This window comes from Fringilla coelebs, assembly GCF_963513975.1.
Source record: "Fringilla coelebs genome assembly, chromosome: 7".
In the NCBI taxonomy this organism is placed as follows: Eukaryota; Metazoa; Chordata; class Aves; order Passeriformes; family Fringillidae; genus Fringilla; species Fringilla coelebs.
The window spans coordinates 20,908-92,996 of NC_140035.1; the positions used below are offsets into that span (position 1 = coordinate 20,908).

The following is a 72,089-nucleotide window of genomic DNA, read 5'->3' on the forward strand; positions in this document are numbered from 1 at the left end:
TAGATACCATTTCTCACCCTGCTGCCTTCAACCCCCCCCCCCCCAGTAACTCCTAACCGGATACCTGCTCACCTTCCCTTTCCTTGTCACAATCCTCAACTCACCTGAGGCCACAATCTCAAACATTTTCTTTGACACTGGGCAGATGCCTTTTGTGACACAATTAATCTGCTGAAAAAAGCGTTGTACTTAACACAACCTGGAACTTCTGGAAGCTGTGTTCCTCCTAAAAGGAAAAAAAAGTAAACCAACAAAATAAGAACAAAACCAGAAATTACAAAAGCCCTTTACCACCCCTAAAGACACAAACCAAAATCATGAACTTAAATACTCCCTGTGTCCAATGCTGTTTACTTCAGAGTATCTTCAAAGCCTCTATGACTTCAAATGCCTGCTGAAAACCAGCTGAGATAGGCCCAAAAAGCCTCTTCTCTGAAATGAGAGACCTCTTATCACAGATGATCCCAGACAGCCAGAGAGGGAATGAAGCCCCTCAGCCAAGGCTGGGGTTAATATACCCCTGATTGTGCCCACCTCTCGTTCCCATGGCACCCAGGAAAAGGGAGGGGGGCAAAACCCACAGGGTATAAAAGCCCTCAGAGCAGCTGCTGCTGTTTGGCTCCTCTGACTTGAATTTGAGGGGAATAAATAGCTTGATCCAGGAGAAGACTCTGCAGGGAAATAACAGCAGTTTCTTTTTTGCAACAGCTACTGTGAGGAAAAGGGCAAAAAGCAGGTAAGAAATAAAGCTTCATATTCAGGCAGCAGGGCTGGGAAGTTAGGTAATTTGCTATCAACTTACACATTTAGTCCTTAGTGACTATTAGGTATTGCTGCACATGTGACTAAGTACGGTGGAGAGGGAGACTGGTTTTATAAATGGCCAAAGGCTCCTTGGGACCTCTAATTACAACTCTCTATGTTATGACTAAAAAAGGAAAACAATGTATTCCCAGGCAGCATTAGGTGTAAGTATGTGCCAGGCTCACCCTCCTCTGAGATACTTGGTCCTAGGGTACAGATAGAGGTGGCCTGAAATGTAGTTTTAAACCATTAAAATGCTGAAAAAGGAAGAGCTTCCTTTGAGTCAAGCACTTAAAATGAGGAAATGGGGCAGTGGCTGCCACTAAAACTGATAAAAATGCAAATAAATCTCTGGTGCCCTTTAATTTAATCCCTTAAAATACAGGGGAAAGAGGGAGTTTCCTCACTTTAAATCTCTCCAGTGATGAAAAAAGAGGGATTTTTCCCTCCATCCAATCCCTTAAGAAGGAGGAATGGCTGGGCTTCGCCCTCAATTTAAGCCTTAGGACATCAACAAGGGGGCGGTTACCCTTAATTCCAACTGATAAAAAACATCATTGAGGTTTTCACCTTCTATTTGAACTAGAAAATGATGGAAAATTTGGATTCCCTGTCAATTAATACCCCTAAGTGCATAAAAAAGACAGGGATTCTTTCAACTGAGACCACTGAAATTGCAGGGAAAGCAGATTCCCTCACCGTTTGAACACCAAAAATAATGGAAAAGGAAGGTTTTTCCCTCGATTTAAACCCCTTTTCTCCTGATACTCCCTCTCTTTTCTGGGAGTGCTGCAGAGGGTCTGGGAGCTCTAGGGAGGGACTGACACAATAAAAGGGGAAAGTTGAAATCTCTCCCCTGGAACCCCACGTCCTGCCCAGGTGCTGCCGCTTGGCAAGAGGGCCCTTCCCTTGGCATTTTCTTGAAGCGCTGCTCTGTGCCCGGGTGGGTCTGCCTGCACCGTGGTCCCTTGCTGAATGTTCCGACCGTGGTTCCTAGAGGGACGCTTGGGATACCCCCGTTGGCCCCTCTGGACTGGTGGCTCCGTGTGTGGGTGTGCCCGGGTAACCCTCTGACAATGGTCGGTCGCACAGGTGACTGCTACACCTCGGAGTGGGAGGTGAGGTGAAGAAAGGTCCTGTGGGGAGTTCCCTCCCCTACACAGCCCTTAAACAATGGGGTGCTGGACTTTCCTTTCCAAGGAAATTGATGGTCTTTCCTCTCTGTGTGCCCGTGGCCAAAACTGGGATTAGGCCTCCAAAACTGCAGACGGCGAACGATTTCTCGCAGACTGCGGCTGCCTTTTTGGAGGGTGTCTACTCTGACCCTGGCCATAATTGTCAAAATAAGCTAAAGAGTCCTAAAATAGCTTTGAAAAAGCCCCAAAAATACCCTGAAGAATCCCAGAAAAGTCCTAAAAAACCTTCCAAAATCCCCTAAATATCTTTAAAAGTCCTGGGGAAAAAACTCAAAAAGACACGCTTAGCCTCCGAATTCTACCTCTTACTCTCTAGCCTTCAGATGTCATCCCTACCCTTTTTAGAGTGGGTTTTCTTGTCCTCTCAGAGTTCTGTCATTGTCGTGGTGTGAGGGCTGCTGTCTTGTCCCACCGGGAGGGTTCCGGGGTGATCTCGCTGTTCGGGTTGCTGTGTTGTGCTGCTGTTGAGGGAAAAGTCTGTTGTTAGGGGGGCTGGTTAGGGTGAAGTTAGGGCTGGGGTAAGGGGTGGTACGCCTGTACACGAACTTACCTCCTAAGGTGTACCCTGTACCCCTGATCTCCACTGGACTGGCCAGCCCTCAAGCCCTCTCCCTTTACCCCTCAACCCCTCCTTCTGCCCCCCAGCCCTCAGTTCCTGTGTGTCACGCTTAACCCCTCTCCTTTGCCCCTCAGCCATTCTCTGCTGCCCCTCGACTCCTGTGTTTCATCCTGAATCCCTCTCCTTTGCCCCTCTTGCCCCAGCTTCTCCGTGTGCCCTCTGGCTGCGCCTGCCACCCTTGGCATCTCTGTGTGTCACCTGCTGTACCCCGTCCCTGTTCCTCCCTCGGCTCCCGGCCTCTGTCACCCTCGAGCCCCTGCAGTGCCCTTCAGCCTCTGTGTGTCGTGCCATGAAAAGACCCTAAAAAACCCTAGGTATTCCCTAAAGACCCCCAATCTTAAAAATGTTCTAAAACCCCCTCAAAATACCATTAAAATACACTAAGAACGCTGTACTTTAAAAAAACACCTAAAACACCCAAAAAAATCCCTAAATATACCCTAAATAGTCCTAAAAGAGCTGAAAAAATACCCCAAAAATCCTTAAAATTCCCTGGTAAGACCTTTAAAAAAAAACCCTAAATATTCCCTCAAAAACAGTAAAAATACCCTAGTCCTTATAAAGTCCTCATATACCCTCAATAGTCCTAAAAAAGCCCCAAGAACACCCAACACCCCCCTGAGAAATTCTAGAAAGTGCTAAAAAAGCCCTTAAAATACCCTAACAAAATCATTTAAAAGCCCTAAAAGTGTCCTACGCATTCCCAGAAAGTCCCTAAAAAACTCCCACAAAAAAACCTTAAAATTTCTTTTTCAGGCCCTGAAAAGAACACTAAAAAAAACCCCTACAAAACTGCACAGTCACCAGTTCCTACCTTTCACTCTCTAGCTCACAAACATCATTGCTACCTTTTTATTAAGGTTGCTGCCTTGTGCTGCCGTTGGGGAAAACTGGTGATGTTTAGGGTGAGTTTAGGGCTGGGGAGAGGGCTTCTGCACCTGTAGCCTAACCTTACTTGCTACTCTGTGTCTTGTCCTTTTTACCCCTAACCCGCAGTGTGTGCTGTCCACCTGTCAAACCACCCCTCTTTGCCCACATGTCTTTGTGTCACCCCCAGCCCTCCAACTTTGTCCCTTGGCCCCCTGACCTCGACTGCTCTCCACCCGGGTAGGGGTGGTTTTTAGGGTGAGGGTAGGGGTGGTGGGAGGGCTGGTTCACTTGTCACTCTCAAGCATCCCCCTCTTTTCCCCTCAAGGCGTCCGCTCCCCCTCAGCCTCTTCTTGTCAGCCTCAAGTTCCCCACTGCAGCCTCTCAGCATCTCTGTGCCACCCCGGAGCCATCCAGTTGCTCCTAAAGACCCCTTCTACCCCTCAGCTGCCCCCATCCTCTGTGTCACCCTACGGCCCACTGCCCTCAGCCCCTTGTGACACCCTGCAGCCCAGAGACGCTGTCCCTGCCTGTCCTCCGAGCTGCGCTGTCCTCCGAGAGTTCAGGCTCCCACCGGCTGCTGGAGGGGAATAACAGGTGGGTGGAGAAATGGCTGCAGGGTCTGCCTCGGTTAAGAAGAGACGAGGTGATTTGGCACTGCTGAAACTTGAGGGGACTCTGGCTCAACCCTTCCTTCTGCCCCCCAGCCCTCAGCTCCTGTGTGTCATCCTTAACCCCTCTCCTTTGCCCCTCGGCCCCTTCTTGGCTGCCCCTTGACTCCTGTGTTTCATCCTGAATCCCTCTCCTTTGCCCCTCTTCCCCCAGCTTCTCTGTGTCACCCTCCAGCTGCCCCTGCCACCCTCGGCATCTCTGTGTGTCACCCTCTGCCCCCTCTCCCTGTTCCTCCCTCGGCTCCCAGCCTCTGCCACCCTCGAGCCTCCGCAGTGCCCCTCAAGCTGCCCCTCGGCCTCCATATGTTGTACCATGAAAAGACCCTAAAAAACCCTAAAGATTTTCAAAATGTCCTAAAAATCCCACAAAATCCTAAAAATAGCCTCAGAATACTGTTAAAATACACTGAAAATACCCTACTTTTTAAGAACCCTGAAAACACCTCTAAAAATCCCCAAAGGACCTTTAAAAATCCCTAAATATACCCTAAATAGTCCTAAAAGAGCTCTAAAAAATTCCTAAAATGCCCTGATAAGACCCTAAAAAAACCTAAAAATTCCCTCAAAAACCCTAAAAATACCCTAGTCCTAAAAAGTGCTCAACATACCCTCAATAGTCTTAAAAAAGCCCCAAGAACACCCAAACCACCCCAAAAAATCTTAAACGTACTAAGAAACCCCTTAAAATAACCTAATAGAATCTTTTTAAAGCCCTGAAAAAGCCCTGAAATGATCCTAAACGTTCACAAAAAATTCCTAAAAACTCCTCCAAAAAAGCCCTAAAATATCCTTTTAAGGCAATGAGAAAAGCCCTAAAAAATTCCTTAAAAACCTGCTCAGCCTCCAACTCCTGTCATTCTCTAGACCACAAACATCATTGCTACCTTTTTATTAGGGAGGCTGCGTGCAGCTGCTGAGAGGGTTCTGGGGCTGTCCCACCATTAGGGTCGCTGCCTTGTGCTGCTGTTGGGGAAAACTGGTGACCTAGGAGGGCTGTTTATGGTGACCTTAGATTTAGGGTGAGGGCTGCTGCACCTGTGCCCTAACCCTACCTGGTATTCTGTGTCCTTTGCACCCCAAACCCTCAGTGTGAACTCTCCACCTGTCAAGCCTCCCCCTCTTTGCCCCTGAGCCCTCAATGTCTGTGTGTCGCCCCCAACCCCCCAACATTGTGCCTTGGCCCCCTGACCTCTACCGTGCACTCTCCACCTGGTTAGGGGTGGATTTTAGGGTGAGGTTAGGGGTGGTGTGAGTGCTGGCTCACCTGTCCCCCTCAAGCAGCCCCCACTTTTCCCCTCAAGGTGTCTGCTCTCCCTCAGCCTCTCCTTGTCACCCTCAAGTTCCCCACTGCAGCCTCTCAGCATCTCTGCGCCTGGAGCCATCCAGTTGCTCTTAAAGCCCCCTTCTGCCTCTCAGCTGCCCCCATCCTCTGTGTCACCCTCCAGCCCACCCCCCTCAGCCCGCAGCCCTTTGTGACACCCTGCAGCCCACAGACGTTGTCCATGCCTGTCTTATTTAGATGTTGTCCTGCTGCGAGAGCTGCGCTGTCCTCCAAGGGTTCAGGCTCCCACGTGCTGCTGGACGGGACTCACAGGTGGGCGGTGAGTGAAATAATGGATGGAGCAGGGAGCGTGGTGGGGAGAGGTGAAAGGCAGAGTGAAGGATGGAGCAAGAGAGGGCTGGAAAACAGAGTCGGTGTTAGGGGTGGAGAAGGGGATGCAGCAGTAGGGGGCTGAGATAAGGGTTAAGAGGAAGCACCCCATAACTCCAAGACCAAACCTGCAGCCAACGAGAACTCTGAGTGACCTGGGAGTGCCAGACGCCTTCGGCAAACCGATGTAAGGAAACTGGGGTGGTGAGTTTTGTTTCCCATGGAAAAGGGACAGCATTCGTGTCCATGGGCCTGCACCCTGCCCACGACCTTTGGTCTCGAGTGGGCTGCCACCACCTAAAATTCCAAATATCGCAGGTGGAACAGGGGCTTGAAACTTGGGGTCGAAACCAATTTTGGATTTAGCTGAAGTCTGCTGGTGAAACTTGTGTAGTCTGTTAATTGGTGTGCTTGCAAAAAGGCCTGCAGAGAGAACAAAGGAAGTTCAAGGCTACTTAGGAAAGAATGCAGTCATCCAAGCTAAAGAGAGATAAAGAGAGGGGCCCCCACCTTCAGAAAAAGTGAATCTGGATTACAGCTGAGTGGACGGCCTTGTCCCTGTGTGAGTAAAAGTTTGAGGTTTTGCCGGCAGCCATCGCCGAGTGCTGTGGGGTCACCTGGTCGATAGGGCAACTTGGGATGGGTATAATCTTAACTCGAGTCTTGGGACAGAGCTGATGGCTCCTTTAGGACAAGAATATTTACATGTAAAAGCAATTCCCTCACTTTCATCTCATTTTTATTTAATCCCCAATAAATCAATACCTATCACAAGCAATGTGCAGTTGTGGTTTTTTCCTATACGCTGTTTGTACAAAGGACTTGGACGCAGCGCAGCACAGTTTTGATTCAATTGAATAAATCCTGGTTTACATTCCAAAGGGTCTCCCTGTGAAAAACATGTTCAGTCTCCTGTGAAAATTTAAAAAGTTTATTAAAGGACAATAGGAGACAAGCACCATAAAGCAAAGGTTATTATGGCTGGGTGCATCTTGGCACTGAGCCAAGACCACACTGTTACCTTTGGGGATACCCCTTAAATATCTTTTCCCTTATGCCTGTTGCGTATTCACAGACCCTTATGCATATCCATAAACTAGTTTACACTTTCCAGGAACTATTTTATGTGGCTCCTCCTCGGGTCCATCTTTTAGAGCGTGCGTGTCTCTTGGCTGTGGTTTTGGCTCCTCTTTATCGCTTCTAGTCTGCGCCTTGGTCCATATTTTATTCAGATGGAGAGTGCTGATAGTTGGCATATCTGTAGAAGGTGTCCTCGTCCTGTGTTCATTGGATGTTATCCAAGCAGGCATTTAAACACAAGCATAGCTATTTCACTATTATGTCTAAGCTTAATTAACAGTAGAAATGCAACCTATGTCTTTCTAACAAAGTTACCTTAACATCACACATATAGAATCCATTTTAATATATGTGAAAAGCCAGTGTTATAATATGCATCTAAAACATGGCATTAGCACTGCATATTTGCAGATCTGGACTGCTCAGCTACCCTCGTGGCCACATTCAAGTATGTGTGCAGCCCCAATCACAGCCCTGCAGTGCTTACAGCTCCAGCCCTACAAGTCTCCTTTCTGAACCTGAGTTATTTTAGCCCATAACCCACAAACTTTATTTCAATACCAGCTCTGTTCTTCCAGTTCCAGCTGCAGATTTCTCCAGCTCTGCTTCAGGGCAGGTTCTGCTGCCCTTCAAAAGGCAGCATCTTGGTCTTGGCTCCAGCTCTGCAACAATTTGGCTCCACCCAGAGGGCTGCTAATATCCCAGCCCCACCGTGACTGCCAATCCTGCCCTAAAATCCCCTGTTGCTGTGACAGCTCCTGCATGAGTTCACCTTGATGCCCACAGGCCCATTCTCAGGTCTAGTTTCTTTTCCATTTTCCTTCAAAGTCCCAGCCCCGCAGTCCACTTCCCAGACCCAGAGTCATTTCACCTCCAGCCCTATATTGGCCATCAAAGCCTAGGCAATATCCTGGCATCGCTGGGATTTTGAGGCACAATGTTGCAGCGCCCTTTTCCACTCCGCATATCTACTTTCCGTCACTATACCCAGTGCCAGCATCGATGTCCCGGGCATAAAATTATATTGGAACAAGAACACTGGAGGATTTAGGCAAGCATGACCGTTCCTATCCTGTGCTCAGCCCCAATGCCAGCCCTGAAGTGATGACAGCTCCTGCCCTAGAGGCCCCTTCCCAGGAACAGTAATGTAAGCTCTTGAAGCACAAGCTTTATTTCTGCCAGCTCTCTTCTTCCAGCTTCAGCTCTGTGTTTCCTCAGCTTAAAAGGGCAGCATCTTGGTCTAGGCTCCAGCTCCACAACAATTCAGCTCCGACCTGAGGGACTCAAAGCCCAACCCACCATCAATATCCCAGACCCACCGTGATTTCAGTGCCTGCCCTACAGTCCCCAGTCACATTGTCTGTCCCTGCATCATTTCTCTGTGCAAGGCTGTGCATCATTTCCTCTCAATGCCAACAGCCCTAGCCTAAGCCCCACAGCCTCTTCTCCATTTTAAACCACAACCCCAGCTCCAGAGGGATTTCACCACCACATCAGGAGGTACAATCATATGCAAAGAAATATGCTGGAATCGAGGGGGTTTTCAGGAGCAAGGTTGCAGCCCCTTTTCCACTCCACAAAACCCATTCTAATTCCAGTCACAACACACAGCCGCTGCATCCATGTCACAGGCCTACAATGGTTTCAACAGAAGAACAGTACAGTCCCTGTGCCAGCCCTGGGGTTCCTAAATGGTGTTCAGCCCCAGTCCCAGAGACGCAATGATGACACCAACAGGCACAGTGATTTCAGCACTTTCAGCTCCTGACCCACAAGCTTTATTTCACTGCCAGCTCTCTTCTTCCAGCTCCTGCGCTGTGTTTCTCCAGCTTCAAAGGGCAGCACCTTGGTCCTGGCTCCAGATCTGCAACACTGCAGCTCCCACCCGAGAGTCTCTAAGCCCACCCCACCATCAATATACAGGCCCCACCATCATATCAGGGCCTGCCCAACAATCCCCAGGCACGTTGACTGACCCTGCCTCATTTTGTCTCAATGCCAAGAGCCTGATTTCCAGCCCTTTAGATTCTTTTCCATTTTCATTCAAAGTCCCAGCCCCGCAGTCCACTTCCCAGCCCCACAGTGATTTCTGCTCCATCCCTAGAGGTGCCATCACACACCTAGGCAGTATCCTGCCATCGACAAGGTTTTTGGGCGCAAAGTTGCAGGGCCCTTTTCCACTCCACACAACCTGTTCTACTTTTAGTCACAATACCCAGCCCCTGGATGCATGTCACAGGCCTACAGTGCTTTCGGCGCATAACCAGTACGGTCTCTGTGGCAGCCCTGTGGTTCCTATGCCGTGTTCAGCCCCGATCCCAGAGACGCAATGATGACACCAGCAGGCCCAGTGATTTCAGCTCTTTCAGCTCCTGACCCACAAGCTTTATTCCACTGCCAGCTCTCTTCTTCCAGCTCCAGCTCCGTGTTTCTCCAGCTTCAAAGGGCAGCACCTTGGTCTTGGCTCCAGCTCTGCAACACTGCAGCTCCCACCCGAGAGTCTCTAAGCCCACCCCACCATCAATATACAGGCCCCACCATCATATCAGGGCCTGCCCAACAATCCCCAGGCACGTTGACTGACCCTGCCTCATTTTGTCTCAATGCCAAGAGCCTGATTTCCAGCCCTTTAGATTCTTTTCCATTTTCATTCAAAGTCCCAGCCCCTCAGTCCACTTCCCAGCCCCACAGTGATTTCTGCTCCATCCCTAGAGGTGCCATCACACACCTAGGCAGTATCCTGCCATCGACGGGGTTTTTGGGCGCAAAGTTGCAGGGCCCTTTCCCATTCCACACAACCTGTTCTACTTTTAGTCACAATACCCAGCCCCTGGATGCATGTCACAGGCCTACAGTGCTTTTGGCGCATAACCAGTACGGTCTCTGTGGCAGCCCTGTGGTTCCTATGCCGTGTTCAGCCCCGATCCCAGAGACACAATGATGACACCAGCAGGCCCAGTGATTTCAGCTCTTTCAGCTCCTGACCCACAAGCTTTATTCCACTGCCAGTTCTCTTCTTCCAGCTCCAGCTCTGTGTTTCTCCAGCTTCAAAGGGCAGCACCTTGGTCTTGGCTCCAGCTCTGCAACACTGCAGCTCCCACCCGAGAGTCTCTAAGCCCACCCCACCATCAATATACAGGCCCCACCATCATATCAGGGCCTGCCCAACAATCCCCAGGCAATGTGACAAGGCCAGCTTAAGTTCACCTCAATGCCCGCAGCCCCATTCACAGGTCTAGTCCCTTTTCAATTACAATTCAAACTTTCAGCCCCGCAGTCCACTTCCCAGCCCCACAGTGATTTCTGCTCCATCCCTAGAGGTGCCATCACACACCTAGGCAGTATCCTGCCATCGACGGGGTTTTTGGGCGCAAAGTTGCAGGGCCCTTTTCCACTCCACACAACCTGTTCTACTTTTAGTCACAATACCCAGCCCCTGGATGCATGTCACAGGCCTACAGTGCTTTCGGCGCATAACCAGTACGGTCTCTGTGGCAGCCCTGTGGTTCCTATGCCGTGTTCAGCCCCGATCCCAGAGACGCAATGATGACACCAGCAGGCCCAGTGATTTCGGCTCTTTCAGCTCCTGACCCACAAGCTTTATTCCACTGCCAGCTCTCTTCTTCCAGCTCCAGCTCCGTGTTTCTCCAGCTTCAAAGGGCAGCACCTTGGTCTTGGCTCCAGCTCTGCAACACTGCAGCTCCCACCCGAGAGTCTCTAAGCCCACCCCACCATCAATATACAGGCCCCACCATCATATCAGGGCCTGCCCAACAATCCCCAGGCACGTTGACTGACCCTGCCTCATTTTGTCTCAATGCCAAGAGCCTGATTTCCAGCCCTTTAGATTCTTTTCCATTTTCATTCAAAGTCCCAGCCCCGCAGTCCACTTCCCAGCCCCACAGTGATTTCTGCTCCATCCCTAGAGGTGCCATCACACACCTAGGCAGTATCCTGCCATCGACGGGGTTTTTGGGCGCAAAGTTGCAGGGCCCTTTCCCATTCCACACAACCTGTTCTACTTTTAGTCACAATACCCAGCCCCTGGATGCATGTCACAGGCCTACAGTGCTTTCGGCGCATAACCAGTACGGTCTCTGTGGCAGCCCTGTGGTTCCTATGCCGTGTTCAGCCCCGATCCCAGAGACGCAATGATGACACCAGCAGGCCCAGTGATTTCAGCTCTTTCAGCTCCTGACCCACAAGCTTTATTCCACTGCCAGCTCTCTTCTTCCAGCTCCAGCTCTGTGTTTCTCCAGCTTCAAAGGGCAGCACCTTGGTCTTGGCTCCAGCTCTGCAACACTGCAGCTCCCACCCGAGAGTCTCTAAGCCCACCCCACCATCAATATACAGGCCCCACCATCATATCAGGGCCTGCCCAACAATCCCCAGGCAATGTGACAAGGCCAGCTTAAGTTCACCTCAATGCCCGCAGCCCCATTCACAGGTCTAGTGCCTTTTCAATTACAATTCAAACTTTCAGCCCCGCAGTCCACTTCCCAGCCCCACAGTGATTTCTGCTCCATCCCTAGAGGTGCCATCACACACCTAGGCAGTATCCTGCCATCGACGGGGTTTTCGGGCGCAAAGTTGCAGGGCCCTTTCCCATTCCACACAACCTGTTCTACTTTTAGTCACAATACCCAGCCCCTGGATGCATGTCACAGGCCTACAGTGCTTTCGGCGCATAACCAGTACGGTCTCTGTGGCAGCCCTGTGGTTCCTATGCCGTGTTCAGCCCCGATCCCAGAGACGCAATGATGACACCAGCAGGCCCAGTGATTTCAGCTCTTTCAGCTCCTGACCCACAAGCTTTATTCCACTGCCAGCTCTCTTCTTCCAGCTCCAGCTCCGTGTTTCTCCAGCTTCAAAGGGCAGCACCTTGGTCTTGGCTCCAGCTCTGCAACACTGCAGCTCCCACCCGAGAGTCTCTAAGCCCACCCCACCATCAATATACAGGCCCCACCATCATATCAGGGCCTGCCCAACAATCCCCAGGCACGTTGACTGACCCTGCCTCATTTTGTCTCAATGCCAAGAGCCTGATTTCCAGCCCTTTAGATTCTTTTCCATTTTCATTCAAAGTCCCAGCCCCGCAGTCCACTTCCCAGCCCCACAGTGATTTCTGCTCCATCCCTAGAGGTGCCATCACACACCTAGGCAGTATCCTGCCATCGACGGGGTTTTTGGGCGCAAAGTTGCAGGGCCCTTTTCCACTCCACACAACCTGTTCTACTTTTAGTCACAATACCCAGCCCCTGGATGCATGTCACAGGCCTACAGTGCTTTCGGCGCATAACCAGTACGGTCTCTGTGGCAGCCCTGTGGTTCCTATGCCGTGTTCAGCCCCGATCCCAGAGACGCAATGATGACACCAGCAGGCCCAGTGATTTCAGCTCTTTCAGCTCCTGACCCACAAGCTTTATTCCACTGCCAGCTCTCTTCTTCCAGCTCCAGCTCTGTGTTTCTCCAGCTTCAAAGGGCAGCACCTTGGTCTTGGCTCCAGCTCTGCAACACTGCAGCTCCCACCCGAGAGTCTCTAAGCCCACCCCACCATCAATATACAGGCCCCACCATCATATCAGGGCCTGCCCAACAATCCCCAGGCAATGTGACAAGGCCAGCATAAGTTCACCTCAATGCCCGCAGCCCCATTCACAGGTCTAGTGCCTTTTCAATTACAATTCAAACTTTCAGCCCCGCAGTCCACTTCCCAGCCCCACAGTGATATCTGCTCCATCCCTAGAGGTGCCATCACACACCTAGGCAGTATCCTGCCATCGACAAGGTTTTTGGGCGCAAAGTTGCAGGGCCCTTTTCCACTCCACACAACCTGTTCTACTTTTAGTCACAATACCCAGCCCCTGGATGCATGTCACAGGCCTACAGTGCTTTCGGCGCATAACCAGTACGGTCTCTGTGGCAGCCCTGTGGTTCCTATGCCGTGTTCAGCCCCGATCCCAGAGACGCAATGATGACACCAGCAGGCCCAGTGATTTCAGCTCTTTCAGCTCCTGACCCACAAGCTTTATTCCACTGCCAGCTCTCTTCTTCCAGCTCCAGCTCTGTGTTTCTCCAGCTTCAAAGGGCAGCACCTTGGTCTTGGCTCCAGCTCTGCAACACTGCAGCTCCCACCCGAGAGTCTCTAAGCCCACCCCACCATCAATATACAGGCCCCACCATCATATCAGGGCCTGCCCAACAATCCCCAGGCACGTTGACTGACCCTGCCTCATTTTGTCTCAATGCCAAGAGCCTGATTTCCAGCCCTTTAGATTCTTTTCCATTTTCATTCAAAGTCCCAGCCCCGCAGTCCACTTCCCAGCCCCACAGTGATTTCTGCTCCATCCCTAGAGGTGCCATCACACACCTAGGCAGTATCCTGCCATCGACGGGGTTTTTGGGCGCAAAGTTGCAGGGCCCTTTTCCACTCCACACAACCTGTTCTACTTTTAGTCACAATACCCAGCCCCTGGATGCATGTCACAGGCCTACAGTGCTTTCGGCGCGTAACCAGTACGGTCTCTGTGGCAGCCCTGTGGTTCCTATGCCGTGTTCAGCCCCGATCCCAGAGACGCAATGATGACACCAGCAGGCCCAGTGATTTCAGCTCTTTCAGCTCCTGACCCACAAGCTTTATTCCACTGCCAGCTCTCTTCTTCCAGCTCCAGCTCTGTGTTTCTCCAGCTTCAAAGGGCAGCACCTTGGTCTTGGCTCCAGCTCTGCAACACTGCAGCTCCCACCCGAGAGTCTCTAAGCCCACCCCACCATCAATATACAGGCCCCACCATCATATCAGGGCCTGCCCAACAATCCCCAGGCAATGTGACAAGGCCAGCATAAGTTCACCTCAATGCCCGCAGCCCCATTCACAGGTCTAGTGCCTTTTCAATTACAATTCAAACTTTCAGCCCCGCAGTCCACTTCCCAGCCCCACAGTGATATCTGCTCCATCCCTAGAGGTGCCATCACACACCTAGGCAGTATCCTGCCATCGACAAGGTTTTTGGGCGCAAAGTTGCAGGGCCCTTTTCCACTCCACACAACCTGTTCTACTTTTAGTCACAATACCCAGCCCCTGGATGCATGTCACAGGCCTACAGTGCTTTCGGCGCATAACCAGTACGGTCTCTGTGGCAGCCCTGTGGTTCCTATGCCGTGTTCAGCCCCGATCCCAGAGACGCAATGATGACACCAGCAGGCCCAGTGATTTCAGCTCTTTCAGCTCCTGACCCACAAGCTTTATTCCACTGCCAGCTCTCTTCTTCCAGCTCCAGCTCTGTGTTTCTCCAGCTTCAAAGGGCAGCACCTTGGTCTTGGCTCCAGCTCTGCAACACTGCAGCTCCCACCCGAGAGTCTCTAAGCCCACCCCACCATCAATATACAGGCCCCACCATCATATCAGGGCCTGCCCAACAATCCCCAGGCACGTTGACTGACCCTGCCTCATTTTGTCTCAATGCCAAGAGCCTGATTTCCAGCCCTTTAGATTCTTTTCCATTTTCATTCAAAGTCCCAGCCCCGCAGTCCACTTCCCAGCCCCACAGTGATTTCTGCTCCATCCCTAGAGGTGCCATCACACACCTAGGCAGTATCCTGCCATCGACGGGGTTTTTGGGCGCAAAGTTGCAGGGCCCTTTTCCACTCCACACAACCTGTTCTACTTTTAGTCACAATACCCAGCCCCTGGATGCATGTCACAGGCCTACAGTGCTTTCGGCGCGTAACCAGTACGGTCTCTGTGGCAGCCCTGTGGTTCCTATGCCGTGTTCAGCCCCGATCCCAGAGACGCAATGATGACACCAGCAGGCCCAGTGATTTCAGCTCTTTCAGCTCCTGACCCACAAGCTTTATTCCACTGCCAGCTCTCTTCTTCCAGCTCCAGCTCTGTGTTTCTCCAGCTTCAAAGGGCAGCACCTTGGTCTTGGCTCCAGCTCTGCAACACTGCAGCTCCCACCCGAGAGTCTCTAAGCCCACCCCACCATCAATATACAGGCCCCACCATCATATCAGGGCCTGCCCAACAATCCCCAGGCACGTTGACTGACCCTGCCTCATTTTGTCTCAATGCCAAGAGCCTGATTTCCAGCCCTTTAGATTCTTTTCCATTTTCATTCAAAGTCCCAGCCCCGCAGTCCACTTCCCAGCCCCACAGTGATTTCTGCTCCATCCCTAGAGGTGCCATCACACACCTAGGCAGTATCCTGCCATCGACGGGGTTTTTGGGCGCAAAGTTGCAGGGCCCTTTTCCACTCCACACAACCTGTTCTACTTTTAGTCACAATACCCAGCCCCTGGATGCATGTCACAGGCCTACAGTGCTTTCGGCGCGTAACCAGTACGGTCTCTGTGGCAGCCCTGTGGTTCCTATGCCGTGTTCAGCCCCGATCCCAGAGACGCAATGATGACAGCTCCCACCCAACAGTCCCCCGTTACTGAGAAGCCTGTGCATCATTTCCCTTCAATTCCAACAGCCTTATTCTCATTCTTACAGTTTCTTTTCCATTTTGAACTACAACCCCTGCCCCACAATGATTTCACTTTCCTAGAGGTGCCACCACACACCTAGGCAGTATACTGCCATCGACAGGGTTTTCAGGCACAAGGTTGCAGGCCCCGTTTGCACTACAAAAAACCTATTCAACTTTCAGTCACAATACCCAGCCCCTGCATCCATGCCACGAGCCTACAGTGCTTTCGGTGCAAGAACTATACAGTCTCTGTGTTAGCCCTAACGTTGCTCCGCCTTGTTCAGCCCTGATCCCAGAAACACAATGATGACAACTGCAGGCCCAGTGATTTCAGCCCTTTCAGCTCCTGACCCACAAGCTTTATTTCACTGCCAGCTCTCTTCTTCCATCTCCTGCTGTGCTGTTCTCCAGCTGTGCCAGGCAAAACTCCTCCCGGTTGAGACAACAGGGTTTTGAGTTTGGACGCAGTTACGACATTCCACCTCCAGGTCCAGAAACATCATTCTCACCCCATTCTGGCAATTGTTATTCTAATTCCAGCTTTTTCATTTTTTGTCCTATTCCTTGATTACTCTCCCAATCTACAGTGAGTATCCTTTTGAGCAGTGTTTGATGCTGCAGCACTGCAGTCCCCACCCTGGCCCCAGTGATTTCAGTTCCAGTCCCACAAGCTTTATTTCACTGCCAGCTCTTTTGTTGCTCTTCCTGCTCAACATCTTCCCAGCAGTACCACATAATGCTACTTGTGCTTCTCAGGGCAGGATCTTTGTTTTAGCTCTAACTCTGGCTGGTTTGAGCTCAGATCGCAGCCCTTACAGCAATTTTAGGTCTGACCATGCCGTTCACCTCCCAGCTCCACATTCCATATCCCCAGCCCCACAGGGGTTTTACCCCAAACCCTACCATATTTCTGTCTCCTCCAGCTCTGCTGCCTCAGCTCCAGCTCCTCAGCTTCCTACTGCCTGCAGCTAAAAGCTGCTTCTCCTTCTCACTGCAGCTTGAGGCTGTTGATAAGGTCACAAATCAGTTACTGCCATCATTTCAATGTGTCTAGATGTCCCACCCACCCTAATGGGATTCCAACTTGGGGGACACTTGAGGCCTGAAACCCAACATCTACCTTCTCCGTCACCCTGGGTCTCAGCCCAGCACCTGCAAAAAGGCCCCCTCACCTCCCCCCAGGCAGCTCCAGGGGTTGGGTATAGCCACCAGGTTCCTGCTCCCCCATCCCAAAAGGTACCCTTGGGCTGGTTCTTGGGCCCTTAAACCCCCTGAGCCCCCACACACTCAGCTTCTGCTTGGTACCACGGGGCAGGGGCTGGGAACCCCCAGGCATGTCCTGCAGGCCCCGCGCTGCAGCTCCATGCCCTTCTCCCACGGCATTTATCTAGCCCGAGCATTTCCACCATGCCACATTGTTTTGGGCCCGACTCACGCCTATGCCCTTATTCTACACCCTGGGACTTTAGGTCCTCACTGATCTCACAACCGGTGTATCAGCCCCAGACCCACAACCCTTATGGAATTACCATCAGTTACCTAATAAAGAAAACAAATTAAGCCAGAAAAACGTAATAAAACAAGCAAAATGATAAAATAATGCAATAAGAAATCATTATTATTACAAGTAAACACAAAATAAAGTAATAAAAATGCAAAAAGCCAACTTTATTCCCAGTAATCAGAAAATTACTTTAAATCTAAGTATCGCAAAATGTCTACTTCCCGGCCCCCAGTAAGAGCAGCTGGTCCCCCCCTGCGCCACTCCAGGCCCCACACCAGCCACCGGCTACCCGAGCCGCACAGGGTGTGGCGGTAAGAACCGGACAGCACCAGGCCGAAGATGCTGCCGCAGGCGTCACGTCTGTGCTCACCGGCGCTCCCCCGATCAGCTGCCGCGGAGGTCCCGTCCTGGCGCAGCGCCGCTCCTCACATCGCGTATCCACGCGTTCCGCCTCTCCCAGCTCCGCCGACGAACTGACGCCTCCGCCACCCAAACGCACGCTATTTATCCCTCAGGGCCGGGCCAGCTAGCCAATCACAACCCGAGGCAGCGCCGGCCCCACCAATCGCAGCCCACCCATTCCCGCCGCTCTCGGCTCCGTGATCCCCGCGGTCCCCTCACGTACTGCTCCCGCCGCCGCCGTTGCAGGGGCCGCGTCCGCCTGCTCCCCGCCGTCTGCCCGTTTCCCTGGGAGAAATCCCGGCCGGGACCTGAACTGGAAGTTCCCGCCCTCCCTTCCCGGCCCCAACAGCGCCTGCCGAGGCTGCGGCAGCGGGGACATAGCTCCGCCGGCTCCCAAAGCGGCGGTGAGGGGAGCGGGGCCAGGCTGAGGGGCCGGGTCGCGACTGAGCGGGCTGAGATTGGCGGGACCGCGCCCGGACTGAAAGGGCGGCTGTGATTGGACAGGGCGGAGAAAGGCGGGCCGTGATTGGCAGGCTTAGGCGCCGTGAGGCTGCGGCCGGTGGGAGCGTGGAGCGGAGCCCGGGCTGCTCGGAGGGCCCGCGGGCGCCATGGGACCCGTTCGCGAGACTCCCGTCTCCTTCTCCGGCCCTGTCTCGTGCCCAGGTCCCGGCGAAAAGACCCCGCAGAGTCCCTACGGGAGCGCCCCATCGGCACTAGGGGCAGGGGGCAGGGAGGGGCGTAGCCCGGGAGTGGTTCCGGGCCGCAAAGGCGGACACCCCGACAGCAGCGCGGACCAGGGAGCGGCGGCGGCATGGTGAGGAGGGGGCTCCGCAGCGGGGAGTGGGGAGGGCGTGCAGAGCCCGCTGCGGGCTCTGGGCGCCTCTTCTCCCGCAGTGCTTCCGCTTCTGCCGGGACTTGTCCTGCCCCGACTGGCCGAGATTAGCACACTGGCGAAAGTTAAGTGCCTGCGCCCCCCTGCCCGCCCTCCGCCTGCTGAGGGCCTGCTCCTCACCCTCTTTCTTCCCCACAGTTGTCGGATGTTATAGATGATAAAATAATATTGGCTTTCGCATTTATAGATTAGCTTTTTGCATCACAAGTATTTTGATATGGTACAACTTTTAACTCTTTTGTATAGTATAATATGCCAGTTTATGTATGCACTGTGTATTTCATATGAATAGTAGTGTGATAAATATATCATAGGCTTTAACAAAAAGTCAAAATAGAAACTAAAATACTCCTATGTAACTAACTCAGCGAATGGTGTAAAGCAATTATTCTGTTTCTTGTGTCTGTGGACTGGCTGGCCCTACCAAGTTATAAGATAACAGTGACAAAAACAAAGCATAAGCATCCAGGAAGGATTTGCCAACTCTATCAGCGCTATCAGGGAGTGTGAAGCAACAGGATAAAACTACAGGAAGAAATAAAATATGTAGACCTAATTTACAGAATGTTCTGCAGACAAGTCAGAGGTTAAAGCCAAACAAGAGAGTTCCTGGAACACCAAAAACTCAAAGGAATATTTGAATAACGTATAAGCTAATTAATATGCATGTAACCCCAGGAATGTAACTGTATGTAGTGAACGTGATCTTAAGCTACCTCTGAGCTCTTTGGCCGTGCACTGAAAGCATCCCAGTGCCGGATTATTTTGTCCTTTTATCCTTTAATAAACTTTTTAAAATTTTAAAGAGTGAATTCTGTTTATCACATCAGTGAAGCTTAAGCTGATCTGCATCCAGATGCTTCAGGACCTGCTGGGGGAGACCATTGAGGTAACACTGGGGATACCACAGTGGAGGCCAAGTATTTCAACACCACAATAGCATAATCAGCAACATTAATTAATTTTGTGTCCTTCAAGCAAGCCTCAGCATTAAGAATGCTACCGGCCTCTACTAGCATTAACAATATGCATAGTGAGTGTTATTAGTATTAATATTTAGTGTTAACACTGGTAGTGAGTGTGCTAGCTGGTGTTTACTGAGAAGCTCTGCTCTCCCACAGTATGACAAGATCCTGAAGCTGACCTCAGGCGCAAAGTTAGGTGAGCACTGCTGTCCTTACCACGATCCCCCCATGGAGCCACGCTCCAGAGATGTGCAGCAGTGAGTCTGCGGATGCCTTCCCAAGGTGACAGAGCTCGCCCTCCCTCCCGTCTGCAGTCAGGGGATGAGAAGGCAATCATTGCTGTCCTCAGCTTCATCCTCTCCAGTGCAGCCAAGCACAGCATAGACACTGAGTCTCTGTCAAGTGAGCTGCAGCAGCTGGGACTGCCCAAAGGCAGGGGAAACCCTCAGGGTGGCACCATGAGCCAGACCTGGTGGGATGTTAATGACAGTTCCCAGCCCTGCCTTCTTCACACCCGGATGGAGGGCAGGCTGCCTGCTGTGCTGTCCTCCATCACCTCCCTTCTGTGCCATCAATCCCTGGGGGCTCCTCAGGTGCTTTGGTGAGGTTTGGCAGCTGCAAGTCTGGTGTGAGCAGAGGGATTCTTCTCTTGTCTCTCTTATGAGCAGAGCATGCCAGCCAGTTGTGCTGTTTTACATGTGACTGACCCACAAAACTGCAGGAGACCGACAACTTGTAACAGGTGCAGGAGAGGTTCAAAAGGAACTTGGGAAAAAAACCTCTGTCTTTCTCAGTCCAAAGGGACGGCAGAGCTCACATCTGCTCACAATCCTCTGGAGAGTGGAGCAATGTTTGTATGGAAAGATGACTGGGGGTAAAATTAGTGGAAACTGAGTTACATTTATATCCTAACAGGAGTTATAATGGGACAGAAATTTTAGGGTAAAATACAGGTGCTGTTCCCAGGATGGAACTGGGTTGGCATGCTCCAGGATGATTCCCCATACAACCATAAGCACCTGCTAAGGAGGGGGGAGTGGAATGGAGACACCACGACCAGCCTCTGCCAAAATCCTTGGCAGCAACTTGATGGTACTTTGAAGCCGATTAACTGCATAGCAGCTGTGAGAGAGGAGATGTCTTGCTGCCAAGACAGCAACGTGGCAAAATCGCTTTCCTCGGATGAACGTGGTTCATTATAGCCTAATTGTAATATTAATGCACGCCTCCATGCCAAAGTTAACTGCCTCGAAGTTATGACAACCTCTCACTGGGCATGAGCTCTATACATTTTTTTTGACTGTTTCTTTGACAGTGAAGTGAGAGGATTCTACACCAATCAGTAGCAAATATATGCATGAGTCACTCAAGCTTCACCTAAATATAAAGAAATACTACAAAAGTAAGCCAAGAATAGAGAAAAAGTTACTGAAGGCTCCATCATAACTGCTGGGATCAGTCAATAGGCTGAACCTGTCTTCTCCCCCATGGGAACACCTGTTGGGTTAGAAATGCACTCTGCCTGCTGAATATTTTTATTGGGGACTACAGCTTGTCTGGATATTGCTTCGAATAAGCTTTTGCAGTCAAATACTATCCCTGACAGATACTATCACCAACAATCCCTGAACCTTAACCTGGCACAATTTTATATTTATAAAGAGTATAGTTCCATAAACTGTTCCATAAAATTCCAAAGTGTGACTCCTTCATGGATGCTAGCAGTTGCCAGCAGCAGGTAACATATTCAAATAGGAAGTCCTAATGAGGGGTCATAAAGTGGGAAGACCTGCTGAGGGGCCTCCCTTATGCTCTTGGCCTATTTCCATGAATGTCAGTCAGACTTCCCTCCAATCCAGCAAGACTGCTCAGCAAAGGGTCCCTGCAACAGGATGCTGACAGACTGGTCAGGCACAAGGGTCTCAGCTTTCCCGGGGCACTGACAGCTGGGCAGCTTGTTCTTCCTGGAATTTCTTGAGCAGCGAAAGTACTCCATAAACGCTTCCTTCTCAAGTAACAGCCTCCTGTGAAGGACAGTAAGGAAAGAACTTCTCAGAATGGTCCCAGTCACAAGTACAGGCAGTTTCTTTTGAGATACCTAAATACGCACTGAGGGGCACCCAGCCACACACATAGATATAAGAGTCCTGGTATTCTATTGCCTGGTATCCTATTTACACACAAAAGTAAAACAGCTCACTGGCTTGCAAAACACTGGAGGGTATGTTCCCAGCTGCTCAGAGAGATGCAGTGGTTGCATGTGCTCCATATTACACAGCAGTGCCCATGGTTGGTTCCTCTCGTGCTGAGGAAAGCTGATTCCTTAAATGATTCCTGAGTGCTTACTCCTCCACTCTTGGAACACCAGCTTTATTCTAAACAATTTCCAAACACTGTTTTGGTTTCTCCCCAAGCTTTGGAGGTGGATGAAATAAACACGGCTGTTCAAACGAAGTAAAACAGTCTACCATTGTTCATCAACTTGAAAGCAACCACCCTCAGTGGCAATAAAGCAACTTAGTGTGAGATTCGTACTCTGGAATCATCCCAAAAGATTGCCTTTGTTTTTAAAACAACAACTGATCTGTCACCTTCTTAGCATTCCCCATAACATCCAAATAGTCTAGGAGATAGTGTGTACAGTCATGCATACTCCATCCTTTATTACAGGGGTAGAGAACAAATTAAAGCCATGACAGAGTTGTACACGTACAAAAGAAGCTGCAGGGTCTCAAGAGTCCCAAGGGGAGGTAACAGTCCTCAGCAACCAGGAGAAACAAAAGACATGCTATCTGCTTTTCTTTTTAAAGTCAACTATTTGGGTGAGAGTGTCCAGCTAAGAGGTAGCACAGTCTCTTCAGAAGTATTCAGATGCATTCTTTGCCCACAGTAGTATTTTCTGTATTACTGACAGTATCCCCTCTCAGCCTTTAGCTTTGCAACAAGATTAACACATAAAATTCATGCAAGACCCATTAGACAAATTTGACAACACATTACAGTTGAAATGCATAACCCCAAAGCACTAAACATTTTTTTTCCTGCACAGTAGAGCTGAGCTACTATAAATGACAGGCCCAGCCAATAGATGGCCTTGCTTTGCTGCATTCAAAACAGCATTACAATAGTCAAGTAAACCTTTCTGATTTTCAAACATGTTAATGATCTCCAGCTTCACATCTCAAGTATTTTCCATGCTAAGATTCCTAACAATGCACTCAAGAATGCTCTGTACCCCAAGCAAGGTACAGACTAGTGCCAAATTGGAGGAATCATGGCATGAATTCTCTCAGGCATACTGGCATGCAATAGGATATAGCAATTTCAGAAAGCCAAGATATAGCAGGAACAGGAAAGATCTCTTTTGATTGCTCACTACAGGGGTTTCTGGTATAGAAACCACTGAACTGGATGGACTTCACTGAGCTGCAACACAAAGCTGCTCACAGCAGGCAACGGCAAGAGGTGCACACAGCACCAAGAAGCAGCACCTGGACTTTGGGGAATACAACGTTATCGAGCTCCAGAGCCAGGGGATGACGTTTGGGAACCAATCCTGGCTGACTGGAAGCAATTCTGGCCCCAGAAGCAACAGGAGACTACCGATGCCTGGCGGCAGCAGCGCCACAGCCGTACGATTTGCACTCTGGGCACTGTGGCCGCACAAGGGCAGGACAAGCACGAGGCGGCGGCAGCCAGGGAAGGCGGGAGGCCCCGGCTGCGGTACGGGACGTTTGTTACAGCACGAGGCGGCGGCACCCAGGGAAGGCGGGAGGCCCCGGCTGCGGTACGGGACGTTTGTTACAGTATGAGGCGGCGGCACCCAGGGAAGGTGTGAGGTCCCGGCTGCGGTACGGGACGTTTGTTACAGCATGAGGCGGCGGCACCCAGGGAAGGCGGGAGGCCCCGGCTGCGGTACGGGACGTTTGTTACAGCATGAGGCGGCGGCACCCAGGGAAGGCGGGAGGCCCCGGCTGCGGTACGGGACGTTTGTTACAGCATGAGGCGGCGGGGCACTGCGCGTGCGCAGCCGCGGCCGCTCCCCGCACACCGCGGCTCGGCCCAATCGGCACCCTCGGGGTCTGTGCGCGCGCAGCCTTTCCCCGGGGGGCTGCAGCACCTCCTGCCAGCCGGCAGGCGGAGACAGCGAGTTGTCCCAGACAGGCCCGGCCGCCCCGGCCCCCCGCGCATGCGCAGTAACTCACTGTGCTGCGCGTGCGCAGCTTTCCGAGTCGTCGTTCATCCCTTTGTGTTTTTTGAGTCCTGCCGATTATGTGCACGTATTTCTGCTGGGTGTTTTTGAGTAGTTTTATTACTGCTTTTTAATTGCGCATGCACGGTGCTGTAGAGTTCGTGTTCACGGGTTGGTTCCTCTGTGCTGCACAAGTGCAGCCTTCTTATTTGCAGTGTCCACGAGCAGAAGAGCCCAGTCCGCGCTTAGGTTTGGGAGGAGTGCAGTAATGCGCAAGATAGACGTTTCAAACAAGGCAGGTCAGTGCAGTGCAAACCTGGCAGGTGAGGGTGGCACAGAACAAAAGGCTACTGGCACACACAGCAACAGAAGTCAGAATTTCCAGTAATGTGGAAAAATATACTCTCTTTCTCACCCCCAACACAGGAGCCCAGGATAGACACTTGGGAGAAGATCCAGCAGTGCACCAAGGAGTTCTACAAGGCACAGCCCTAAATACTCACAGTGGCATCCCATCAACCTCACCGTTCTTAACTGGCCCTAGGATGGGATGAGGCACTCAATTCTGCAGCTTGTTCCCATTCACACGTGGATCTGTCATCACTGGCCTCATTAGGGAGATCTGGGCCCACCACTGACGATCAGGTATGCCTATGAATTGCTAGAACCGGCAAAAAGCCACAGTTATTCCTTAGGTCTTGAAAGCCTGGGAACAAAGAGAGTGCGTGCATGTGCGGACAAGACGAAATGCATGTTTGCACAGACACCTGCATGGACAGGTGCGGTGTGCTAACGAAAATCCACTGGCATGGACCCACAAAAGCTTGCACAGATAGGTGTGCCCATGGAGAGACCTCGCAGCACAGCTACATAGATGACAACTAATCTGGCTGCTGCCAGGCTCACCCATCTAAAGCTGTGGGGCATCAGGGCTGCAACGCAGCTCTCCTCGGAGAAGGCAGCTGGGTCTGGTGGCACCATTCTGCTCAAATGGTGCTTTCAGACCCTCTACTCTTCACCAATTCCACTGGGCATTCACCCATGAATGCACACACTCTTTCATTTGCAATGAAGCTCGACAAGGCTGCAGAACATCGAACACACATATAACTTCAGCCGCATTTGTACGTGGAGCTCCTTACATTTCTCACCTATGGTGTTTGTTACAAAGACTGAGGAAAAATTTTTTTTAATATCCTTCAAGTCATCAATTTATTAGGGTATCAGAACCCATGCTTATAACCCTAAATGTATTGAGTGCATATCAAATACTGACTGCTTCACTGTACGACATTTTATTAAATGGTACCATCTACCTCAGCAAGGTTGAACATTTATTATAAACTTCAATCCACTTTCTTCAGAAATGACTTAGAAACATCTTCACATATGCCTGGACCTTCACTTTTCAGATGAATGTCCCGGAGCTGTATTTCAACTAATTACTGAATAATACTTGTAAGCGTTGGCACCGAATGCCTAAAGTTACCAGAATGTGCATAGAAATATGCCATTTCCTTAGCATTCCATTTTCTTTCAGGTCTTACAGATGACAGGCCACCTCATGTAATGCTAGCAAAGTTAACTCTACAAATCACAAGATCATTTCAGCTGGTAAGGCACATCCTTTCATCTGCACAAGTTAGTTTTACGTACTGCAACCATAAACTAAACCCATGGCATTTCAACATACTGCACTCTTTGCTGATACATTGTTACTGAGGTAATTACAAAACTAACACATACAATTCCAATACATGTATAAGAATATATTGTACCACCATTCATAGAAAGCATTTCAATCCAAAATGGTCAGAACAATCTTAAATATCTGGGTAAGAATTTAGAAACATTAGTGAAGATATCCCACAGACTCCAGCTTTCTACGCTTTCAAGTGTAAGTTCTGGTAGATATCCACATTTAAATGAAATGGACAATACCAGTGGAGATGCATACCTCTTTCGTCTTTATTTATAAAGAAGTGACAACACTAGAAAACACATTGATAACCAGTGCTTTGAACAGTGAAGGTGGGATCTAAAAAAAGTCTGATTAAACTAAACAACCAGAGGTCTTTGTCAAGTTGCATATCTGCCAGGAATGCTGAAATGCAAGAGTTTACACCTGCAATATTCCATAATGGAACAGCCACATGATATCAAATATAATCTCAGATTTCCAAACTGGTACATAAAAAAGCCATCACCAAGTATTAAAAGACCACTGCAAGTTCTTATTGCTTTTTGAGTTAAATAATAGTCTTCAAATAAGCCTAAACCAAATCAATCTCTATGGTATCTTGCTTATCCTCCTGTTCGTTCATTATCAATGGAAGCAATCAGTTATATGATGCAGCAAAAGAGGCATTTAAGAACACCCAAACAAAACCTATTTAAGTACATGGGCATCCCCACCCTCCCCCTGAAACCCCCTATAACCACTTAGTGCCAGTACAGGAGCAAAACTCAGTAAGACAAAGCCAGAAGTCTGACTACAGTAAGAAGAAAACACAAAGGGAGATGGAGCTTCCTTAAATATTCAGAATCTGATGTCTTCCAAAACAAAGCACAACATCCTCATAATTTAAAAAGAGAAGTTGCTTTCTATGTATCTAATCCGCACGCATGCCGAGTAGTTCTCAAGTCTACTGAGCTCCACTGCGCAGCAGTTGATTTTGAATTCAACAATGCTTCAAACACTACAGTAATATTCAATGCGCTTTTTACTAAGGAGAGGAATAAAACAAATGCATGTTGATGTTTTTCTTGCCAGTTCAGCATTTCTGCAGCAATTCTGTTTGTTTCTTGCAGTATCAAAGTTCTACCGGCATCAGTCTTCAGAGTCATCTTCAGAAGCTGCGGGAACAACACAGCATAATCAGAATCCTTGGCAAAAATGTGTGAAATTAAAGCACTTTCGGATGAGTAGAGGAAATAAAGGTGATTTTATAATAATACATAGCAGACTGCAATACCCACCCAAACACTGAGTAATCACATAACTTAATTCTTAAATGCATTTCATGTCCTAAAAATGCAACCTTTTCAAATCAAAACCTCAACAGAACATACAATATGCTGTGTCCTCCTACTCTCCTTCCTCAAAATAAGAGGGAGAAAACTTAATTACGCCAGAGATTCAACTTTTATGTAGTGCTTAGCTTGGCTAATTCCAGCAGTAGTCAGAGGAGGATATATTCAATCCATGACAGGAGCACCCAACATAAGTTCGTAAGTTAACACTAAGTTAACAGTTTGGATACTAAAATACCTAGAATGATCCAGCAGTATAAACAGACTCTTACTTTTTTTTTTTTTTTTTTAATATACATATATATACTTAATGAAACCTGGGCCTACTTGGAAGAAGCTACTCTCTCCACTCCTGTCCTTTCATATGCAAGATGAACACAAAGCCCTCATATGCACAGGATTTTGTCGTTGCAAGGTGAGTCAAAAGACAAATACACACTTGTCAACTATGGTAGAAAAGTCTGTACACACATCTACATTAGGTTTGTAAAATGTTAGCTTCTCTGTAACAGGAATTTAATGTGTCCTCTTAAGCCAGGTCTGCAGGCAAGAAAGTATTTATACTGGAGTAATTAGTTCCATCCCTGAACACAGAAAGAAGAAAAGTCTGACTCCTTGCTTCTTCAGTTCTTAGAAGAGAAATGTAACTGAAGCGCATCAATAATAAATCTAGAACTCAGTATTCCTCACCTGCAAGTTAAAGGCTGAATCAAATATAGATTGAACTAAGGAGTTAAATGACACTCATTAATTTTTCCTCTAGTAATGATGCACATAACTTAGGAATGAATTCATAACTCAAGTACACCTTTGACCGTTCTGAATGCAGAAATAATCACCTTGATTATTTCCTCCCTCCTTCACACACACACACACACACACACACACTTGCTTTATAGTATTCCAAATGCATCCTATGTACTGAAAACCCATATGAAGTTGACAGACACATGCACACTGGGAAAAAAACGGTAGACCAACTACCCTTCTGCTGTCTATTCAACATGCTCAGAAATAGATCCAGGGTATATTTACCAGAAATTTAGAAGTATCAGAATACAGTTTTGAATTTAAACACACTAAAAAAAAGCCATTAGATGAAAAGTTGGCTAATCCTTTGGTTTGCCAAAATGGCAACCTTTAGACTTCATTCACGAGGTCTGATAGATCTGATCAAGGAACCCACACAACCAAAAAGTGTGTATGAATGGAAAAAACAAAGGGGAGAAGAGGGCAAGAAAAAGAAAGGGAAGAAAATTGGCAATACAAGTGTCTAATTTAAATGCAGAAATATTAAATTCTAAATGTTTCTTTCATACTACTTTCTTTCCTACTTTGTAAAAGGCAGCAACCTGAAGGTCACCATTTATCCTGTAATTATGAATTACCAGAACTGCAATAACCAAACTGTAACTGCTAAGGAATTTTGTTATCGATTGCAGATAACACTTCTGTGGCCTAAACAACTCTGTGCTGTTGGGAAGTTAATCATGGAGAATTAAAATCGGTTCCCCCTCAGAATAATTCTACTGATGATGGAAAAAGCACTGCTGAGTAAGGTTTTCAGTAATTATGTTCAGTATTATGAATCTTGGCAAGGAGGATTGTACTCATTAGCTTTGAGTTGATCTAATGGGAGGGGAGGAAAAGAGGGGAAGCACCTACTTTCAATATCTTCCATATGTGCCTGAAGAGTTCTTGCAAGGTTAATAAACTAGAAACAAGGCAGAGAGAAAGTAGTTTAAAAGTTGCAAAGTTATCTGCAGAAATTTGCAACAAGTTAGCAAATTTTTCTTCACTTTTTACATCCCAAAGCTTCATGACAGATCTTGGTTACCTAACCCATTTGCCCAGCTTAGAAAAAACAATGCAAAATTTAACATAAATCCCCACACACTAGACTTCAAATTGTGATTGCACAGTTATTTTAGCTGCAAAATATTTGTGGTAGCAACTTGTGACATCATCTTCATGTTCTACAGTCTGTAGAGCACATCGATTTTGAAAGCAGCAAACATAAACAAGTGGTTCAGTTCAATGAAAACCATTCCTAGAAACTGTGATGTAGAAAAACAATCACAGTAAGGGCTTGCATTAGTTAAATCCATTTCATTTAATTCATGACTAATATGACAAAACAGAAGACTTGGAATGAATGTGGTTCAGGAAAAATGCATTAATACACTTAAGTTCCTGTTTATAAATAAAATCTTAAGAGCATGATTACTATTGGGCAACCGTGGTGGTTTGATGTAAGAAACATGTGGTATCAAAACCCAAAGCCAAAATTCCTACGATTAAAAAGTCTTAGCCAAGTGATTTTCTTTTGTCACTGGCCAATCTGCATCACTGCTTCAGTTCAAAGCCCAGATACTGAGACACAGCAGATAACAAGAGTTTCCACAGCTTACTCATATGCTTGATATAAAATACTAGCATTGGTGCACTCTCTGGTTTAAAATGCAGTGTCACACACGGAAGTATGTAATGCCTCCTGTGATGGAAAACCAGTAAAAACATCTTCTGCAATACACTGAAGCTAACAATCCCTGCTGGATGCTGACTACAATTATATCATCTGTCTTTTATATCTCTACACTTGTAGCACAGAAACTGGAGCACGGAATACAAGCTCTACATTGGATCTGTACAGAAAAGAGGAGCACTGCTCTAATACATTAAAAGATTAGGTAGAGCACAGTCCTGCCTCTTCCAAAGATCTACTACCTGCTAGCAGTCAACCATTCCCACATGCACTGGAAAAGGTTAATACTCTCACTCCTCTGTATGTAAGAAAAAAAACTAAACATAACTGGCTTTTCAGGAGCTCAGTTGACTAAGAGCACTGATTAATTATCTAGTCTCAAATAAACATGTAGCAAACTGGATGTACGAGTGAATCACTGTGCAGAAAGAACTCTGTATGCTGATCTCTTACTGGTTAAAGGTGTACTTAACACATCCCTAAGCCAGACCTTTCAAGTGACGAGAACGCAGTCAAACGCAACTAATAAAGAGTTTGGACTAATACTAGAGAACTCACATTACAGCTATAGGCTGTTGCACAATGTTAATATTAAAGTACACATTTAGGTGTACTCTGGCCGACAAGCACTAGTCTAGTGCACTAGACAAGCACAAGTTCTAGACCTTTGCAATACAGACTTGCATAATGTGAAAAATTAAACAAATCAGGTAGTCCGGCATTCTTAAGTGCGTGTTTGGCACAGAAAGAGAGATTAACCTTCCAGTTTTGCATAAATTCACAGTAATCACAACAACATGTATGCTAACTGCGTGCTGTGTGGTAACTGTGTGCTAACTAATGAATCCACAGAAAGTATTCTGTAGCAGAGTACCTGCAATTATGTAGTACTTTCACCTTCCAATCAAACACGGCACACTGACAAGCACAGCCCATTTTAAACCTAAATTTGTTTTAAGAGCGTGTGTCTTGGGTATCTAGCTCCTAGGTCACTCAAGGTAACAATCTGCTTCCAAGTTCTCTGTATGAGTAATTCCTGCCAGAAAATCACTGCATACTTACTCTGACACGTGTGCTGGCCTCATTTGCAGTTCCTAACATATCAGAAAAGCGCTGCTCACATAAGTGTAACAACACTACAAGGTAGAGACCAGAGCTGATAAATTCATAGTCTGCCTTAAAGATCAAAAGAAACATTCAGAATGTCAGTAATACATCTGTACAAATGATTCAAGTAGAACAACAATTAGATTTTAATGAAATCATTACAGATTTATCTCTAGTTGTTCCGAAAAATACTAAAAAATTAGGTTGCTGAAAAGCTATTTATACTTCTGGTCCTTCCCAGCCACCCCAAATCTAACATGTTATCCTTGAAGATAAATAGAGTTCTACGAATTAAATCTCTGTCGGCCTGATTAGTTCAGAGCAAAGAATGTGTGAATCAGAGTATTATATCACTTGGGGAAATCAAACCAGTATTGCTGTTTCTTCTCTGTGGTCCCAAGGCTTTACAGAAAGCCAAAATAAAGGAATATATTTTAAGAATGTTATGATGTTATAAATATTTGAGAAATTCCTTTACCTGCTAGGATAAGAGAGAAATTTTAAAAATGCTACCGCTGAACAGATAATTTAGTCAATTCTTTAGGAAAAAAAATTCCAAGTTCTTATTTCTATTAAAGTGCAATGACAGCAACCAATAAGCACTAGCACTGGAACAAGATGTCTTGAGAAAGACTTTTCAGAGAATTCCCCAATTGATAGGAATTTGAGTACTAGGGTAAGAACTTACTTTAAAGAATAAAGAAATTAGAGACTGATGTTTTGCCCCAAAATTGATGTCACTTGGCATGGATTCTTACAACTTGGTATTTTCTTTAAACATCTGAGGTAGGCTAATAGCATTAGTCTTCATATATCATCAGGTTACAACTCAGAGAATAGGGAAAACCCCTCTGAATAAAGTTCATTAGAAACACCAGCTTTGTGTTATTTACTCTTCTTTAAATACCATACAATCCAGTAGGTCTAAAATATTCTATTTCAAATAACAAGAGTAATACCAATGGGCCTTTGATTATTTTTAAATTAGGACATTTTTTGAAAGAGCACTTAGAAACTGCTACAACAGGTTAGTTTCTACCACTCTAATGAAATAAATTTGTAATTGTATGTTTAAAACAACTGCTAAACTGTGTTCAAAAACAGCTAAAAGTGACAACAACGCCGGACTGTGAAATTCAGTATACTCATGCTAGAATTCACACTGCACCTATGTGGCAGAGACACTGGATTACAAAGCTACATGACAAATACGCAACTAAGGAAAGAGATATATTACACTTACTGAAAGCTCAGCTGTAGGAAGCGTAGCAGGAAGGTAGTGGTAGTTGGAATGTTGAGGAGAAAAATCTGTTCCACATTAACATTATTTTATATGCACAACAGCCCTTCTGAAATGGAGATGCATTTGGCTTCTCTAAAGACTGCCCTCCCAGCACTAAAGCAACACTTACCAAATAAGGTAAAATATACTAACTTGTTCATTTGCATGTGCCCTATAAAGTTCATGAATGTCAAAGTCTTCCAGATTGAGATGCAACTTCTCTTTGCACAATTCACAAGTTGTCACTGCTTCCAAAGAAGAACCTGGTGGGGTGGCAGGCAAGGGGAAAACTCAGTGTCTAGTTTCAACAATCTATAACATACGACACACTCCTATAAACATTAAAAACTCCACATTATTTTTGACTTTGTTTTGCAGAGCAAGGTTAGAAGAAAAGCAAGCCTCTAATAGGAATGTAGTGACATTGCTACTGTCAGAATTTAAACCCTGTAGAATGTTTATTCTCTATCCAGCTGCACCTATTTTGCCTCACATTCACCCTGGGCATTAATATGCCTCTTCCTGCAAGTATGGCATAAAATCACTTCTTGGGCTTTCTGAATTTTACTGTGTAACCCAAATACACACAAAAGTAAGAAGAAACACACCATAACAAAGTTATTGTTAAGTAACATTTTGTCTTAAGTGCCAGTTTTACAACAGACTCCTCCATAAGCAACAAGATGAACAAAGCAAGTTGATAGCAGACTTATGTCTTCATATATAGCTAAATAATTCAAATTACTTTTCTTCTACAGGCTGAGGCTTCTAAAACATCCCTTCGCTGATGTGTATCCTCTGGTGCTGACTAAAAAAGTCATATACTAGCACCTTCCTTTGCTATATATAAAGTATTTCCTGTCTTCTATCAAGCCACCTACTTTTAAGAATACTGCAGGTAACAGTTACTAACTAGTCAATCAATCTGTTACAAAATATTTCTACAGCATGAATATCTGAAGTGTTTCTTAAAGAATTATATATGCACTTTTAAGTAATTTTTGAACAAGCATTGTAAAGTGCCTTGAACAGGAGTTAGTATCTTTAAGAGAAAATATACTTTAGTTACAATTCAAAATAATTTCTGGATTTTCAAATTCCTATCACTGCTAACAGTTAGCTCTGCTATAGAAGTCTTGGAAAAAAGCACAACCATTTCCATAAGAAAGGGTGGGGAACAAATGCCACCCAAAGTGGTACACCGAAGTGGCAGAGTAATTCTAAAGCTACACTTCTGCAATGTTATCTTTGGTCCAACATCTTAATAGACAACGCCAAAAAATGCAGTTCTCCAAACAAGAAATACAGTTCTTGGAACTACTCACATGAGAAGCTGCACAGAACACAAAAAGCCTGGAAGTGCCACACTACTGCTCGCTTTTCGACTAAATACCCCAGTAAGTGCAATCCTTCCAATAAGCCTCCCTGTATAACTGGAAGTCTACCTCGGTATAGAGTTTGCTTTACCTGAATTTATCTTCGATTGCAGCCATTTTTTCATGCACTCCTGGTGAACATACTGCAGACTTCCAGTGCATTTGCATGGCTCTATTAAAAGGTTGTCAGAACTTGCAGAGGACATCTGACAGATTCTGCATAAGTCACCCTCTTCATCTTCAGAATCTTCTAAAAGCAGGCTGAATAGGATGGAATACCAACAAATGCTGTGACATTTCATGCAGGACTTTTTATAATTCCACCTATCAAACTGTTCTCAAACTCATGAGAATTAAAACAAGTTTCTTTATAGACAAAAGTGAGAATACAACTGAGTTTGTCACCTCCTCTAAAGGAAAGTTTTCTTTTAAAATCATGATTGCAGAAAGCCCTCTCAGGTTAGAACAGGTACCTTTTACTGTTGCAAAAGAACATACTAACTTACCTTTCTTTAATTTTCTGGAGTCTTTCCGGATCTCTTGAAGGTGGTATTTTAGACTTGCCACTTTCTTGTCCATCAGACTGATTCCAGCCAGAGGGAATAATATCTACAGTTATCATAAGATTGTCAGACAGACTGCTTCCTAATGTTGGAGGCACTGCAAAGCGAAAGAGAGAAGCAGGCAGAATTCCTGAACTTCTTCCACTGGAGGCTGAATCCGGTGGGGAGGCAGTAGCTGTAGAAATAACAGATACTGCAGGCGTTGGTCTGCTAACAGAAGCCCGAGGAGGGCTACCTGATGCTTCAAGAGAGGTCTCCTCACCTGACTCTCTCCTTCTAAAGACATGTTGTGATCTAGCAGTTGTATCAGGGGTAGAGATCCTTGCAGATTCATCTCTTCCTTCTCTTCTTCTTCTGGAAAAGAGAGGCGTACATCTGTTCCTCAGAGAGGACGACAACCAGGATCCTGCGCTCCTACTTTCAGTGTCCGGTCTGTAACTTTCCCCATCAGAATCAGAGTTGCGATTCTGTGAAACTCCTGATAAACCCCATCTTCGTCCGAGAAAACTGAACCCCTGAGAAGTTTCGGATGACTGAAGTCCTGGAACCTCTGGAGTTGCAGCTCCATTACTACTTGACAGAGCAGTAGCTTGAACTCTTGGGACCACTGTTGACTCTTCAGGGCCTAACGATCTTGTATGCAATGGGTCTTGGCTAGACCTTCGAGAGAAAAATGTAGATGACATACTAGATGCTAAACGAGACAGCAGCTGTCTGGTCGTGCGCCTCCCTTCACTGTCAGCTGCAGACTCATTCAGTGACCTCTGAGAAGACAGAATCCTTTCGGAACCACTTGAGGAAGGGGTTTCATCTCTAATGGCAGTAAGAGAAAATGCTGGCTGCACACTCCTCTGGGGAGATTCCAATTCATTTCTCCTTTGTCTTGAAGGATAGCCGGATCTTGAAGAGCTCACATTAGAGTCTCTGTTGAAAAAAGATGGCTGATGATCAGAAGGCAACTGGCGGTTCATGGGTGCATTCAGCCTCAAAGTGCTTAATGAGTTTTCTTTTGGTCTTGCTCCCTCTGCGTATGAAGAGGCAGGCCTGTCTTGAAGATCTGTGGCAGAAAAGCAGAGGAAAATACTATGATGATGTGCGCAAACACATCAGGACACATTCAAGGTTAGGTTCAACAGGGCTCTAGGCAACCTGTCCTAAATGACGATGTCCCTGCTCACTGCAGGGGGATTGGACTAGGGGACTTTAAAGGTCCCTTCCAACCCAAACCATTCTATCATTCTAACAAGCACATCTTCTGTAAATGCTGAGTATCTCAACACACTGAGAAGAACTCCACTGTAGATGAACCGCAGTTCACATGAAGCAGCCGAGGTGGCTAGTATCCTTCCTCAAACAGCTGCACTGGGTGGCTGTGGGTGGGAAAAACGGGAAGAAGAAACAAGCACGGATAGAACGAGGTAGGAAACAGAAGCTCTCTATGTAGTCTCAGTTTAAAAACTTTCACCTTTGCCATTTTGGTGACTTTCCTTCAATGGGTTCTGCACTGCAATCACAATTTACTGCTGAAGATGAAGATTTTTTTATCTGACAGATTCCAGCTAACAAAACATCTGCACAGATGCCAATCACCCACCATATGCTTTTGATTACACATTGGGGAACACAGCTGGGAGTTTTTTAATAGCACTTAATAGCAGCATTACTGCTAGAAATGCAGCATAGACTTCATTTTTCATAGAAAGCAAGGCTGCTCCCCAATCCACTTCCCCCATTAGGCTCTACCAGGTAGAGTAGCTGAACTGTCCACTTACTAAAGTGCTAAAGCATGTCAAAATAAAGTACTAAAGTATATTAAAATATACTCTTCTGTCAAGGCAAGACTCCAGGACAAATTCTGAAAGTAGTTTTTAGCTTTTCTGCTTATCTTCTATACTTAGAAACGTGGCATTTTCTTTAACTTCTGCATTACAAAATACAACTAATGCATCTGCAAAAGGTTGCAGATCATGACTAATGGTGAGCTTCCCCTGAGACAGCTCTAGAAGGTCACAGAACTCTGAACAAAAAGTGAAAATTACAGTGCTGAAGTCCTTACTAGTCCTAGCAGTTGCCATGAGACAAACCTCTCAGCTCATGTCAAGTGTGTGTTTATTCATTTTTATTTTCAGTGGTCTAGCAGTTTTCCCTAATAACCATCTCGAGAACCCAAATAAAAAGAGATAATATGCACCATTAAGAAAAAACTTTCCTGGGTCAAATCAACATTATTTCTCTTCCCATACCTAAATACAAAGAGATTTTAAGACAAATGAAAAAAGAGCTCTACTTTACTTCAGGCGACCATCAACACCACAATGCATCTACAAGCTAGACCATTCATATGTCCTTTGATGCTTTGGTCAATGCATGGAAAGTGGCCAACCAACTTTATTTAAAAGGATACTTTAAAATCTATTTTGTGTTCGTGTTTTGAATAAAATAGTAAAAAAACACGCCCAGTGAAGTTTTGGATGCTCCATCCCTGGAAGTGTTCAAGACCACATTGGATGAGACTAGTGGAAAATGTCCCTGTTCATGGCAGGAGGTGGAACAAAAGTCGCCTTCCAAACCAAATCATTCTGTGATCCTATGAGCATGTTAAGAAACTAAAAGGCCTACAAACTGTAGGTTTATGAGCTTTCAGTTACACGAAACATACATGTTGAAGGTGAAAAGTCACTGTCTCCGTAGCTGGGATCCAGCAGGTTATTAACAGACAAATCTGTTCTTCTTTCTAACTGTGTTCGCTCTCTCACCAGATCAGTTCCAAGGGAGCCAAGCATTACTGATGAAGATCTAGGAATCCTACTGCATCTCCAGGAGGAATCTAGAAAGAAAAAGTAAATAAATCCTGTGTTTTTGTAATAATCTAAAAATCCATTAAAACTGGCACTTACACAGACATTTTGGCTATTCATATCAAGGGCAAGTTTAACGTTACCACTAGGCTGACCAAGGACCCAGCTGCCAACATAAAGCTAAGTGCACTCTGCTGATGCAGGCAGAAAGTTGGCTCTGAAAGCTACATCCAACAAAAAAGTAGTAATACTTTCGTGAAGAGTCAGACCCATTAACACTCTTACAGGACAGAAGAGGAAGAGAAGTAGCATCTTGCTTCCTAATGGTAGCTAGTTTTTAAAAAGGTTTCACATTATAGCAAAACAGCAGCTTGAGACTTAGCAAATGCTGCCACTGTACTTGACACTACTTAAATGAAATTTCATTTCTCATAAAAACAGCTGATGAAGCTTAAATGCAGTTTAGACACAACTTTAAGAACAATGACTAGCACTGTCCTTGTTCATATTACAGAGCAAAACACTTCAGCGTAAAAAATGGATCTTGTTTTTTGTTAACAGCTGCAACAGCTGCATAGCGAGCTGTATATACATCAGCTGGAGATAAAACTCTAGTTCCAAAAGAGTCTTCTTCAATGGCTCTGAAAAATTCACCTTGATATCACTTCATTGCTACCTTAGAAAAAGAAATTTAAGCACTCGTTGGTCGGCAGTGTGACAACCAACCAATGTAGAAATGGAAATATAAACAGCCCTACACCATAATGAGAAATGTTAATGGTTGTTGTTTTATTAACAGAGTAAGAAAATATCAATAATACTGAGGTTTGAGCAAGAATTTATTAATTTTTATTTGGATGTCTATGCAATTTCATAAGGGGTTATTAAAAAACCCATTAATCCATACTAACAAGGGTAATCTGAATTAATTTAATGATCTGTATCAAAATGGTTTAGAAATATTTTCAGCATAAGGTTTTGACCATTACTTCCTGAGCTTTAGACTTCTGCTGGTATATTGCATAAATTCTGTCTATTGAAGTTTCACGAACTTACCCACAGCTTCAATGAAAATCTCATGTTTTCCTGAAAGAACTCTTAGTGTAGAATGTTTCTTTAGCCAGGACCTAGAGAATGAGTTCAGGCCCTGCTAAAAAAGAACACTTTCTTCCCCGACCCCTGACAACACTGCTCTAACCAGCCATGACACCGTGCTTGAACATATCGCTAAGTATGGTAAAGATTTCCTTTCTGCTGTCCCTGGCACACATTCATGTATCAACACCATTTGCCTCATGAAATCGGAGCAGCTGCACTCCTTTCGTTGAAATCTTAACCAGTGAAGGTATGTATGAAGCTCAGCTTGACCACAAATGGAATAGGTACAGGTAAAAATTCTGAAATTATATGAGTACAACTGGATTTTCAAAAGACGATGTAAACATCAGACTCGGAACTTTGTACACTGTTGTCATTGTGAAGACACTCTTCAGACAGGCATAAATTTTCATTAATTAAGAAAGATATAGGCATAATATTTGAAGCGAGTCTTTTAAAACTTGGTAAAACCTGATCTTACTACTCAGACAATTTTGATGTAACTCAGCTCAAGCAATCAACCACTCACCTGAAAAGGCAGCCAAGCCATTACTTCTCACAGAAGAGGTAGATGTACAAGATAGTTTAGGTCTCTTTGAATCACTATCTTGCTGCCGGCTATGCAGTCTTGGATATGCTCCCTGAGTTCTCTCAGACTCACCATAACACCCAGATGTTAAATGAGAGGAAGATGTAGACTGAAATAACATTAAAAAATAAATTACGTAGTACATCAGATGCACTTATACTGCACAAAAGTGTACGTAACATCAAACTCACAAACACCGTAAAGAATAACTTTAGATACAAAACCTTTTCTTTCAAAATAAAGTAGGGATTATGCTTGTGGTCTTGATTAGTATTTCTAGGTTTACTCAATACAGTCCTACCAACAAAAGTCAGTTTCTATAACATTCAACATTTTATTTCATTTCCAGGTAGATGTGGCTTACAACAAAAAAATTGTTGCAAAAAGGGGGGAAAATTATATTCCTGGCCTGTAAGATGCTATAAACACAATCAAATACAGCTTTACAGATCCCCAAGGAAACATATTTTGCTGTCCAGAAATGGACATAACTGAAGAGCTACATTATTTTATTTAACAGTTTAACTAATCCAACTTATTTTTTGTCAACCTGAAATATAATTAGCTAAGAAGTGAGCTTCAGGAAAATTGTTTGAAACAAGTATATTTTGATTACAATAAGCTCAAGCGCAACTGAAGGATTTCAGAGTAAAGAACAGGTACAAAGCAATTACTGCAGTGTACGGTACCAAAATAAAACAGCTTTCAAAAACTAGCACTATAGGACCTAGAAAAAAAAGTTTGGAATAGCCTACAAGGCTGTTTATCTGGTTACTTACAGTTAAAGCATTCATTTTCTATTTTAAATACTTCGGGTTTATTTTTTTCATATAAAAAAGAAAAAGTTAAGCTCAATCGAAAAGCTGAATTGAGCTGTTTGTCTTCCCACAAACTACCCACAACCAAGATCCTTTAAAGATCAACCAAATTAGAGTACGTTATATCTGTGGTTTATTTCTACTTAGTTATGGTTTTTACTAAGTCAAGGCCACAACTTCTTACCCTTTAACACTAAGAAGTCTCTTAAGTATTTCCCTCATCTCATCATAAAAAAACAGGGAAACAAACCAACATTCAGAAATCAAGTACAAAGCCAGAATACTTTCCCTTATTAGTCTTCTATTTAACATATCACTTATTTTTTAATCATTTACTACATTAGAATTTAAGAGAATAATTAACCTTAGTGGGGGGAAAAAAAGGGTTTTCACCTTGAAAATATCATAGCACTAATTTAACTAAATATGTAGACCACTTAGAAGCACAGATTCCATTTGCATTTAAACTACAGGTAGACATCTACCCCGACCTCCCCTGAAGGCCAACACGTGCACACTAGTCCCTCCCTCCTCACCCTCCACTATCTCAGTGTCTTCACCTTTGACTCATCTAAGAAAACCAATACCTCTTTAATCATGCGAGCCCAAACATCTTTCCCTTTGAAAATGAGTAGAATTTTTATTTCACTATCGTCCCACCAAACTCGTTCACAGTTTTCCTGTCTTAATATTTCTACCGTGGTTTAACATGTTTTACTGTCACTCTACAATGCATAAGCATGCCATAAGCAAACTACTTTATTCTTGGAGTTACCAAGGCACATTCTAGAACCCAGTTAAGGGCCTGAGTCTTGAATCTCAGGTAACCATTCTTTTGCTTGTAAGTAAGAACAATCAGACTATGAACTACACCTCACAATTAAATTTCCTAAAGTAGGTCTCCAAACCCATGAACCTCGTGTTAACTCAAAAAGCGTGTACCACCCAAAAAAACACCCCCACCGGAAATACCTGAGGGAACCAGTATAAGTAATATGAACTTTGCCATCCACAGGACTATAACATGTCTGAGACTCTAATCACCCCCTCCTTTTTTCTTTTTAAATGGACTTTTACAGAGCTACTGACTTTAAATGTATTCCTTAATTCTTCGTAAAACTAATATACATCACTATTTTCATCCTCTGAATGTTTTTAAACACTGGTATCTTCTAGCTTTTGCTTCATCTTGAATTAGTAAGATCTACTTATCTAAAAATGTTACCGAGAGCCCCTGCTGGCAGCTTTTCAGATTGGGAAGACTAAAGTAAAACCCTGGGGTTTCAATATTTTTTCCCAATTATCACACATTAACAGTTCTCACCAGTCTGCTTCTGCTTCCCAAAAATCTTCCAGAATGAGGGTGATCAAGTGTCCCTGAGTAGCGAGTTGGAGACGATGCTGTAAGCTTCCAAGGAGTTTCACGGGTGTCCCTTTCTCCAATTCTCCAGTCTCTACTGGAACTATTCAATACACTGGATTCCTGAAAAACAACGTGATTATCATATGCATCTCGTTACTCAAAAATAACTCAGTATCTGGTCTGAGTATTGAAAATACAGGGAAGTGGATGCCGTAACAAATATGGGAACATTTACTAAGAAACCTTGAGGGATAGCCAAGAAATAAAACAGGCTTAGAGAGAACCACTGGCAAAAGGAAAGTTTTGTTATTCGTTTTTTTTTAAGTACTTTATATCAGCTCCTTTATCTGTCCTCTGTTTTGAACTAGGACAATAAAAAGTCAAAATGTAAGGCTTTTGAGGCACTGGCCTGACTTAGGTACTGCAGCAATGGGGCAGAATTAAGGGCCTAATTTTCAAGTGCTATGCAAAAAACCCCACAGGTGTAGAAAGGGATCTCAATGACCACAAAAGCACCTTGTCGGCCACTAAAACAAGCTGAATTTCAATGAATAGATTATAATTGAGGAAAGAGACTGCAATTTAATTTGCTCCATCAAATAATAATGGAGATTAGCAAAATTAATAGAAATAACAGAAATACAACCATTTTATTAAGACTAAGCAGCATTTTTGAGTGATTATTTGTCCATTCTCTTTCTATGAACTACGAGTACTACAAACACAGTAGTTGCTGTCACCATTTCTTAAAAGCAACAACAAAGCATTCAAAGCCAAACCAAAACAATAAAAAAAAGATCAGCTTGTTTTCTTCCTTCTTTTCAGCTTCAGACTATTTAAAATCCTTTGTCAGAACTTAACAATTAAAGACCTACATAAGGTATTCTGGTTATGGTGTCTATTTTCAGTAGCTGAAAAATGTTATCAGGAAAACATTCAAAACAATTTTATAAACTGCTCTTGACCCTATGCCTCCACTGAAAAAAAAAAAAAAACCTATAATTCATTTGTCATAAAATGTTTACTATGTTGTATTGTAAAGGATAGGATTTTTTTTTCCTCATACTATGACACTAGTTCAATTTTTTTATTTTAAAGTTACCTGGCAACAACACTATATCCCATACATCTGATTAGCTTACAATTAACCTCTTCATTACGCCTCCTCAGATAAGCAGGGGCTAGTACCCAGATCTATCTCAAAAGTGCACAATGTACAAGAATTCCATACGTGCATGAAAAAAAACAAACAACAAAACAACAAACCCACCCAACTGAAACCTTTCTTATTTGTTAGCCCTAATCAAAACCAAATATAAATTTGACTGATCTGTCCCAGAAGTTTTTGAATTAACTTATAATCAAGTGTTCTCTCTACAGAAATTCTGTATTAAAAATCCAAGTCCTCCTTATACCTAAAGAACTACTGATAGTCCAAGTTTTTCTCCTAAATGACAAATTTTTAATTCTTTGTAACTGAACTAGATCTTAAATACTTTATGGTAGGTTTCTGAATGGATTAACAAAGTGAAAATGCCTGTCCTTTGTATTCCTATCTGACTGGACTTAAACTTTCTTGCTCCAGTCTCTGTAATCTTAACCTGCCAGCAATAAGGCAGTTTCTTCCTTCCAGCTCTGTAAATACCAAAGGTTAGTCAAGAGAGGAAGCTTCCTACAGTTTTATCACTAAGCACCAGTGTTGTGTAATGAGTTCTCAGACTACCTTCTACAAACTGGGAGCGGAAAAAAGGGATACAACATAATCTTCTATACAAATATTTTCCCTGCTGTTTTAACTTGCGAGTGTTATGAGATCATTCCTCAGCTCAGAATCACTTTGCTCAACAGGAAATAGCCAAAAGAATACACAGTGCAATAATGAAAGATACGTTGTGTCAAAATCTTTTAACAGCACCAGTTCAGTATAAGACTTCTGATCAATGGCTTTCACTATACGTACACTGTGTAGACTGTGTCCATAATCTCTACAAAAGAGTAAGATTGTTCAATTTGCTTTTGCTGAGCAGCCAGACAGTGAAAAACATGCAGGACTCCAAAATGCAAAAACTACTGACAACTGCTTCCCTTGTACATTCAGCCTATATATTGTAGCCTATATAATAACAAGCACATGCATGCTGAAGATAACAAAAATGTAACACACACAATTGTGCTAAAAATAATGTTCTACTGCTTGTAAAACTGTTTCTCCAAAAGGCATTATATAATACAATGTCCCAGATAGCTTGCCAGCAGGGACCAAACTCCTAAGCATTTTTTTTTTTTTTTAATATGAACATTTAATCACAGAGTTACGTTTCTGCAATTTCAAAGACCAAAATGGGCTTACATTTCTGGGCCCAAAACTGAGGAGAACTGCTGACAGGAGCAGAAAAAAAGTACTAAGATAATTGAGCCAAACTGCTATCTGTTGCTTCCAAGTGTGAAAAATAATTTCTACAGTAGTTTTATCTCTGCTTCCCATAATACCCTCCCAAACTGCAAGTACTTGCACAGCGTGAATACTTCCTCTTGAGTACAGCTCCCCTTCCCCACAAAAGTAGCTTGGTTAGTGTAACATGCTGCTTGTGAAATGGCAAAAGCCCTTTTCTCAGTCCCATGTTGTGCATAGAAAGCCCAGCTGTACTAACATACTGACATGACAGCCTAATGTGAATCTCTGCTGGTTTTGCACAGTGTGGCTTTTGGTAGCTGCCAAAAACCTTGGGGGACAGAGAGGTGGCTTCTGCAATTAGCTGCTGGAAGCTTCCACTATGTTTGACAGAGCAAATCCCTGATGCCTCTGAAGACAGACGGGCTGCTGGTCAAGGGTAGGCCAATTAGAGATGGTGGTTAACACCTCTTGTGATGACAGATTTAGGAAATCAAAACAAAAGGAGGAATGCAGTTTTAATTTCAGCCACAATAGAGTAGAAGGTGAGAACATGTGAGGCAAAACAACATAGCGACACCAAGGTCAGTGGAGAAAGAGGGGGAGGAGGTGCACCAGAACCAAGGCTCCTCTGCAGGCTGGGGTGAAGACCATGGTGAAGCAGGCTGTCCCCCTGCAGCCCATGAGTCCGCTCAAAATGCAGAGATCCAGCCACAGCCCGTGGGGAAGGTGCTCACACTGGAGCAGGTGAATTCCTGGAGAAGGCTGTGATCCAGTGGGAGACCCGATGGAGAGAGAGGGCCCCAGCTCCCAGGCTGCAGCAGCCTGTCCTTGGAGGACTTCATCCTGTGGAAGAGCGACCCACTCCACAGCAGTTTTGGGAGGACTGCTGCTCATGAGAATGGACCCACGTCACAGAGAACTGTCTCCAATGGGAGGGACCCCTCGGCCTCACAGGGGAAGGACTACGGACCCCGAGCCAAGCGGAAGAAAACCTCGGGCGAGGAACTCACTAAAATCCCTGTATCCATGCACTGTCAGTGGGAAAGAAGGAGGGGCTGGGAGAAGAAAAGGTGCTTTTCAGGGATGATGTTACTTCTCATTATCCTCCTCTGGTTCTGTTAGTAATAAATTAACTTTGTACCTTTAGGTTAAGCCTGTTTTGACCTTGGTGTGTTTTCTCACAGTCCTTATCTCAACTCATGAACCCTTCATTAAGTTTTTCCCTCCTCTGCCCGGCTGTGGCAGGGGAGGGTGAGTGAGCAACTGTTGTGGGTGCCTGGCATTTGGCCGGTGTCAAACCACAACAGAGTCGAAAGCTCCTCTTCTTACCTTTTCAAAATACAAACAGAGGAAGTGCTGCAGAACAGTATAGCCTTATTAACTGACAACATACTGTACTTTTTGCATCACCAACACATGAAGTGTAATGCCCTACACGCATCGAAGTTCTAACAAAACCCTCACCTCTCACTCAACAAAAAACTCCATTTACCCAGATTTAAGATGTCAGCGGCTCATAAGAAATTATGAGCCATAATTATCCATATTATCAGAATGCCCTCTCATTCATTAAACAGCTGATTTCTAAAGGTGCAGCTACAAACAAGAGCAGGTAAAACAAGAGCAGCAGAAAATCTAGACCTACCAGTTCACTGATTACAGTCACTGACCTGGTTAGTAAATTCTCGCATTTTAGAAATTTTGTTTGTCTAAGTTTTGGGGCTTTTCTTGGTTAAAAAAGACACTTTTAAAATTATTTATACTTTATAAAAAGGAAAAATATACGTTACCTGGTATCCAGATTCTAATCTCCATGAAGATTCTCTTGTACTATATGCACCAGATAAACTGTTTCCGGTTCTAGATCCTACAGGAGAGCTGGAAGCCTCAACAGATATCCTGCGAGGAATTCTTGAGGGTTTTGACTCCATCCTTTGTATCCTGTACAAGGACATACTGATCATTTTTTTCTCATGGAAGGAGGGAACTCACGCAAAATAGGCACAGGTCCTTCCGGGTGTAACACAAATCTGACTCACACATACAAATATTTACACAGTGCTTTGGTCTGACTGCATCAGCAAAATGGGGAAACAAGTTCTTATCCTAGTTTTTGTAACCTCTTTACATCTCCTTCCACCCCTCATTAGAAAACTACAGTCCCTTTTATGATTCTGTTAAGATATATTCTTGCAATTATAAGAGGTACTCCCTTAAAAACCACACAGTACTCATATTAATGCAAAATGAGTCAGGAACAGGTTACTCAGATCTCTCAAATTAATATATTACATTTTTGCTAATGAACTGCATCTCAACATTTGCAGAAATTGTATTCAGACTTATTCCTCAGGGTTGAAATTGTGAAACTTCACCCTCCTGTGAAAAAACACATCTGCAGTCTATCTGCCTTCAACTTCCCCAAAGACAGCTCCCATGGAAGCTAACATAGCCTGTTCTCCTCTGCCTATCTCACAAGTGTATTCATAAATTGACTTCTCACTTGCTGAGTGTTTATCTTCTTTTTGCTCCTTCTAGGCATTTCAAAAGAAATGCTGGTGCCTTTTCCACATGAAATGTGCTCCTATACTCATCCCCGCCCTTGAAATGGGATGTGACTTAATGTTTGCCTAAAACTCAAGACAGCTAGTTTCTTCCTCCTCAGGATAATAGAGACAGAAGCAGACCACAAACATTAGCTCTTAAAAAAATTTAAGGAAACTGCAGTATCCTCCATGGTGTGGTACATGAAGAATAGCATGACACATAACAAACAGATGGCAGAGAATCCCACTGATACAGGGTGATTTGCCAAAGTGGTATAGTCTATTTAGCCACTTCTAATTCTGGCTTACCCTTCTGAGAATAGGAGTAAACTACATTGATAAAAAAAACCTCTATCCATCAACAAAGCACTTTTTTTTTCCACATTTCAGTCATGCTCATCAGTATCACATTCTGCAAAAAAGTTGCTACACACACTTCACGTCTGGCTCAAGGTGAGTCCACATACTCAGGACTTTTAATCTTTGCTCAAGTCACGCTGTATTAAATATTCTACCTGGTAAAAGCCAATTCGTTTGTACAGAACTCCAGTGACCTAACAGTATGGACAGCGGAGGTTAGTTTCCTTAAACCACTGTTCTCATGCATGTTAAGTTGTTAGCTAGCTTTACAAGAGCAGCCAAAATGCTTAATCTTGCAAGCAGGACTCTAAATTATACCAGGTTTAAGTAACTGTTTACCTTTGTGTACAAAAGAGCTACTGGCCTGTATTACAGAGGACATCTGCTTCTAGACCACACTTCCCACAACAATAACCGGTTCGTGTTTGCGAAAGCCATCACCAGGTAAACAAGATCTGGTTAGGAATCTAAAATGCTCACTTGCCCAACTTTGCATTAATATACTGAAATAATTAATTAATTTAATTTCCCAGACCCCATTTAAAACCTTTGGTAAATATTCAGCAATTTATGCAATTCTCAGGTTGTAAGCACATCTGTATCAATAAGAATGTTCTAAGCAGAAGTTCAGAGTTCAAAAAAAACAGTTAATTGTGGAAGTTTAAAAGAAATTGATTATGAGCCTAATTATCTAAACTACACCCCTTCAAGTGGATCATTACTTCAGTAAAATGTAACAATCGTATTTATTCTCAAAGTGTAGTGATAGTTAATTTATCCTTCAGAGTAATCTGCCATGATGTGCTCTACAAGTTTAGTACTTGTATGAAGCTGCAATGAGTGTAAAAAAGTAACTATCAAAGCTGCAAACTGTAAAGCTAAAATAATATCACAATAATGTAGACTAGAGTGTATGCTGGACCGGACAGCTGTATGTCTTGATGTGATCTGATACTCAAAGCACTGTTTGTCTGTGTTTTACCCGGATATAAAATACAAGGAACAAACACACAGACCAATGGATCCAATTCTGTACTATTAAGAACTCAAGAAAGAGCGCTGGCATTACCTCCTCTATTACGGATCAATCTGTTTCTAAATCACTTTGTTTCAGATAGGTGTGGAACCAGATGAATTAAATAGCATAGATAAAAGTCAGACACAGACACACATGGAAAATGCAAAGGTTCCAGAAGGAATGGAAGTTCCTATTAGTAGGAATTAATGTCCAGATGAGTTAGTGTAAGACAACTTCAAGACAAGAAGTGTAAGACAACTTCAAAGACTAAATTATAAATCATCTAATACGAATAAAATTGCTTATGCACCATCTACAGAACAGATTAAGAGCATTCACACAGAACAGGATGGGGTGCAAGACTGGACACCAGAGCCAACTACCTGCAGAAGATGAAATGGAGTCCAAAATTAGCAAATTCCTTCGACAGACACACATAAATAGGCACAAGACTAATTTTCTCCTTCAGCGGTAGCCCCAAGAGGACAGGCAATGTTACTCTTCAGCCTAATCTTGTAAATTAGCACAGGTTGTGATTTCAATCCAAGTATGTCAGGATAATACTATCTATAGAGTATTTTCTTTCTACAAGTAAAGAAATCTTGCAGAAACCATACCCACAAGTTAAGGCAGCACAATAGGAAAGGCAAAATTCAACGTGTCAGTTTACGTATACGCACTGTGATTCATTTCCCTAATACAACCTTACTTTTTTCCTGCAGTCTTTGCTTCAGCCAGCAAATGAGAAGGATTTGCTATAAAGATCAGAGTAACGTAAGAGTTGGCATTTGACATCTGCCGTGTCTGATGCAGAAGTGAAAAAATGCTGAATAAAACGCTTTATGATCTAGGCAAAGAAATTCTGGTCAAGGAAAACAGATTCTACCTTTACCTTTCAATAAAGATTTGGTGACATAAAGCATGTTGTTAAGATGAATCATTTTAAAAAATCTGCCGCCCGAGAGGTCTTCAATTTCTGGGCATCTGATGTATTGCCTATGATTGTCATATCCATTATAAAATTTATTTGCAATCCAACTAGGAGAAATCATAGAACAGTTTGAACTGGAAAGGATATTTCAAGGCCATCTAGTCCAACCACCCTGCAATAAGCAGGGACATCTTCAAGGAGATCACATGGCTCAGAGTCCCATCCCACCTGACCTTCCATGTTTCCAGGAACAGAGCATCCACCACCTCTCTAGGCAATCTGTGCCCATGGTTCACTACGCTCATCATAAAAAATGCCTTCCTTAAATTTACTCCTTGTCCTATCACAACAGGCTCTACTAAATGTCTGTCCCCATGTTTCTTACAGACCCTTTTTAAGTACTGAAAGGCTGAAATGAGGTTTCCCCAGAGGCTTCTCTTCTCCAGGAGAAACAACTCAAATTATTTCAGCCTTTCCTCATAGTCTTTACCCAGATGGAGAAAAATGCAGCTGAAGTCAATGGAGCCATGACGTCCATTTACTAGACAGACAGAGCTAGATCTAGGCATTTCACCTCTAGCGATCAACACTAGTAAGATGTCTTTTGGGTTTTGGAGTTTTTTCCCCAGAGTTCTCCGAATACCATTTTAGGCACTGTACCTTGAAAGCCTGAGATGCAACTGTCTTCATAGGTGGCTTGAATACAAACAAAACACATACAAGGCTTATGCTGATCATGGTAACACAATGAGGTGGTTATAAATAAGGTGAGCATGCTAAGCTAGCACAGAGCACAGGACAGAGCAATACAATGCTCTCATGCTAAAAAAACAACTACGCTATTAAAGCCACAACAATACTTGTCTGCAAGGGGAATATTGAGCTTGTATACAATATTTCAGAATGAGAATGGTTCCCTTTTACAGTATCATCATCTTAAGGGTTTTCCGGAAGAAAAACACTCAAAACCTCAAACATTTTGTTTACACACACAGGAATTCAACAAGCCCCAAGTGGTATTTAACATGCTGTAGCAAGTTCTGTAATGACAAAGTAGATACCTCAATTTACACAGAAGGCATTGAGACCAAAAAATACTTACATTTCTTCTCTGAGCAAATAATAACAATTATCATGGAACCAGAAATTGGGTTGTAGTCTGAACTGATTAAAAAGCCTGTTGTTGCCAAAAAGCAAAGGAACACCTTACTCAAATATCACACCTGATGTGCCTTTCATTGAGAACCCTCAACACATCAACCAGTAAAAACGCACTTCTGGCTTCTCCATTATTTCAACCAGCAATAGAAAAACGAGAACATGTACAGCAGGATGAGCAGCACTCTTCTTATCAGAGCAACATATTTCACCAGCTATGTTACACCATGTTACACCATGCAGCACCATGTTACACTATGCAGCAATCAAAACCTCATGAAAAAAACTGAAACAATTCCAGAACCTCCTGAAATAAGGGACATATGCAATACCTCCCAAAACTTGGTCAGAAATCAACTTCTGAAACAAAACTTTTTAGTCATACCTGAGAAACAGATGACCAACTTGAAAAAGGAGGTGGAGCTGCACAGCCTATTTTGAGCACACAGACCAAATGACCCACCTTCTTTGATCTGTCATCCCTCCAACAGCATTGCAAAATATGAACTAGACCTAACACAGCCACGGATAAACATAACAAAGTGATAAAAGATCCAAGAGGTCTTTCTCAAAAGACCAAAACCAGTTACTATCCTTAACTGTCCATTTTTATATCCCTTCGCAAAAAGGGATTCACAAAAAAAACACAGAGAGCAAATATTTCTTTTCTGCCTTGACCCTCTCAATAAAAGAGGAGCAATTTCAGGTAATCACATCTACGAGTAAGTAAAGCATCTGCTAGCTTCCATGATTACTACCAGTTTTAAGCAATCTTGTATCCTCCATCAGAGGGAAGCATAAGCTTCACTGCCTGCTCCTAATTTCATTCTTCTAGCTTGCAACTATGCACTGACACTTCTACCTAAGACTCGAGCTCTCATGTCTACATGTTTTTGTGTGGTTTAACATAAAACTATTCATAAGATTTTCTCCCGAGCAACCTCGTGAGAAAACACGCTCACGTGTCTTCCTCGGAGCTTATTCACAATCACGTTTTTATAACAAGCAAGACAGAGCTCACGAGTCTTTTCTCTCAGACTCTGCAATTCTTCGTTACGGCTATTTTGTCAACCTTCAATGTAGTGAAATTGACAAATAATTCGGGAGCCTCTCAGGAGCAAGAATATTTACAAATGTCGATGGCAGCCCACGCTGCCGCGGCTGGTGTCCTAAGGCTGGGCTGCTCTCGCAGCCAGCCAGGTACTCTGCAGAGCCGCCGAGGGCACCTCACCTCCCCCGCTAGCCCCGGGAAGCGGCTCACACGGCTCGGGCCCGGCCGGGGCCCGCGGCCGCACCCGGTCCCGCTACTCGGGCAGCATCCGGCCCCAACGGCCGGGCAGAGGCCGCGAGGAGGGCGGAGAGGAACAGGGGGCACCAGGTGTCACACAGCCTTGCTACGAGAGCGGGCGCTGTGCCGAGCGGCCGTTGACGGCGATGGCGGAGAGAAGGGCGGGCGGGCCGGTCCCAGCACGGCACAAAATGGTTTCCCCGGCCCTAGCGTGAGGCCGCCAGGGCGGGCGGGGCCCCGCAGCAGGCGCGGCCCGAGCCGCAGGCGGGCCCACCGCGGGCGGTCTGTACTCACCGTCGCGGCCGGGCCGCCGCGCAGGCCAGGCCGGGCCGGGCCGGGCCGGACCGCCCGCTCGCGCCGCTCCCGCAACACAATGGCGGCGGCGCGAGACCGCCCCGCTGCCCAGCGCGGCCACTCCCAGCTCCCGCGAGAACTGCGGCCGCGCGGGCCGGTCCCGCGAAAGGGGCGCGGCGGGGGCGGAGCCTGAGGGCTGAGGGCTGAGGGCTGAGGGCTGAGGGCTGAGGGCTGAGGGCTGAGGGCTGAGGGCTGAGGGCTGAGGGCTGAGGGCTGAGGGCTGAGGGCGGGCGGAGCTGCGGCAGTCGGAGTGCGCGGGCGGGAGCCGGAAAGCCCTGCTGGGGGCGGTAGGATTCCCTTCAATGCGCCCAGCGGCATCTCCAGAGACATCCGAATCGTCTTCCACGTTCAGCCTGAAAACTGCAACACGCTCTTTGAGTTTTCTGTCTATGTCACATTCTCTTCCTTGCCTGAACCCTGTAAATTAATTCCCCCGGCTCTCGTCACCGCATACACCCGGCTGTCCATGAAGGACGCGGTAGGATAGGGATGTTGGACAGCCCCCTCAACGGCAAAGCAACAGAATTGCCATTCATTTTAATTGCATTGAGGCCACAGTTTTGTCCTCTTGAAAGTAACAGACATTGGCAGCCATTTTTACTTGAGGGGAAGATGTTGCATGATGTTAGAAATCAGGAGATAATCTTCGCAAATTCTTAAAATGCCAAGTCTTCCCACAATCACAGCATTTAGATTAGCAATCCTAAACAAATTATGATTTCCAGCGTCCCTGGCTGCTACAGAACATGGGAAAGACTTCGCACTGTGTTCTGAGCCAGGCACTGAAGAAGACAGGTTAATGTTATTACCAAGGAGTCTGGACTTGTATCCCAGCTGTCATGAGCCTCAGTATTTTACTGATCCAATCTCCATCTGTCATCAGTCTGCAGCAGGGCTTTCCTGAATCCCAGTATCACAGTGAGTGCCACAGATCATGCTTTGCAAGTAAAATAAAGGGGTATGCAACAGTAGCAGGCTGGCTATTCTTTAAGGGAGGATAAAAGGAAGAAAAATAAAAGAAAAAAGAAAATTAAAAAAAGGAAGAAAAACACAATCAAGACACCCTGACATGGGGCTACAAGACATACAAATTCAATGTGTCCATGCCTAATAGGTCTGACAGATCTAGGACCTGTGTAAGACCAGCCAGGCTGGATAGAAACTAGACAGGTGGCACCTAAATTGTAGACCATCCTATTACTATGTTTATAAATATCCTTGATTCTGTTTGCATTCATGCTTTTAAATATGTTTGGATTGTATTGCATTTTATTCACTTCCTCACATAGAGAAATAATGGGGAAAGTACTATCTCATTGGAGACAAAGATGAAGAGCTGGGAAGAGCTGTACAATTGAGCTGGGAAGAGAGGAACAATGGAACAAAAACTGATAGGGAGAGAAAGGCTGTTGGGTTTTTTTGCTAATGGGCATGTTGCCTTTCACCATCATGCCAAGAGCAATGCTTATTGGACTTGGGGACATCTTGTTTATAGAGACCAGAAGCAGGCCTACTGCCCCAGACAATATAATTTATTTGGCATAACTCTCTCCAGGGGAAGAGGACAGCTAGAATGGGTTCATTAATGGTTCCAGCAGTAGCAGCTGCTCTTTTTCCTGGCTAGCAAACAAGAGCACTTGTAGAAAGAGCACTTGGATCTATAATAAATTCAGTCCTTAAAGGCATCATTCTGTGTTTTAGTAATGCACAAATCAAGTGTTATTCACAGAACTAGTGAAGTGTCTATGTAAATGTGGAGGATGAAGCATATGGCCTTCCCTGCAGCCAGGATAGATCACAGCCACCACTAATCAAGGGCATTATGCTTGTCTTTTTTAAACCTAGTTAGAAGGTAAGTGGGGAGAGCCCCATCCAAATCAAAACTTCAGAAGTCTTCGACTCTGTCTACTAAGATCAGAAGAGGATTTACTGGGAATGCTAAGATGTTATACCATTCACTACATTAGCCCTGTCCAATGCAATGCACAAATTGCATTACTGGAGGGTTGATGCAATAACCTTTTATTAACAATCTATGAGCCATTTGCTAGCTCACAGAAAAAAGAAATTGGACTATCACCTGAGTTCATGAGCTTGCTTTTTTTTTGTTGTTTTAATTAGCATAATGGATCAAAGATCTAGCCTGTAACAACTACTTTAATTACAAATATAAAAAATCAGGAAATGTTAAGACAGAGTGTTCAATACTACCGCATAGTACAAAGACTTCTCTACATTCTGAATCATTGCTAAAATGGGACCATCTTACAAACGTGCATATAATTTGGGTTTCGTCTCAGGGAAAATATCTAATATTGGGCGTTAGTGGCTGAAGTCACAAATCCTGTGTAACAGTGTGCTCGTAAATGGCAAAGCAGTAGGTTTAGAGTACCTCTGATTCATCATGCTCTTCAACCATATCAATGATATTGAAACAGGCATATTTAAATCACATAATTATTAACAGTTACTATCCTTAACTGTCTAGTCTTACATCTCTTCGCAAAAAGGGAATCACAAAAGCTGTTTTTTCCACAAATGGCTAAACTTTTTCTAGTGTCTGTCCTTAACTTCAATATATCATAGTCTGAAATTTTAGGATTATCAGAAATTGGCGTTGTCTAGCTGAATAGTTTATACTTATCCCTATTAGTAAGTCATTCTTCAGAAAAACTCACTTTTTATAACCATTTGGAGATAGATAGTTTCCAAAGACTTTTTGTTAAATTTCTGACCAAACTGCAAGAATCTTATTAGAGAGCACATTTTTTTTAATGTGATTTAGACTGCATCTTGAATATTCATTTGTTATGAAGGATTTCAGGCAATATCCTAAGAATCTTAACCTTCTTCTTTCAGAGAGAAAAGGAAGCAAAAAGGTCTGAAATCTAGAAAATGGATTTTGATATGGCAAGTTATAACACAGATGATCCTAAATATTATAGTAGCCATTTCTGAAGGTGACAGAGGCAGGAAGAAGACCTCCATGGACAGCAGCCATTGTGCCCAAGAAAAAGGAAAATGCATCCTTGGGACAAAAGTCCATTTATTCAACATTCACTATGAAATACAGTTTTTTAAATACACCCCCTGACATGGGTGTGTGGCTTAGACAGCAGAAAAGGAATAGGTTGAAGAACTTGCAGACAAGACAAAAAAACCAAAGAAATCTCAAGTCATCCTTTTGATGTGTTTCTTTTCTGCACTAAAGTGTTGCTTTAGTTTATACATGGACTTGTTCTTTTTACTGTGTCAGCTAGAACAAGTACTAAGAAGATAGTCCCTATGGTTAACACTATACACATTCCTGGGGCTGTCTTTAATGAATTTAACCCTTGCCTTTTCTTCTTTCTGTGTTGGGCCCTGGACAGGCTCCTCAGAGCAGTGCTTGCAGCTCCAAGGCTGCCAGAGCTCCAGGAGCATTTGGACAATGCTCCCAGGCAGAGGGTGGGATTGTAGGGGTGTCTGTGCAGGGCCAGGAGATGGATTGATGATCATGATGGGTCTTTCCCAACTCAGGAGGTTCTCTGATTCTGTGTGCACTAGAGCTACTGAGCATGACACTATAAATGTATTAGAAGTTCCCTGGTTTCTAGCCTGCCATGCGGGGTTGTGGGGTTGCTCCCGGCTGACTTGCTAAACAGTAGGTCTGCACCATATAGGTTTTACAGAGCAAGGAAAACTGGGATGTGAAGAAAAGCAGAGTTCATGTTCAACTGTCTATGATAAACATTACACAAGAAAGATTTCTGAAAGTGGACAGTAAATCAGAAAGTTGTCCTCAGAAAATAAATCCAAATCACAGTTCATAGCTTAAACATATCTGGTAAATATGGTGTCTGTAAAAGGCTCGTGATCTCTATCCAAACCGTAAGATAAACAACGGTGATATAAAAAAAAAAAAAAAAAAAGAAAGAAAAAAAAGAAAAAATAAACATTGCAGAGAATTTAGAACAGATTAAGCCCTAAAGAAACTACTGTAATACTGACAGTGAGAAACATGGCATAACTCTTATAGAAATAAATAACTTATTAAAATATATATATAGACTTTACAATGCAGGTACTTTGAACTTAGTAATTTTTTTGAGGCAAGGTTAAAATAACTGCTTTTAAATGTTTTGATACGGGAAATTAACTTAAAACCTAATTTTGATGTGGGAAGCTTTTTGAAACTAAAACACTTTTTAATTTTATCAAAATCAAGCTGAAATAATTTTGGCCTATATGGATCCCAGTTTTATGAGATAAAACACTGTGGTGCACAACCATATTAAAAAGGTTTCCCTTCCCTCTTGTTGTTTTACTTTGTAAATTTATACTTTTTTAATATCCATCTAAAATCATTGTCCAGTGTTCCTGAGAATTTTTGTAAGTATAAATAGATTTACTTTATTATGTTACCAATTTATTTTAATCAAGAAGCGTCCTTGTGACTTCTGAATCACATCAGTGTAAAGTAAAAGGCAATTAAGCCACATTAACAGATTAATTTCATACATATTGCTATACCTTGGTAGATGGATCAAGTGTACCTGTATCTTCTTTTGAAATTTTAGGTTTTGGCTAAACTTATATTTTGGAAGCTAAAAGAATGTGTACTTAAAATTACAGAAATCACTAGAATTGTTAAAAATTATTCAGCTTTATTTTATAAAGGTGATGAGGTCTTTTTGTGTGTGTGTGTGCGTGATTACTATTTCTGGAATTCTAATACTATAGAAAGTGTCAATGTTTTAAAATCTTTCCTTACTTATTTTCTTCTTCCCATGTTCCAAGTCAGGAAGAAGACTAAAGCTCTGTGAAGCACAAAATTGTACTTCTAGTACTGTTGTATTCACCAGGGAGCTCTTACTACTCATTTTAAAGAACACTGATCAGAATGCTTCTGTTGGTTTGTTTTCTCAGAATACCTACATGCTCTTTCATTCATTTCTGAGGAATAACCAGTCTTCTAAATAGAGACATATAAAGTTAAAACAAAAAAACTTCTCAGAACTTCAGCAGTCATCTGAAACAACTACCTTTTCCATTTCCAATAGCTGTTATATTAAAAAAAAACAAACTAAATATTTGTATAACTTGTGAAGAAATATCTTAATAAACAGGAAGAATTCTTCACCTTAAATCACATAAGTCAATTGTTTCTCATTTTTGCAATAGAAAAAGCTAATGGTGAAAAGTCACAACACGTTTTAGAGAAAAGAGAGTGTTTAGACATCAGTGTTTTCTTTCAGGAAAACACTATCCAGGGAGATGTCTTCAGCCCAGGCTACAGCAGTGGAAATTACTCCACTGGAGATGAAAATTTCTTTGTCTATTGTCCTTTAGTAAGAAATTTTCTCTACTAAAAGCTTGGATAGCCTTAAATTGCCTTTCTATATACCTATTATAAGAATCTAGTAGTTGCACAAAACCGACACAACATACATACATACGTACATACATACATACATACATATGTGTATATATATATATATATATATATATATAGAATTAAAAGTGGTTTTGAGCAAGAATAATAGCAGTGTAAGATTTTACCAAAATCTTAGCTCTGCTACTGAGGATAGTATGTAAGTAGGGTGGGGAATGCAGGAACACAATATGTTTTACTTCCGTGTTGACAATCTGGACTGGAATCCAGATACAACATAATTATTGTTATTGTCACATGGTGACTAATTCAGTGTTAAAGCAGAGAAGGAAGTGGGAGGAGCAAAACATCAGGAATTACTATTATTACAGTACATTCTACAAGTTCATTCTGCTTTTCCTGTTATTGGCAGTGGAATTGTTTCAAAAGTTGTCTCAAATTTATTTATTGATTTACCTTGATTTTTATTATGTAAAACACTTTTATGGGTAGAAAAAAAAATGACTGTGGTTAAAACATAATTAAAACCAGAAAGCATTTGCAACTGTTGATGAAACTATACCTCTCTCTTGCTCTTGCTTTATGATTGAAGAGATTAATATCCCTTTCTTAAGGTTCCAGGAGGAAAAAATGAAAATGAACATCTGTATTCTGCTGGGCACAATAGGACCGGAGTGAATCTCTTGGTCTTGTGCCTTACACAAATAAGAAAATAAATATCAAGTAGATTTGACTTAATGAATCATGTGTAGGATTAGGCATATAGGCCTTGTTTCTACTGTTGTATGTACTACAGGTGTATTTCACCTGTGGAAAAGAGGCTCAACTCCCCATCTGGCTGATTTTTTCTTTTGTTTTGATTTTTTAAAAATTTTTCTTTACAGTGCAGATGTGGTAGGTACAGTGGTGCATTTAAAAAAATAAAAAATCATTCATTTAAAACGAAAGGGTGTGTACATAAATATAACAAAAGCCTAGCTAGAATTTACATGAAAAGTGATTTACATGAAAAAGGCCCTATATGCTCCACTGTGCCCATTTTAAACCAGCTTAAGATAAAGAAACTGAAGGAGAAAATGAAAGGATTTTGTTTTGACCAAGGATAGGATAGGGGACCACCAGTCGGCAGAGATGGGAAGGAAGAAGAAAATAGATGAGGTCATAGTCCTGCATTTGGCATAAGGTATTCTTGGAAGTTTTTATCAGGGAGGCTCACATGGGGCTGAGACAGCATATCTTCACCTTTGCCTCACACAGAGGGGACTGGAAATAACAAGAACACAACATAGCCAATGCCAGAAACAGTTGGAGAAGTGAAAATTGACTTCATGGGATATTTAACAACAGAGGTCTTTTCGTCACCTTAATTTTTTTACTGGTGCTATGATAGGTGCTGCCCGTGTTACACAGACCATGAGACTGGACACCCACAGAGTTTGTGAAAAGGAACACCAAATACCAGACTTACATTTCAGAGCTATAGATCAATAACAGGTAGTGGCACACATCTTTATGATGACTGGTTATTTTATCCTCACAGACACATCCTGTAGTAGTAGTTCTAGAATTTAGCTTTGTGATGTGCAAAAAAAGGATTCTTTTATTGTTTTCTTAGAGTCACGACCTGATAATTTAATTTGATACGTCCGAATTTCTGAAATAAGAGAAAGAGCAAATAATTGTTTCATTTTCAAGTTCTGACTTTATAGATACTTATGATCTTGACTTTGAGTTTTGCCTTTCCTGAGTTACAGGATTCTAGTCCATTTTTCAGTTTGTGAGTTCTTCTGTAACTTTGAGCATCCTTTATTTTAGTTTTCTGGTCCTAATAGATAATTTCTGTCAGAAGTAGCTGTAGCTGAACTCATTATTCAGAGTGTAGGCACACCACAGACTAATAGTGGTTTAGTGGTGACTTCACATTTGTACTGTATTCCCTTTCTAAGCACTTGGGGTTTTATCACTGAAGGCCATGAAGAAATACAGACACCTACGGATTTAGTCTGGAATTAAATTCATGCTTCTTCCTGGAAGGAGGGTTGAACAGAACTCCATATGCTGGATTGTAAAGAGAAGCTGCCTTCATTGTATCTTGTGTTATTCCCATACTCTCACTGGACATCTGCTATTAGCTTGCATTGGGTTTATGTGGCAAGGATTTGGTAGAGGGAAGGCTGCAGGGGTGGCTTCTGTGAAAAAACATGGGAGTTTCCCCCTTGTCCAACAGAGTCAGTTCCAGCTGTCTCCAAGACAGACCCATGGCTGCCTAAAGCTGAGCCCATCAGCAATGTTGGTGGTGAAGGACTGTACCCTGTGGGAAGGATCCCACGCAGAAGAAGGGAAACAGCAGGAAGAGGAAGGTGTGGTAGAGAAGTGCATGCTGGTGGGCACTGAGATAATTTTCTTCATAGTAGCTCATAGGGTCCTATGTTTTGAATTTGTGATGGAAACAGTTTTGATAACAGGAATGATTTATTGCGATAGTGTAATCCCCATTCCTCATCCCCATTGCGCTGTTCATGGGAGAGGAGGTAGAAGAGTCAGAACAAAGCAGTAAAGTTGAGCCTGGGAAGAAATAGGCAAAGGGAAAGGACCTGTTTCATCTTCCCCAACAAAAGGAGATTGATTTTCATTTTGGCTTTGTTTCTCACTGTCCTGTTCAATTTTAAATTGGCAATAAATGTAATTAATCTTCCCCCAGTCAGTTCTGTTTTGCCCCTGATGGTAATTAGTAAGTGATCTGTCTGTCTTTATCTCAAGCCACGTAATTTTTCACCTTATTTTCTCCCCCTGAGCTCTTGAAGAGGTGGAGTGGGAGAGTGGTTTAGTGGGCATCTGGCACGCAGCCAAGGTTAACCCACCACACAGACACTGTTGGAAAAAAATACTGTCTTGAATGCTCATTTTCTGATCTCATATAGGCAGCTTTGTTTATTCCTTGAATGTTCCATAAGCAGGAAATGTGTCAAACTAAATCTCTGTCAACTACCCTTTCTCACAAGTGTGAATTTGATAGCTCTGCTGGGAAGATGGCTCTATTACTGCTATGCACATACCCCTAATAAATCTAAATCTTCCTGCCTGGAAGGACTGAACCTGAAATCTCAATCTCTGGTTAGTGACATACAGCTTTTTCATTTGAGGCAAGCTTGTGTGATATTTGGCAAGTCTGAAACAAATTAATTAGATTCTTTCCTTTCTAATAATGTGCACAAACCCATTGGGCGTCTCACATGCAGTGCCTTACATAAAAAGGGATTAGTTTTTGATCATATTACCTTGATCTGGAAAAGGGTAAATTTTTATGTGTTACTTTGTGTTCCAGCTAGTGAAGCTATCTTCTCAAAATGAATAAAGGAAGTGACAGCTGTTAATAACCTTCACTTCTTTCTTTTTATCTGCAGTCTCAAGGATCACTTTTTGCGCTCTCCTGCATGCCAGTATGGATGTGTGATCCAGAAAAGTTTTTAGAACTGACCCACTGTCTGAGAAGTTGTGCAGAGGGGAAAAGGATGGGAGGGTTATCCAGGACGGGATTGCGAGTTTTGAGTGTTGCAAGCGAGGTAGCATGTTCCCACCCTGCAGATACCATTTGCTTGGGGGTTTTTGGTCCGAGCCTTAGGAGAAATACATAGTCCTTACAGAATACAAGGCCTATTACTTTTTTGTGTTCCCTTTAGAGATCATACCCCAGTGACTCAGAGGGCTCTGCTCTTCATCGCGGAAATCAGGGTCTAAGATTCAGGAATAATTAAATGCAGACTTCTCCTGTTTCACATGAATCTTAACTTTATAACTTTGGGTGGGTTTAGGTTTTAGGGAAACAAGAATGGCTTTGTCTTCCACAGCTTCAAGTAGTTTATTTCTGTTTGTTTTGTTTTTTTTTCTCCTTCTCTTAATTTTAAATATCAAATACAATATGAAAGGCTTTCATTTAGATGCTTGGTACAATTTTTGACTTCTATAAATAATCAATTGGTTTTATCCAAACGGTAAAGCCTAAATAACAAATATATAACGTCACATTTAGAATAAGAAAACTTAGATCTTACGTTTTAAATCAGATTCTTAATATAGTTAAGTAGCACTTCTTAACCTTTTCATTCTTAGAGCTTGAGACTACTAACAGATCTATTGCTTCCAAAAGTAGCTAAAGGAGATTTGGCCACAAGCTGTCAAAACAAGAAATTATCACAGCTAGAAGTATCCGCTTCCTTTGTAGATGTTTGTTGAGTAGATGGGAACTAAAATGTTAGTGAAACAACTGCATTTTTCAAACCACTATTCAAATTAATATTAACATAAAAACCTTTAGTGTTTTGACTGATGGTTTAGTTGTGTTTTGCAGAAAGTCATAGAAAGAAAATGCATGGCAAACTATTAGCATATTCACTTCTCATTAAAGATGCAAAGGATAAAAAAATTCTAAAAATACAACCAGTAACATTTTACTTCTAAAACAATGAACTGTGGAGGAAAAGGCTTTTACAATGGCAGTAGCTCTGAATAGCAGCTGGTAGAGCCTATTTAGAGGACTTTTGTGTGAATCCTATGCTGAACAAAATGTGGAATTTAAGCTGTTGTTAAATGCAGATAAAGGTCAGAGATCATGATCTCCAGAGACAATTATTTGGAGTATTTCCAACTTCTTTTATGTACAGGAGGCATGTGCAATGCAAAAAAGTAGACAAATCACTGCAAAATAAGGTTTTCTTGGCAACAGAGAAGAATTTACTGCTCCTAACAAAGACCAGCATACAAATGGGTTCGAAATTCAAACACAGACAACTGTTGGAATAAAGAACTGATGATCAGCATTTGTCTTGCATCAGCTTGTTGGTAGGGAAAGAATGTAATGTAATTTTTTTTCCTAGGAAGTTGCCCCTTTGTCACTGGAGTACTTTCATATGAGTTCACACTTAGAATCTGTGATTTGAATTTTTATTTATAAGCATTTACAGAACCTGTAGTTCATACATATTAACATGGCGTGTCATGTCCTGTGGCGCTCTGTGGTATAGAGTATCCCTTTGGCCACTTCAGACCCGCTGTCCTGGACATGCTTCTCCCCAGCTTCTTGTGCACCTCCTTGCTGACAGAGCACAGGAAAAGGAAGAGTCCTTGACTTAGGATGAGCACTGAGCAACAACCAAAAGCATCAAAATATCAATATTATTCTCATACTGAATCCAAAACACAGCAATCACTGGAGCAGCAATGGAGAAGAAAATTATCTCTGTCCAGGTTAAACCAGGAGACCTGTGCAGACACTGACATCTCTTCACATTCTAGTAAAACTAATATTGCATCTAGTATCTGCTAATGGTGTGATTACTGTTATCTTGGAAGTGGCTCTGCAGACTTCACTCAAGTAAATAAGCTTTATATATGTAAGTGACTAATATTAAACTTATACTTACAAATATTACTGACATTCTCTATAAGACAGCCTGCGACATTCTTCCTTAGATCTCTAGACTGATTATCAAGCAACAGCTCTGATATGCTGTGGGGCTTATGGATCTTCTCACAAACCATAATGGTTAGCATACTCATAAATATTTGTAATACAAGGTGTTAAAAGAAGCAAAAAATAAAATTGATATGAAGATACTGTCTGTACCAGCACTTTGTTCCCAAGCTTGCAATAGGAAATTGGGCTTGGATACCACTGAAACATATTAAAATGTATATTTTATAATTTATTGAAAACATACAGTTTTCTCTGGAAACAAATTGGGAATATCTGTTTTCACTGGTTTGGAAATGTAACTTTGTTTTTACTCATGGATTACCTTGAGATATGCCACTCTTCTGGACTAACTACAGTAATTTTTTTTATTTCACAAATACTGAGAAGCCTGCAGCGAGGTTGCTTGTATAATGTATGCTGTATTTCTTGTTCCCAGTGAGACCTGTGCAAAACTAGAAAGCAATTTAATTTCCTTTATTTAAATGTACATAGTCCTAATGTTTTGGTATAAATGCACTAAATCTTAGTTCTAATTAATAGCCATCTAATTTACTTATGAAAAACAAAAAGAATGGATGGACTTTTTAAAACAAGGATATTGTACTCAGCCAAAAGGTTTCAAATAGAATGGACTATTTCCGTTGGAAGAAACCTACAACAATCATCTAGTACAGCTGCCTGACTTTTCAAGGGCTGACCAAAAGTTGAAGTTTGTTTTTAAAGTCACTGCCCAAATGTCCCTTCAATACTTGCAACATCAACTCCCTTTCCAGGAGACCTGTGTCAGCATATGACCACCCTCCTGGTAAAGAAATGTTCCCTCGTGTTTAGTCTGAACCTTTCGTGGCGCATCTTTGAGCCATTCCCACACATCCTGTCCCTGGATCCCAGGGAGAAGAGCACAGCACCTGCCTCTCCATGTCCACTGCTCAGATATTGGTAAAAAGCCCAGCAGTCGCCCCCCAGCTGCCTTCTCTCCTAACCAGACAGGCCCAGAGCTCTCAGCTGCTCCTCCCAGGATGTGCCTTTGAGCCCCTCACCAGCTCAGCTGCCTCCTCCAGCGGCATCTGAGGACCTTCATGTCATTCTCCAACGCTGGGGCCCAGTGCTGCACATGGACCACATGGTAAGGCTGCACCGATGGTGAGCTCAGAGGGACCATCTCCTTCTGTCATCATCTGGCTCCTGCTGAGCTGCTGCCAACCAGCACCCACGGGCTGGGAACTGAAAGTGTAACAGCCATTGATGCTCCTATACAAGAAGTAAATGAAGAACACAAATGCAAATACCCAGTCGGAAACTCAGGAAACACATCATTAGGCTAAACACAGGACTGCCAGATCATTCTTACATAATTGGATTGGTAAGAGGAATTTGCTGCGTAATACAAGAACTGCATCGCTTCGTGATGAACTAATCCTTCCCTAGGAGAGGTAAAAATCAAGTTCAATCTCCTTCTAGGAAAACTCTCCCTGTATTTTATGAAACGTCCTTACACTATTACCTAGGCTCTGTATATGAAAAAATAAGGAGGGTGGGTTGTGTCATTGTAAGCTGTTACGTAGAAAAAGGTTGAAAATCATTCAATATTCATGAAACTAGGAAATAGGATTATTTCTATTATTTCTTTTAAAACACCATTGCCTTTACTAGCAATAACCAGACATATTCGCACATGAAAAATTAGGTTTTTTTCACAGAAACAAACTGTTCTTCTGGATAAAAAGATAACTTTGACATATAGATTTTCACATCCAAGACATTATTTAAAAATTAAGGACCTATTGGGAATGTTAATGAGCATAAATGAAGGCCTCATTCAAAATCCAGATAGAAGAATTGTTTGAAATCATGCTTTTCTTTTGCTGATCTATTATACTGTCTTCCCTAAGACATACAGTTTTCTGTTGAACATATTTCTCTTGCCTTATTGATGCTTCCTACATGATCCATCATGTTTTAGCCAATGCCTTCATAATACTTCCTTTCATGTTATCTGTAGCATGAAGCATACATAAACTGTAATGACCCATTGGATATTTTTGAGATAACTGCTGCTCTGATATAGAGGGAAAATCAAAGATGGTCTTAAACCCCAATATCAGGCAAAGTAGTGAGAAAACAGCACAGGAGACTATGAAAGCATATTTCTCCATTGGATGGGCAGTGGTCTCAGCAAAAGGCCATCACGTTTTTAAAGGTCGAATTCTAATCCTTAGGTACAGGAGACCGATGTAAAGATTGTTGAGATATAAGTGCATAAGGGGTCTATGATCCTTGAGGGTCGCTTCCAACGGAGAATTTGCCGTGATTCTGTGACGCAGCGCAAGACTCGGGTCACGCCCGGAGGCAAATGGCGGCCTGTACCTCGGCAATCCGCCCGGTGGCGCCCGTCCCCCCGTAGGGCCCGGGCCCGCATGTCGTAGTTATAAAATATTTCGACTCTGCAGGAGAAAAATTGCTAAATATCTGTAAAATATCTACTGCTTTATTAGAAATCCTAGAAAATAAAAAAAAAATCCTGGTTAAATAAAATGCATTTAGCCTTTAATTTCCAAGTCCAAAAATAAGAAGAATTTAGCCAGAACCAAATACAGAGCCAACTCTAGAATCCGCTGGAAATGGTGAGTTTCAGACCAGCAGGCGGGGCTGGAAACAGTCCTGTGGGGGTAGCATTTATCAGTTAACCACTGAAACTATACACTGCCAAGATGTCATGTACAAAAACTAAAGAAAGCAATAGTACACCAACAAAAGAGAAAAAAAGCTTTCACAATATTTTATTTACTTTAAAATACGCGTATGTAGCTAGAAGTAGGTTTCTAAAACATATCCTAGGCTCAGTTCCTCTATTGTGTAATCACATAACATTACGTGAGGGTTTTTTTCCCTCTTTCTATCTCAGTACCCATTTCCCTCGCTAATGCAGCACGGTTTCTTTTCCCTTTGTTGTAACCGTTTATTAGCACCACTTGACACAGTAGCACTGACTGGTGAAATCATAATCAGACACCTCGGGCTGCAGTAACAACTGATTTTGATGTATCCCAGGATGCTATTTCTCCATTCTGTTGTGAGGACTGCTGTTCATGTGAGTAGATCTTGCTCTGGAAACCAACACATTGAAGCAATTTTATAACTGAATTATTATCAATTAACTGATTCCCAGTGATGTACAAAGAGGGGAAAGACCACACCGCACGACAAACTGTAACACCCCAATCCTAGTACTCTCAAACTGCTTTTAAATACCCTTTGAGAAATTGTTTTGTTGCAACCCATGATGCTGCTTTTTAATGTAATTTATGCATACTTTTTGGTAGTTATATGAGAAGGACAAGGTCACTTATTGTATCACTGAAATAGCTGAGTGTATATACTAAGGATAAGTTAGCCTCATCTTTGAAAATACCCATGGCATCTGCATCTTCTAATAAATGTACTACTTTTCTTTGTGTCCCTTGCTAATAAGGCTTGCATCCATGTAAACGCATGCAATTTCACCAGACTGCAAAACACCAGATTTGCCTTGTTTCTATGTCATTAGCAATATTAAAGATTCTTTTAATGAAATATTATAGACTTCTATTCAGTTAATCATAAAGGCTGATGCCACTTTATGCCTTCTGAGTCTCAATCCATTAAGAATTGTCAGGTTTGAAATCAGTCATGGATTTTTTAACTGTCTCCTGCTTCTTCTTCAAGATCATGTGTCTTCTAATCTCAGAGTACAGCAAGAATTTAGCAGTTTGCTGAACAAGTAATATTGCCTGGAATTTAAATAATGTAGATTCAGTTAGAAAAATATTTACATTTGAGGAAAAGTGGATTAAATTATGGATTATTGCTTATCTGTGAAGTCAAAATCCCAGATTTTGACTAACTCTGGAGAGCAAAATAAAGGTCTCACAAAAGAAAGCTTATATCTGACATTTTTAATAACATAACTCAGCCTGCTTCTATTTATTGTGCAGAATTAAAATTTCTTATGCTAATACATTTCGATTCCCATGATCACACTTAGCACAATTAAATTTAGAATGTGGGGGTTTTTTGGAAGGTGTTATACATACAGCCTCTGCGTTACTGTCACTTCTTAAAATAAAAAACAAATACAGCAAAAAATACTCATAATTTCTCATCATTTAAGGCACATTCATGGCATTAGTTAAATAACTTAGTATCGTAGCTATCAAAACTGTAGGTTCTTTTGTTTACTTTAGTAAATAAGCATGACTGCCACTATCATATGAGGAAATAATGCAGAGAAAAGCAAACACATAACTTTAGTTCCATAACCAAGTTCTATGGGTTGAAAGTGAGAGGTAAAAACAAATCCAGTGTACTCTTTTAAAAACATTGGTCTGCATTTCTCATTGCCAGTTCTAACATAACCGGTTACAGGTAATGTTTATTTTATGATAACGAGTCATTCAAACAATTATCCAAAACAAATATATGCAATTAACATTGATTATGGCTCTGAATCCAAATAGTGACAGGAAGGAATGAAGGAAGGAAGGAAGGAAGGAAGGAAGGAAGGAAGGAAGGAAGGAAGGAAGGAAGGAAGGAAGGAAGGAAGGAAGGAAGGAAGGAAGGAAGGAAGGAAGGAAGGAAGGAAGGAAGGAAGGAAGGAAGGAAGGAAGGAAGGAAGGAAGGAAGGAAGGAAGGAAGGAAGGAAGGAAGGAAGGAAGGAAGGAAGGAAGGAAGGAAGGAAGGAAGGAAGGAAGGAAGGAAGGAAGGAAGGAAGGAAGGAAGGAAGGAAGGAAGGAAGGAAGGAAGGAAGGAAGGAAGGAAGGAAGGAAGGAAGGAAGGAAGGAAGGAAGGAAGGAAAATTAAATTAAATTAAATTAAATTAAATTAAATTAAATTAAATTAAATTAAATTAAATTAAATTAAGGAAATGAAGGAAATAAAGGAACAGACAACCAGACTAGAAATGAGCTTGCATGCTACACCATCTCAGAATTTCTGTCACAGCTCATTTAGACAACAATTCTAGACTTTTAAAAGCCCAGTGCCATCTAAGATTCACACAGGATTTTTGAAGTCTGGATAAAATCAATGTTCAAAGCCTTGGGCTCACTGGTGCCTATTTATCTGGCATAATATTAAGTGCTTAATAAGGATCCAGACTGCTGGGTTTGGCCTCGGACTAAAATAAAGGTTAAATTATGCTTCTCCAACAATTTGTTATCACTAATTATTTGTTACTACTAATAAGTTTGGTCTTCTGTTGCACATCTCTTTCTGAAGCTGGTAAAACTGTTTTCTGTGTTCTTTGCTTCCTCCATTTTGTATACACATATGGATTGATTTGGGAGTCCTCCAAATACAAAGTAGGGTAGCTTGTTTAACACTATACTAGACCAACTATTTATTTTACTTTTTGCCTACTTTTGCCAAATAAAAGCTTCTTTCCACTGGTACTTTATAATGATGAAAAGGAGTATACTGTTAGAGCCAACAAATCAAGACTCAGGAGAAACCATCATAATTGTCAAAGTAAAAAAAAATAAACATAAGAAACTTGTGTCTTTATCACATGGAAACAAAGCTAATCAAAGAAAGCTTAGAAATAATGAAAAAAAATGGAAAAAACAGTCTCATCATTTTGAAGAAGTTTTCTCCATTTTGTACTAAAAATATTGCATTAAAAATTGTATCTATCTCATTATCTTATCCAATGACCTGCAATAAAAAAATAGCAATATGTACACGTTCTTGGAGGAGTACGCAGTTGTCTGTATGCATCCATTAGACAGCAAAGCAGCTAGTACCATGCTGCTGGGAAACTTGCAAATGCCAGGAGCCAGCAGCCTTCTTATCAATTACCTACTTAAAATTAAACCTTTTCCAAACTATTTACAGCACGTGGCAATTGTTTCCTTTGTCTAGATGATTGCTAAAAGAGTTTTGTATAAAGTCAATTTACCTGCTTAGTTTTAAGTAGTAAGCCAGTCCGGTAGTTCGAGTGCTTTGTGTTAAAGTACACCTTGAGAATTCTGCTCCTGCCGAGGAAATTAACTTCAAGTGAAGATAAGAGTAAATATTTTTAAAATTATTTGAAATGAATTCTGGTAAGATATTTCTTTCCATGGCCCTAAGTAATTTTTCGTCCCACAACATGCCTCTGTTTATAATGCGAATGATCTTTTGCAGATATAAGAAACTCACAGCTCTCAAAAATACCTGTGTGGTTTTGCCTGCCTTCTTCCTTTGTCCTTGCACACATCTGCCTCCTGCTGCCTTTCCAGTAAGGTTTACTTTCAATCTCTGCCATTCTTGGTTGTCACCAAGAATGGCAGAGGAATAATTATGTAAGCCATTCAGCAATTACGTTCTCTTTCATACTTACATGTCTGATGTTAACAGTTACAGAATACATAAATTTCAGTGTTTTGTTACAGACTTCTTGTGAAATCCTAGCAATGGATGTGCCCAGGTCTAATGGACAGACAGGCTTTGATGGAGGTGTGTTCTGAAAGGGGGCAACTGTTTATCTCTGCTTACCCTGTATCTGGAGCCACTGACCCCTGCAGAGGTGACAGTGCTTGCACCAGCATGGTTGAGAGACATAATTCAATTGTGCATTCCCAAGGAAATGAGGCTCATACAAATGCCCTGCCAGTCCCATTGTTTACTGTCTTGACCAATTTCAACCCATGTTGAAAGACAGATAGAAATCTGTGTTCCTGCAAGTTTCCTGAAAATCAGTGTCTGTGCAAAAGCGAATGCCAAAATAATAGTAGCCATTTGAGTGATAAACTCAGGGTGTGTAGGAGTGGAGATTACTAGATCTGAGCCTGAACAGACAGAGAGAGAAGTTGCTGGTTGCGACAGAGACGCTAACTGGAGATCCTGAGTGAGCAGTAAAAGCAGATAGCAAGAAAACTTGTTGGAGGTCTTGTTTGGTGGCCATATCTTTCTAGGCATGAGGGAGAATAATAAGAATTAATATTTTGAGTGAAGAAAAGCATGCAGAATGCATATGCTGTATATTATGGTTGGGACAAGCCTCCTGGCCAGCCAACTCTCATGGATTTACATTTGCATAACATACGTTGTCTCCGGTCCTGGAAAGGATACCAAAGGGATCATGGGATAAACAGGCTACTGTGACAAAAGAGGAGTCAAAGGACAAAACCCCCTTCTTGACTGTTCTTTTATCTGAAAACTTGCATTTTGTGCAAGCATAAATATTCATATTTCTTTTAATGACATCAGTAAACACAAATTAAAATAGCTCTATGGCTAGTGGAACTACCAAAGCCTAGTTTCTTTTACCTCTCCAGAGGGCCACATTACAGCTTCTGCTGTAGTTAACAGAAGGTTAATAGGAGACAGAGCATAGAATCAATGCAGGGGTTATTACATAGTTTTTAGACGAAAGTATCTATTTTTAAATTCGCTTTCCTTGAACAAGGTGGATTTTTAAATAAGAACTAAGCTTATGAAAGACTAAATATTTAGCTTATAGAGACAAAAATATTCCTGAAATTAGTGACAAAATAAAATAGATTCACTACCTTTTCACAGAATGAGGACTTAAGAGAAAATATTTTTGATTTCATTTGCCACACTTACAAAGCAACAGTAATGAAAAGTACCTTTAGATTGAGGTGCAAAAGTAAAATCATTCTGTCAAAAATGCCAGCAATCTGAGAACAGGAATCTTTAATGAAACACCTCTCTAGTCACGGGTCTCAAATTGCTGCTGTGTAATTGTAGCAATGGCAATACAGATCAGATTACAAGGGGCTATTTTAAATAAATCTTCATGTGTTTGTTATTACATTGAGTGTTAATCAAGTGATCTGTTGGAAAGAAACTGAAGTCAAAATACAAAGCCAGATTATCATAGCTGCTTGTGTGTGCAAAATGAAGGACACCAAGCTTCTACTTCTTGTACGGTAGCAACATACACACTATTAAGTCACATGAGGAATTTATCAATTCAGAGACAAGAAGTAGGCTCCAAGTAATGATTTTTTTACAGGTGAAAACTAATCTGGAACAAGAGCAGACATGAATTTAAACCTATTCTTTCTAATATGGTCAGTAGGCCATACAGGAGACCATGACAATTGATTCTGGAATAAGTAGTCCCAATTTGGCATGCTAGTTTTTTAGTATTAGGAATGATTTTATCAGTTTTCATATGTGGCATATTACAATATGTATTTTCCAACTTTGCTTGATTACTTTGGATGCTCAGGTCAAGCATCTGTGTTTGAAGATCTTTGCTCAGAAAACAGCTCTAAGTTTCTGTGAATGGAAGTTGGTGAATACCCGATACTTTTAGAAAACCAGTGGCCAAACTGCCTATTTAGGTAATAAAGATTAACTATTAAACCTTCAGTTTAAAAAAAACATTTCATGTCAGAGGTTGAGACAGAAGGCCTGCTTTCCTGGGTGGTTTTAATTTTCTTTAACCTAAAGAGCAACAACTCATTTCATTCATTCTGTGGTCCAACTTCTGCAGCAACTTGCTCAGGAGTTGAATAGACAACTGCCTCCTTTGTCTACTGCCCTAATACCCCACCAAACTACACTAGAATAATAAGCTCATGGGAACAAAGAGGCCAAACTGATGTCATGCATGAGTTTTAGTCCTGTTTATTCTTAGCTCAGAGAGCTTGTCTGTGAGGTCTTGAAAATATTTTTTTTATAATAGTAAAATGTAAGGCCCATCAAGTAGTGCAGGATTATTTCTATAATATGTTAATTTTCAGTCCTTAAGCCTGCTCAGCTTCATGGATGACTGACATTTAATTAGCTGTCAACTTTGTAGTCCCCTTCAGAAAGATGAATCTTAGATTTTTGTCTATTCAGTTTTCAAAAAAATTTAAACGGAAGGTTGAAGGTTGTCGATTTTCTGTGCTCCCCTCCAAAAGTGTTTTTTCTTTCTTTTTTTTTTATAGCTGCCACCCAGAATTTAGGAGCCAAATGCCTCTTTCTTGGCCATCCAAATCTCTGCTGCCCTGGAGTGTTCTTAGACATACACATCAATATGTAGTTGCCTTTTGTGATGAAGCTCGTGTGCATATGAGCAACCCCAGTACTGTCCTCTGGTGTGGATTTTCAAACATTGACAAAATATCTGGAATTTTGAGGGGCTGCACTTACTATTCTGCATACATCTTAACATTCATAGGAATGATATGATCTTTCACTCAAACCATCCTGTGATTCCACACAACTGAAACAGAATGTGATGACAGTTCAAATACATCAGATTAAAGGGGATCTCATGAACACCAATTCATGACCACTCATATTAAGAACATATGTGTGGTATTCACATGCCCTCTGAACAGTGAGAAGCTGTGAGACAAGCAGAGAAGAAGGAAAACACAATTCTTATCTCGCTTGCTGTGCCTGTGTTGTGCTAAAGTAGAATGCAATATGAAGACTGTTTACCCACAGTGAAGATGTTTTGTTCCCTTGGCCTATCAGGGCCAAGATGTGTGTGTGTGTGGGACTGTCACGGGACAGTCACGAGAGAATCAGAGATGAGTGCAGTTCTGTGCAGTTGTGAGAAGAGTGAGTGCACGACAGATTCAGTTTAGATGAAATGTACATAGTATAGTATAATAAAGTAATTCATTAGCCTTCTCATGAGGGAGTCAGATGCATCATTCTCTCTCCCTTGACAATGTCGGAGTTGTCTTTGATTTACAATACATATGGGCAGGTGTGGAAGATTAAATTTCCAGGGCTGACTGCATCAAGCCAAACTTGGAAGACCTAAGCTGTTTAGTGCACTAGTTGGGCTGGGATTTCAACTTAGTCCTAGTTGAAATACAACTAATATTTGGACTTGAGAACAAAAAGCCTTATTTCTCAACTTCCTCAAATTGTGTAGGAAGCTTAGGCTGGCTAGGCCAAGGAACTTGCAATCCCCAACCCCCCAACTTATTTTGGTTCCATTACCTTCAGTGCACATAGAAGACAGCCAAGAAATCTACAGATGCTAGTAACAGCAATTGAGGAGATCAAGGTAAGTCTCAGACTACCGTAAAAGTAACTTACTAGATAATTAGGAGAGACTGGAAAAATATTAGTAAAAAATAATGCATAGCTCAAGATCTAACAGCAGAAGCATATACTTTTGCACTTTCTATGACAGAGAAGTAATGCTTGGTAAGAATGGGCTCACAAGTTCAGTGAACCCTTAGTAAACGCCTTTTCTTAATAAATACCCATGAAGGAAAAGACAGACTACTGAGGACTTGCTTAATGATAGGTTTCAAATATAACTGTGGGAATTCTTTGCTAGCAGTTTCCTTGACATCATCTAGACCTCTTGACAGAAGAACTATAATGATACTATTTAGTTACCTCTTCAAGTTGTCTGAGACTTACCTTGATCTTCCCTCTTGCGGTCATCAGCATCTATAGAATTCATCTCTGTCTTCTATGTGCACTGAAGTATACAGAATCAGATCATTTCAGGTTAGTCGGCAATGGAAAATTGTCTGTTGTTGGCAGTTTGTTCTTATTCTTAAACAATGTTCAGTGCTGGAAATCTTGTTGAACTGCCTCTATCAACACGGATTTTTGAGAGCAGATAGTACATCAAGTAGAGATCAAGCATTTTTAATAATTCTTTGCTTTTAATAATTATTCCAGCTTCTTCATAGTGCTTTCACAAAACAGCCTTTTAAGAAGCAAGTACCTATTTGCCTTCTTTGAAGAAAAAGAATCCTTGCCAGTGAAGTAGGTGAGAAAATTTAATTGTGCAATAAACCACTGCAGTTGAGCATGAGGTCACCTCCAGTCAAATTTGTATGAGCCAAAACCAACTTAAAGCAGAGTTTAATAGCCAAGATGGGACTTGGACTCAAGTGCTTCAGTCACTCTGCAGCTAGTCTGACAGAGGGATCACAAACTCCAAAAGGCAGGGTCTGCTCTGTCCGAGGCCACCTGTCCGAGCTGCCTTGCTGTGAAACCGGGCTGTGAGGCCACGGCTGCCCTCGTAGTCGTGTCCCCAGCGCAGGCCATTTCTGCTCACCTGCAGGCCGGGCCCCAGTGCAGGCCATCACTGCAAGCCATCGTCGCTTCCTTCACGGGCCCGGTGCGGGGAGTGCAGAACGGTGCCGGGGAGCCGAGGCGCCGGGGGGTCTCGGGGTCCCCTCACGGGGCCGGGCGGTGACGCTCCCGCCGCGCTGCCCCGGCCGGCAGAGGCCAGGCCCTCAGAGCCGTGAGGGCCAGCGGACAGCGCGCGGCTCGGCAGCCCTGGGCCCGCCGGGCGTGCTGCTCTCTGGCGTGCTGCTTCTCCTCTGAGATGTAACACTGTCAACGGCCGGGTCGGCTCCAACGTGTCCACTGTCTTCAGCAGACGGAAATTACAGCCACAGCTG

At 43.1% G+C, this 72,089-nt stretch overlaps 1 protein-coding gene across 2 annotated transcripts; it reads right to left on the reverse strand.

The window, feature by feature from the left end:
* Nucleotides 1-25,264: 25,264 nt before the first annotated feature.
* On the reverse strand, nt 25,265-49,945 carry MARCHF7 (membrane associated ring-CH-type finger 7). Of its 2 annotated transcripts, XM_084208957.1 has the most exons (11): nt 49,817-49,945; nt 44,012-44,162; nt 39,788-39,946; nt 37,586-37,754; nt 35,820-35,987; nt 33,104-34,217; nt 32,689-32,858; nt 31,375-31,484; nt 29,895-30,008; nt 28,013-28,061; nt 26,010-26,170 (listed from the first exon to the last, which is right to left on the reverse strand). In XM_084208957.1, exons 2-11 carry the CDS (start codon nt 44,150-44,152, stop codon nt 26,145-26,147), a joined length of 2,220 nt encoding a protein of 739 aa, XP_084065083.1. In that variant the 5' UTR covers nt 44,153-44,162; nt 49,817-49,945; the 3' UTR covers nt 26,010-26,144. The 2 variants fall into 2 exon arrangements, with proteins under 2 accessions (XP_084065082.1, XP_084065083.1); XM_084208956.1 differs by lacking the exon at nt 28,013-28,061 and having other exon boundaries at nt 25,265-26,170.
* Nucleotides 49,946-72,089: the final 22,144 nt, after the last annotated feature.

What these genes read in the sequence shown, in the direction of transcription:
- MARCHF7 (XM_084208956.1), bottom strand. Translation starts at nt 44,152, where the DNA reads ATGGAGTCAAAACCCTCAAGAATTCCTCGCAGGATATCTGTTGAGGCT. An exon ending in GATTAGAATCTGGATACCAG is followed by an intron (nt 39,947 to 44,011) that starts GTAACGTATATT and finishes GTTGTTTTTCAG; the next exon opens with GAATCCAGTGTATTGAATAG. An exon ending in AGGCCAGCACACGTGTCAGA is followed by an intron (nt 26,171 to 29,894) that starts GTAAGTATGCAG and finishes TTGTTCCCGCAG; the next exon opens with CTTCTGAAGATGACTCTGAA.